Source organism: Lycium ferocissimum, chromosome 9, assembly GCF_029784015.1.
Source record: "Lycium ferocissimum isolate CSIRO_LF1 chromosome 9, AGI_CSIRO_Lferr_CH_V1, whole genome shotgun sequence".
NCBI lineage: Eukaryota > Viridiplantae > Streptophyta > Magnoliopsida > Solanales > Solanaceae > Lycium > Lycium ferocissimum.
This window is the reverse complement of record NC_081350.1, coordinates 55,272,226-55,344,314: the sequence shown is the minus strand read 5'-3', so window position 1 is coordinate 55,344,314 and position 72,089 is coordinate 55,272,226. Positions and strand designations below refer to the sequence as shown.

Here is a 72,089-nt window from a genome sequence, read left to right as displayed (position 1 = left end):
ACCTTCCTTTCAGCAATTCTAAACCATTTCCATAATGTATGAATGCAGAAATATGTGTAAATATGGTAAATCAAAGCACTAGAATAACGATGAAGGTACAAGAAGTCATAATGCCATAAGTCATGTCAAGACTTAGATAAATCGACTCAACTATAAGCATGATCAATCAATGAAATCAAGTACAAATAAAAGTGCAAGTCACAATGCTATAAGCCCTTCCAGAACTTTAGATAAGTCAGCTTAACCATGGAATTAATCATTCAAACCATCTCAGTCAACATAAAGAGTCTATGTCCCTCTTTACTTCCAAATATAATGAGTACATCTCACAACTAAGTCATGTATTGCCAAGGTGCTCCATTTTCTCATATATCATCATCAAGACCAAGTCATAATTCAATATCAATATACATATGGAATGAGAATGCATGCCAAGTATAATATCACCATCAATCGTAATTCATACGTCAAGTTTTCATCTGTGTATTATAATGTTTATATCATAATTCAAGTCTAAACTCATTATCCTTCCTTTCTCTGATGGTATATGTCACAATAAAAGAGAATTGGGTACAACACGTATCACAACACAACCATTCAGGTAGTAAGTCTAATCACAATAACAGGGCAGCAAGCCACCATCAACAACAACCAAGCTAATAGAATTCCATCCCGAATCGCCACAGTATGAATACAACTACACCTTCACAATGCGTAAATAACGGCGACAAGCCCACATAATCAGAAGTCATACCAACCTAGCTAATATCCAACCAAACACCATGTCCGAAGACCTAATCGTGATTTCTCCCATAAATTCTACACAACAAATACGTTTCGCTAATCAAAGTCTAACTAAAGTAAGCCATAACCTACCTCGAATGCAGAAAAAGAGCCGTGAACTTTTCCACACGAGCCTTCTATTTTCGAAGCGCTTTAGAATGGTCAATTCTAGCAATATGATGCTAAGTAAGCGATAAACTTTCTATTTAAACAAGAACAACAATTTAGGGAAGAAGACCCAATTACTTCCACCTTTTTCAGTTGGTTAATTAATCCTTAGGATCATAATCATCCTAATTCTAGTCTCAGTCATCATATTGAACCAGTTAATGGGTTTTCTAATCAATTTAACCCTCCTTACATAGTTTTTAGGCCAAAGATTCCATTTATATGAGAACCGTAGGTTTCAATTTAACAATTTCACCATGTAATAGCAAATTATCATCCCAGGAAGGAATTATATAAACTCCTAGATGAACAATTATCAATAATATCAATAACTCATTCATTATTCTAGGGTTTTATAAACTTAGGTGTTCTAACCTTTCAATTCTCCATTAACAAGCTTTTAATGATGCTAGAAGTTATCATGATTGAATAACTAATAAACTTAATGGTGGAAAGTTACCTTGATGAGGAGTAGTGACCTAGCCTTATAAAATTTGCCTCAAGGGTTCTTGGGAACTGTTCTTGGAGTTATGTGGGGAGTGGGGCCGAAATAAGGTCTATAAATAGGATTTTTGATTTAATAAGGACTGCTGCAGCGGTCCCCTCTTTGCTACAGCGAGAACCACTTCCGCTGCAGCGGACCCTTGGAAGTTCGACCTTTCGCTGCAGCGAGACACCTTCTCGCTGCAGCGGCTTCGTTGCAGCGGGAATCCTTCCGTTGCAGCGACACCTCTTAGGCAGTGAGCACGAAAATTTTACTAACCTTTCACCCGACTTCTCACGATAAATTCGAGGTCCTAATAAGACAAACTAATCATGTAAACTAATGTAAAAATATGCTACGGACTTACCCACTGCCTCGGGATACCCAACGGAGATCAGAATTATTAAGTTAAACCCCAAATGAACACACAACAAGTTCAAACAAAACACATAGTTAACCGAATCAAGTTGTAAACCTTTAATTTATACTTTTTAAGTCGTTGTTAGCTCAGTCCTAGCCTCGGGAAGATACTAATGAGGGTAAAGGGTCAAAGTCTCCATAACGACAGAGCGGGTCGTTACACTAAGACTATTTAGATACCTAAATGATTGAGATATGCTTGGTTTAAACTAAGTGACACTATGATTTTATCCTTCTAGACCATCAATTATTTAACTATTTTAAGACATTCTTACAAATCAAAAAGAGTCTTGACCTTAATCTTTCATTTTTTGGTCTTAATGTCATGCTTAAACCTCTTGGCTATCATATATTCCTTGTCTTATAACAATCAGGATGTTCTAGAACACATTTGGGTACATTCAGACATAAGCAGGCTCAATCAACTTTTAAAAAACTAGATGATGAGATCAACAATCAATCAGGCAGGCATAAACACCTAATTAAACCATTAACAGGATTCTATGATCATTAAAACAATACTAATAGATATCTAATCAAACAGAAAACTAAAGTAAAGCAAAAACAGGATAAGGAGTTACCTTTTTTGAGTGCAGCCTTGGTCAAGAATGGATTTGAAAGCTCTCTTATGCTTCTCCACCCAGAGCTCAGCCACAAACAACAAGAAAGTAGAGATTTAAAAAAACTTAACTAACTCAAATAAATTAAGGGTTTCAGCAAAATATGCTAAATCCCTAGGTAACTTAAGTTTTCTTTTGTGTGAATATCTGATTGTCCTCTATGCAAAGTGCGAATTGGGGGGTTCTTTATATAGAATGCCAAAAACTCAAAACCCTAACCCCAAACTCGATGTGGGACTAAAGCAGTTCTGGGAACAAATCCCTCAAATTCAAGCATCAACGACTAAGATTTAAGCCAAACAAAGTGTGAAGGATCAGATTTGACCCAAGATGAATCGATCCATTCGGTTCCGTGTGAACCAATGAGAATTCGCAGTTCAAAAACCAAACAAGACAAGAACCATTAAGGTTTGGCACTAATTTGCCTGTTGATTTGCAAAAAAGTAGGAAGAAAAATGTAAACAAATACCTGTTTGGTTGAGTTTTGGCGGAAAAGGGGTGGAGCATTAATTACTTTGCCCCAACGAGCCATACCAAGACTGCACCCTTCGTGGGTCCACAAATATTGCCATTTTCGGCATGCGTGACGCGAAGAGAGAGGAAAATAAAGGGGCGATCCTATAATTTTCTACAAACCCTTTGACATTGAATGAAAAATGACCAAAGGGGTCATTTGGCCTGAGCCTGTGTGGCTTATATGTTTCTTTGGTTCTGGGCCAGGTCCGGTCTTTAGTGGACTGGGCTCGGTCCGTTAAAATAGAAGAAAAGGGCCTGCCTTCAACATCTATATGTATACATGATATGGACATATATATACCTATATACATGTATATCCGCGTATACATATGTATATGGAGGGGCAAAAAATGCATATTTAAAATGAATAGTCGAAGTTAAAAACTGTAAACTAATTAAACATTTCACTTATGGACTAATTGCGACTAATTAACTAAATAATCATCTTTTAAAATGTAGCCATATGCAATAAAGACATTAAATCACAATTATGGCATGAACTGATTTAAACTATGAAATTGGCTATTTCAATTATGACCATAATTAACTAACAATTTGTTATTCCAATTGTAGCCTTAATTAATCAACAATTTTCCAATATAACCACAATTAAGCATCTAATTAATGATGATTAATGATTTTTTTTAAATGGCAAAAATGCAAATTGATTATGCAGAGATTAAAAACTTGAGAGGTAAAATAATTATTTATTTAATTAATCAAGTTTCTTGAATTGAACGGAGTAAAATACTTGCCAATTAAATCTTCAATAATTTTCACAATTAATTGAAAAATGGTTTTGAGTTATTTTCTGATTAATCTTGACAAATACTTTAACATTAATAGTGAAATGTTTACATTATTTTTAAATGACTTTCAATATATATTTGGGGTTATTTTTCCAAATGATATGGCGAAATATTATCGAAATAATTTTATAAAATCATTTTAATTTATAAAAATACATGTTTGGCTCCGTTTGAAATCCAAGAACTCTGGGTAATTAAAATAAATTATGGAGGTCAAAAATTAGGTGTCAACACTAGCAAAATCAACCCTAACAAGGCTTCACCCCAAATTAAAAGCACCCTTCAATCTGTCATCTATGCCAGAGCAGAGATTTTTTTTTTTTTTTTTTGAGGATTAATGACAACCCAACAGGAATAGAGGAGTAAGCGGGTTCTTTGTACGGATAACAAATGGTTTACTAGTTGTAGTAGATCTGTAATTTAAAATCACAAGACAAAGCTAAAACAAAACAATGGTGAATCTTCCCTGAGTTACTATTGAACCAACAAAAAAAATTTAATCTTTCTCCTCCCCTAGTGCTCTTTTGTGTCTCTGGTGCCAGAGAGTTGACCACCGGCGATGATTTTCTTCTTTTTTCGTTCATCGGCATAAGTCCGTGGTTCTTAAGAAAGATGACCCAAAAGACTTTAGGAGTTTATACAATCTTGACTACAATCGTTGTTGGGATTTAGAAGCTTTGAGCTTGCTGAAAATTTGGGATGGTGGCTATGGTGTTAGAGGGGCGACGGGTTTTTGGAATGGGTCTGGTTTTTTATTTGGAGGATAGGTTGGGATTTATTATAATTATTTCTAATTTCAACGAAATTATTAAAAAAAACTCATTAAATGACGTGGCCCAATAAAAAAGCGAGTGGCTCAATAACACCCTGCTTTGACTTGGTTTGGGCAAGGATGGGTTGAACAAAATTCACTTGAAAGTTGTTTAGGGGGTATTTAAATGCCCGTAAAGACAAATTGCAAAAGTGAGTTTTGGAGACAAGTTTAGGAGGGATTTTATGTCTTTTCTCTTTAAATATTTCAAATTATTAATCATGGTAACTTATAGTACTTTTTACGTGGTTTCCAAATATGTAAATTTTATTTCAAAAAATATAAAGATTCTATGTTCTAAAACATGGTCAAAATTAGAAATTTTGACTCTCAAAAAGCGAAAAGCGTCAATCTTTTTGGGACAAACGGAGTAATAGAAAAGCATACAGTCACCTTTAATGATATGGTGAGCAGCATTCAATTAGCAGAAGTTGCTTATAACAATGCAATTGAAATTCGATATGTAATATGGCTAAGAAGCTCCTGATTCTTTGGATGACGATAATCTTGGATGAAGATGCGAAGGAATTTTAGGGGTCAAGAAAAGGGTGTTAGTTGGTCTCTAATGGGAAAATTAGTCCAAACATAATTTTACATTAATAATAATTAGTTCAAAAAAATTGTTAAATAAAGGATCGCGTAATATATACCACGAGGAAGGCAAGTATTATGAAACTAAACCTAAGGAGAGGTCTCTAAAATTTTCCTTTTTTTATTGACTAAACTACATTAATCAGGGCAAAACTTTTTATACGATCTATAGTACTACTTAATTAATCTAAATAGAAAAGTAATTGTCTTATAATCTCTCCGTCCATTTTTACTTGTCCTCTATACTAAAAATATATATCCACTTTTACTTGTTCAATGTAGAAAACCAAGATATAATTTAACAATTTATTCTTAATTTACCCTTATTATTTACTATGATCAATTTTCAATGTATTTTCTAAAACATTGCATTTATTATATTCGAAAGGTGATATGACAAAATTGACATTCTATTTTTGGCTCCTTAAAAGGCGTGTCAAAGTCAATACACGACAAGTAAAGATGGACGAGGGAGTATTATAAGCGGTGCTCGTTGAAACTTACTGTAGTTTAGTTTAGTTACACTTAGGTCTATTTAGTTTATTCATTTTATTCTTGTACATGTGTGTGTATATATATATACATATATATATTGAGTTGTATTTTGTAAGACTTGGTTGGTTCATTTTGTATGAAATGAAATAAAGTTGTATTTTGTAAGACTTGGTTGATTCATTTTGTATGAAATGAAATAAAGTTTTTCCCCTTTCTCTCTCTCTTATTTCTCGAACCCTTTTCTTATGAACTTCATCACAATTCACGATTCTCTTCAATAATTCCGCAATGTAACATGGTATCAGAGCCTAATTCATGCGAATTTGGAAAGAGTCTCTATCAATCGGTGCTAAGATTGTTAGGGTTTACACACTTGGATTGGGGATTTCAACTCAGTTGCTTCAAATGATTGGTATTTTCTCTTTCGTACACTCAATTTGGTTTCAATGCCCAAATTTTGATTAATTTTACTTTGATATATGCAATTTTGGTTGTTTTGTGGAATTGTCATATACAAAATGGTTACACCAGTAAGTAGCACACCAACTAATCTTTGCTACTCTAACAAATGCAAATAATTCCACTTCTAATGAGAATATTGGAACATCTAGTGATACCCCTTTTTTGTCGAATGCTCACATCTGTGTTATTTGCATCCATCTGATAGTCCGGGAACTGTTCTAGTTACCTCTAAGTTCAATGGTAGTAGTTATGGAGTTTGGAGGAGAAGTATGTTAATAGGTCTATCATGTGAGAACGAGTTAGGGCTTGTTAATGGAACCCTAAGTAGACCAGAAGCAAACTTTCTTTATTTTGAGCCTTGGTGTAGAGAAAATGATATGGTATTTGCTTGGATATTGAATGGGCTAGAACTTGAAATTAGGGAGAGTGAAATGTACACAAAAATTGCAGAAAAGTTATGGAAGGATATTAAAAGGAGGTATGTTCAAGCCAATAGCACTAAGTTCATCAAATCAGAAAGGAAATTGCATTTATTCTCAAGGATCTTCAAGTTTTGCTTCATACTTCTCCAAAATAAAGAAATTATGGGAGAGATTGCATATTCAATCACCTACCCCGATTGTTATTGTGATTGTAAAGAGGGTTTTCAGAAAATAGAAGAAGAACAAATGTTGCATTAGTTTTTGATAGGGTTGAATGAGGCTTATTCAGGAGTTAAAAGGAACATTTTGATGAGTACGCTACTTCCTGATGTTGACACTGTATAATCCATGTTGATTAAAGATGAAAGTCAACTGGAAGCACACACTTCCAGTCCTTCATTTTATTCAGATACTGCATCTTTCTCTAATGGGGTGCCGAAGCCTTACTCAAGCCATTATCCTCCAAAGCAATATACCAATTATTCACAAAAGGTGAATTTTGACAATAAGAGGACAAATAGCAACAACAATATGTTTTGTAGATATTGTAAGAAACCTAGTCATGTCACTGCCAACTGTAGAAAGCTTCAGTATCTAAACAGCCTGAATAAGAACAACAATCCCACATATAATTCTGCTGCAAATACCTCTTCAAGTCAATATAGGAGAACTGATGCTTGTGTTCAAGGTCTGGACACTCAAGTTGAAATGAGGTTTGAAGGTTCAAACAAGTTTGATCTCTGATGGAAAAGGAGCACAATTTTCACATGAACAATTGACTCAAACAATGACTATGCTGCATCAGCTGAAGCGTTCATGCCCTGATCAGGGTTCTTCTGACTCCATTTATGCAGGTTTAGTAAACACCTCTATTTCTAGTAATTGTTGCTCTTTTGCTTGTCATATGTCTAGGGTAGTGGATTATCATTGGATCATAGACTCAGGTGATAACAACCATATGACCCCTGTTAAATCTTTTTTAATGCATATTACTCCTCATCCTATTCCGTATCTCATCACTTTGCCTAATGTTATAAGGTAAAAGTCACTTGTACTGGTACGCTTACACGATCACCAGAGTTAGTTCTAACAGATGTCATTTTTGTTCCTTCTTTCTGGTATAATTTGATTTCCTTGCACAAATTATTGTGTCAATTCAAAAGTGGAGCTTACTTTACTACTTTTAACTGTGTTCTACAGACTACAATGGCCTTCTTTGAAGAGGCCACTAGAGCTTGGTAAAGTGTCCAAATGGCTCTACATACTTCAGCCTAAGTCTCTTACACTTTCTCAACCTGTAAATGCCATTGCAGCTTCTGATTGCTAAGCTAATATAGCTGTTTTTTACTCTATTACTTCTCAAACTGATTCTTTTTCTATACCTTCTCTTGCTTGTTATTTTGCTGCTAATGATGTTTATTTGCTTTGGCACCTAAGACTAGGTCACATGCCTTACCATAAAATGAGGTCCATTACTGCTTTAAATGACAAATTGTCTAAGAAAAAAGATTTCATATGCAAGATTTTCCCCATGGCTAGACAACTAAGATTGCCTTTTCTGAAGGTTCTATTAAATTTAGATCACATTTCCAACTCATTTACATCGATTTATGGTGTCCTTATCACACCCAAACATATAATGAATATAAATATTTCTTAACCGTAGTGGATGACTACTCTAGGGCAACCTGGACCCATATGTTTTCTACTAAATCTAATGCTTTTACCCTCAGTAGATCTTTCATTCTCATTGTCCAAAATCAATTTCATGCTTCAGTGAAGTTATTAGATCTGACAGTGCTTTTGAATTGGGTTTAGTTCTGTGGCCACTACTTTCTTTTCTTCCCAGGTTGTAGTTAATCAAACTTCTACTCCTCACACTCCACAACAAAATTGTGTTGTGGATAGGAAACACAAACACCTTTGGGAAACAGCTAGATCCCTTTTGTTTCAATCTAATCTTCCTATCAAATATTGGGGTGAGTGTGTACCACTGCAACATACCTTATAAACATGTTTCCTTCCCCTCTCTTGAATCATTCAACTCCGTACACACTTCTCTACAAGACTGACCCATCTTATTCTCATCTTAAGCCTTTTGGTTGTCTTGTTTTTGCTGTAGTTCCTGAGACTTATAGAGATAAATTCAGGTCTAGGTCCTTAACTTGTGTTTTTGTTGGATACAGTATGAACAAGAAGGCATAAAAGTTACTTGACATGGGCAACCATGTTGTTTTCTTTTGCAGAGATGTACACTTTCAGGAGACAGTTTTCCCTTATTCTTCTCCCTCTCCTCCTAACATTTGTCCTCATCCTACTTCTGTTGTTACTGATCCTATTCCTATTTCCCAGTATACCTGTCCTCCTTTTTCCCCTAGTGAAATTGTTCATGCTTCTTTTGTTTTTTTCATTACATACTAATTCTGCTTCTTCTTCTGATCTTTCTTCTTGTCCTTCCTTCTCTATGTTTCTTTGAGAAAATCTTCTAGAGTTCATGCTCAACCTTATTACTTAAACTAATACTTTGAGATAATGACTCTGTGTCCAAGGAATCTTCTAAACCTACTAACTATGTTTTAATTGAGCCTCAATTCTATAATCAAGTTGTTTCTAACCCTACTTGGCTGGATGCTATGCTTAAAGAATTTCAGGCTTTGGAATTTAACAACACATGGGACATTGTCCCTCTTCCTTCTGGCAAGAAAGAAATTTCCTCCAAATGGGTGTAAAAAAATAAAACAAAAGGCTTATGGTACAATTGAGACATACAAATCCAGGTTAGTAATAAGAGGTGACAAGCAACAAGAAGGGGTTGATTTTACTGAGACCTTTTCCCCTGTTGTAAAACTCACCACCATCAAATGTTTGTTGTCTGTGGCTGTTAAGAATGGGTGGGAAATTCATCAATTAGATGTAAATAATTCATTTTTCATGGTGACCCTGATGGAGAGGTACCCCTTGGTTTGCAAGTACAAAATTCCTCTCCTCCTCCTCCTCATTCTTCTTCTTCTCCTCCTCCTCCTCCTTCTCCTTCTCCTCCTCCTCCTCCTTCTCCTCCTCCTTCTTCTCCTCCTCCTCCTCCTCCTCTTTTTTCTTCTTCTTCTTCTCCCTCCACCCTTGTATGTAAGCTGAATAAGTCCCTTTATGGACTTAGACAAGCTTCAAGGCAGTGGTATGCTAAACTATCTTTTGCCTTGTTGTCTAGGGGTTATCATTCTAGAAAAAATGATTACTCTTTGTTTCTTAAGTCCGTAGGATCTTCTTTTTGTCACGACCCAATTTACAATCCATGAAGGCACTAACTCCCCTGAGTCAGTAAGTCGTCCACAACCCCATTTAAAGCAGGTAAATAAGTATTAATTGCAGAAATAAGCATACGAATCGATTTATACGAATTTAAACCTTTATAATATGAAAAAGTGAATAAGTAACATAACTCCCAAAACCCGGTGTCACTAGTACAAAAACTTCTATGTTTCGAAACAAGTCTAAAGTAATACAAAATACATTGTCTGAATAGAAAAGACAGAAATAAAAATGGAAGAGAATCCAGTCTTTATAGATCTACGTACAACTCCTTTCGACTCTCCGAAACAGTCTCCGCCTTGGCCGATTGAGCATCCTCAAAGGTCGTCAGCACGGATACTGAACCTACACACAAAGAGGTACAACAAGTGTAGAGTGAGTACAAAATCAACGGATACTCAGCATGCATCATCGACTGACTCGATCCAGGACGGAGACGACGACTAGTCTACAAATTGCCATCACTACACTTAACCGCCATTAGTCTATATTAATATTAATCGAATAAATCATCTTAACCTCAAGTTATAAGACTATGTGAGAGCTTCTAATCCACAAGTGCCTCAGTTAGCCTATGAGCATATAACTCTTATATCCGTCAAATAACATAAATTTGCACTTAAGCATAAATTAGACAACCACTCAAGTAAATCACAATCAAAGAATCAATGGTATTATATGATATGCATTATTAGCCACTCCGCGCATAGCCAGAGCTGACTTCTTTTGTTCGCTTCCTTATCATACGTTTCCGCAGTCTTTATCATTAATCTTTCCATCAAGATAATTACAAATCTGGCAAAGACCTCGGATTTCCATCCATCTTTCCATCAATCATTCCATTGGAACCATATCACGAAAAATATAAAATGAAATGCATGTATAAGTGATGAACACGACAATAATCATAAAGAGGTGAATAATCAACAATATTCGAAATCAACATTAATATCAATCATCAACATAAATCAAACAATGAAGAATGTATGTAATGCAATGCAATGCAATGTAGCGGGTTGATATTTTTTCCGATTCGCATTTGCACTTGCCTCATTTAAAAAGGAAAGCGTCCCGGGGAAGTAAGGTTGTCAATCGTACCGGAAAAAAGGAAAAATAAACAAGTTTTAGGAACTCTAATTACGTGATAATCAATTGAGGGTTCCAATAAACACATTTCATCAATTTTTGCCAAATAAATAATAAGAGACAGGGAGTTGGGCCTACCAAGCCCAACAGAATAAATGCATATAAAATTTATCCGCTCCAAGTTATGCTCCAATGCATATGCTCGTCCATGGTTGAGGTTGACTCGATCTAAATGGAGTTGGTGGGCCTCGTTGGACCCACCAACGAATGGGGATTTTACAAAATAGAGAGGTATGACATATATTAGTACTAGGACATAAATTTAATTACACAGCCACAAATATGAATTACAAAGCAATTGGGCCAGGCCCATAATATTAACTAAAAGGGGAAGGGTCATTTTATGCAAAAGGACATAAATTAAAAGGATCCCAGCTGAACTCAACGTCCAGGCCCAAAACTGGCCCAATTTCTCAAGTGAACACATGTGCTTGTATTTTCTAAGTGTTGGAACATCAATATACTAATATACTAGGTGATATACACATATGTAGAGAGCAAAACCCCCTAAAAGGTCATACCCTCTACATATATTTGCTATAGACTGAGTATTTCTCAAGTTTTTCCCTCAGATTATTCAAGAAATCTACCGTAAATGACACTAACTTTCCAGAGAATACCCAGAACCCAAACAGTGATATAGGTAATTCAATAGCACACAAGTGACTAAAGGTCTGCAGTTTAGGCTAACAAATAGGCATCTTAAACACAGTGAATTGTATAGATTTTGAGGTTAAACAAATACTTAAGGTCCAAGATTAAAAACAAGTATAGAATAGGGTCGATTTTCAATCAACAAGAGTTTTCAACTTTCCGGTCTTAAGGAGTAGAAATGCGGGTTCGGCAAATACGGTACATGGGCACAATTTCGGTCCAAAACTTAGTCAACTCGAGAAAAATTAGGGACAAAGTAAGCACACAGGTTTCATGTTTTCGAACTACAATTTCCAAACTGTTTCTCAAGGTTTAAAATCACACAACTTCTCATTGTTAACTTAAAGTGAATCATTTTACAAGCTAAGACAGTTTTGAGCAAGTATCAAGCAGGAAGAAACTACAAGAAACTAGCAGTTATGGCTAATAATACAACTAAGAAGGAAAGCAGGAGATGCATCATGGTCTAGCAGGTTTCCCTAATCAAATGGTCACGTCAAAATCAAACAAGGTCCAAGAGATGCTTAATATCAGAAAGGGTTCAAAACCAATTAGCCATATCAAGCAAACTGGAGAGTGATCGGTTTAAGCAATAACGGAAAGGCGACTTCATATTTTCAAGGAATGAGGCTCACAATCTTATCTTTCAAAGTGTCTCAAGCAATCGCTTTTTATCCGAATAGCAAATCCGAACTTTACAATTATAATTTTCAAGTGTTTAGCTTTCCGAGTAAGTTTTCAGCCTCTAAATGTGATAAAACAGTCAAGTATAGGTGAGGAAAATCAATATATAGTCAGCCAAGTAACACATGCACACACAAAGTTCCTTCTTCTCTTTTCCAAGTCCATTCAAATTTTCAAATTCTCTATGCAGTGTGTCTTTTAACTTATCAAAAGTACTACTAACTTTATGCAAAGATTTCAAATGAATGCAAGTTGTATCTTCACACAATACCCTGATTTCTACAAATAATGCCTAGTTTGATCCAAAGAAACAGTCTTATGCCAAATTTGCAATCCAACATATAACCAAACAGTTCTGGTTTTTCACAGTTTCACATAAAGAGGTTTTCAATTCTCATTTTTTAGCCAAACAACTTATTAACTAACTTAGTGAACAGACAAACAAATTATGATCCAATATTTCCAGTCTACAACTTATTCTGAGTTGTAAAGGAACAACACATAGAGGCAGTTATGACAAAGAACAAACTCTTATTCAATTTTAAAAATTCAGGTTCAAGAGACAAACAGGTTGCAAGTTTACAAGATAGCACTCAATCACAATTTGTCATTTCAAGGTCAAAACAAGTTCATCCTTACAACTTCTAATCCTAAAAGGCAATGACAGTCTCATTTTTCCTATTTTAGGATCAAACAAGTCCATATTTGCCTTTTTAATCCTTAAGAGTTAACTTTTACAAATGACAGATCCAATTTCCAGAGATGACTCCAAAAATGTGTCAAACTAATGAGTGGGGCACACAGCAATATTTAAAATCTAATTTTATCCTAAATAGACCAAAGTGGTCCCATGGAATAACTAAAGAACTTAGCTTAATCTGAAGTAAATTACAAGGCAAGTTTTTATTTCATTCTTGTTCTCTAAACCTCATGGCCAATCAAATTTTCACAAGAGTTGCTAGTTTTAGGAATTTTTTTTTAATAAGAACTCATGATTCTATTTTGAGGTATGGGAAACATCTTGAGCTAGGCACACCCTAAGTCACAACAAAAGCCAACCATGCAGGTTCATTTTTTCAGCACTTTTCAGTCTCACAAGCCTTACTCAACAAATGAGGATTTCAGTTTTTCATAAGAGTTCAAAACAATATTAATTTCTAAACACAGACAACCAAACGAGAGAGAATTAAGCATTTCAGACTCAGCAGCCTATCACGAGTTATAAAGCCACAGTGTAACGACCCGTTTGGTCGTTATAATTCTTTCGACATTTTCTCCCATTCCCGAGCATTGATTAGCTTGCTTTTGACCCGAGGGAACCGCTGATATGCTTCCCTGGGTGCCTAGACCGAATTCGGGCAACTTTGGTGAAAATATAGGTTTAAAGTGAAAAATAGTTGACCCAAAGTTGACTTTTGGGCAAACGAACCTTTTTCGGAATTCCGTTAATTCTGAGAGGTCCGGATGGTTGTTTAGAACTTGTGTGTGTGTTTGGTTTGGTTCCCAATGCACTTGGGTGCATTTCGGGACTTGGGATGGAAATTTGGGATTAAGGCACCGGGGGTTGGCTCGATTAACAAGACCTCCGTTGGGAATTCTGAGGCCACGTGCGTGATCATAGCACGTTTTTATATGGGACTATGTGTCTGGTATGTGAGCAGATGGCCTCGGGAATTAGTCAAAAAATCAGATCGAAAGGAAATCTTGGATTAAGTTTCTCGTGTCTGGTGCCGCTAAACCGCAGCAACGGCACCGCTGGGGTGATATATGACTTTTAGTCATTGCCACTAAAGCATCTAGGTGGTCGCTGGGGAGGCGCCGCTGGGGTGGTCCAGGTACCGCTTCAGCGGGTGACGGGCAATTAATAATATTAATGAAGTGTTAAAAAGCCGTACACCCTCATTTTACCTCATTTCGATATTGAGCTTGGAGAAACTGTTCTTGGAGATAATTTGGAGAAATTCTTGGAGGTAAAACTTTCCTAATCCTTTACCCTTCCTTAATCACAATCATCTTAGATTTTCCCCTTCCCTTTAACAATTCCTTAGAGATGAAATTTGAGAGAAGGTTTTTGAAGAACATTTCCCTAGATTATTAATGATAAATTAATGATGGTTATGCTAAAACTTGAAGAATCTATGCTTATTAATCACGTATCTTCCACTTTTAACGTTGAATTTCGGATTTGGAGATTTAGGGTTTATACCCAATTTGGGGGTTTTGCATGAAATCAGAATCTAGGCTAATTATTGACCTAAATCAGCAATTAAAGGTGGGATTATGATTGCCTAGTACTTAATTTGGTATTTTGCCCGTGAATTTCCTGTTTTGCCCTTGTGGGGCCGTTTTCCCAATTTCTAAGGTTAAAATGGACCTAGTTGATATCATATCAATATTAATATCATTCTTCATGATTTCTAATATAGAATTCGATTATGCTTAGCCTACTTTGGTTCTGAGCTTCAGAGGAAGGGCAAGGCAAAAGAGTGACTTGTTGGTATTGCGGTTCGGCAGTCCAGGTAGGTTATGGCTTACCTTTAATGAGACTTCCTATAGTGAATCACATATTTAGATTATAATGTTGGAGACAGCATGTGAACCTTCCAGGATTAAGTTGGGATGGATATTGCCTTAGGTTGGACCTTGATGTGTGTTGGGACTAGCCACCCCGTTATATGTGCTTGATTGTTCCATTTTGATGGTTGATGCCATGTGTAGTTTGTAGATATCGAGTTCTGTCTTGTCGTCTTGATTTGGATAGAATTGACATGCCTGTGGTTGGTATTTGTACTTGGATATATTGTTGGCGTACCCACTGTTGGTACTTGACTTATTGATATATGTTGGCATACCCATTGTTGGTATTGTGATGTGATACTTGTTGGCATACCCCGTTGTGGTACTTGTGATATTGAACTTGATCGATTTACATATGCATTGCACACATTCTCTCATATTCATGCATGGCCAATACCTGGTGATGATCCGATATCGTTGATTGAGCGAAACTGATATTTGATAAACTCTTTTACCTGAGTGATTGTAAAAAGGCCGATGTCCGAAGATTCGTTCCAGAATCGTTGGTTATATGAAACTGATATTTTGATGAACTCTTTTACTTGAGTGATTGTGAGAAGGCCGATGTCTGAGGTTCAATTCCGGAATCATTGATTGTGTGAAACTGATATTTGACAGACTCTTTTACTTGAGTGACTGTGAGATGGCCGATATCCGATGAGATATTCCGGCATCGTTGTTGCATGGCCGATTCCGATGTTATTCCGGAATCGTTGTTAGTGCATGGACTCCATGGGTCCCCAGGGTGGTGCCGGTGAGACCCCCCCTGTGAGCAATTAGCCAGGATCCCGTCTGTCTGTTAGGAAAAGATCCGGGAGGGGTGGCACTTAGACTTCGCGAGTCACGCTAGGTTGTGCTACCAAGACGTCGATATTTTCGTCCGGAGTACATATGTACACCTCATTTGCATGGCATGGCATCACATTCATACTATTATTGCACTGCATTGCATTATGACTTGATTGAGATGTTGTGATGACTCTGTTATGATGATGGATCGTGATGATATATTAGATCGGATACATTCAGACTTGACAGATTTAGGTTAGATGCTTATGTAGGCAATGATGGATATCTGGTTGTGATTATATTGTCTTCTACTTGCTAGATTCCTTGTTTATCTGCTTTATCTTTTGAATTGTGTTAACTATACTTAGTCGGCCGATGATGCCTACCAGTACTATTGTTTGTTCTGACCTGCACTTGCTGCATTCTTTTATGAACGACGCACAGTGTGATCGGATCTACTCTCTCGACCGTGGTCGAGCGACTCTTCAGCTTCCACTCGAGTTTCCAGGGTGAGCATGGCGTTCGCTGACCTTGAAAACTTTCTCATTATATGTCTTAATTTTATACCAGAGACATAGATATTTTGTATTAGTACTTCCAGATTGTATTATTCTCCCTAGATGCTCTTGTGTTATTCAAACTAGACCCTGGGGGTATTTACTGTCTTCCGCACTTTTACTACTATCTATCCATATATATAGTGAGACATACGTATTTATTGATTTCCGCTACTTAACTTCTTCAATTTATGTATTAGTTCATTGTTAGGATAAGGGTTCGCTTACCGAGGTGGGAAGGTAAGGGCCCGCACAGCCTAAGCAAAATGGGTCGTGACACATAGTGATCAAGTAATTTTGACACAGAAAAAGAATTTTTCTCCAACTTTGAAATTTCAGGTTCATGGAAACAAGCAAATAGCAAGTCACAATATAGTATACAACCATAGTTAACACTTTTAAGGTCCAAACAAACTCATTTTTTATGTCTTTTAGTCCTTATAAAATCAAATAACAAGTTTCAATTAGTCCTATTATTGACGACTTTTTTACTTCAAATCCTTTCAAATTGTATGCCAAAGTATTTATTGGACTACTCAATCAAATTAGCAAGTTGTGATACTTATTTAGTCCTATCTTCTAAAACAATAAGGATACTTAACAACTTTCAGAATTCCAATCCACAGATCCATTTTCCGGGTAAAACTTAAAATCATTTCTACCAAAACTGTAAACATACTAACAAAATTTCAAGTTATCCAAACACTTAGTTAATAGTTAAACCACATCTTATTAGTTTAGATAGTAAAAGGGACAGGGTGGGATCAACAGTCCAAAACAAGCTCAAAATATCCAGTTTTCACAAGACACAACATTCTGAGTTAACAAATGACTTCTTACCTTACTTTTTAGAGGGAAAATATCACTCAAAACAGTGCTTCACATATCAAACAAGTGTATTACTTTAAAATGAATCAAATAATACACAATGATCACATTTAACTAGACTAAAACCAAACTGAGCCAAATACCTACAAATACTAACTCCAGATTTTCAAAAAATAGCATCATTTCAACTAATATAACACCATCTCAATGAAACAACTCAAATATCCAAGACATAGTACTTAGACTATACCCCCCACCCTTTACTTATTTTTCTCATTTTTTATGAACCTAACAAGTTATGAAATTTACTTAACACTAACTTATTCAACTTTTAACTTATTTTCCTATAACTTTAGATACCAAAACAGAATCTAGTACAACAAAGTAAGAAAAAATAGTTTACAAGATTTATATACTAGGTAAGCAAGAAAGAGTAAAAATACTCAAAATTTAAAGTAATGTAGAGCTTGAAAAAAAAGGGGTTACCTTTTGTAGAGGCAACCTAAAGACCACAGGGAGGTTGAAATTCACTTCAAGTATTCAAAACCATTCTTTGTCTTCCCAAAACCTCTTTTTCATATTTTCCTTCTTCTTCTTCTTCTTCTTCTTCTTCTTCTTCTTCTTCTTCTGCTTATATATATGTTTATATATTGAGTGAATATTCTTGTATCTCTATAGTATTTTTGTAAAACTGTTTATGTATATATATATATCTCAATAGTGTATATTTTGTATCTCTCTTATACTTTCAGTTTTTCTCTCCCGATTTCCAAAAAAAGGTTTTCGATTCCAACTTCTAAACTTGCTATTTATAGAATTCTCCAATTTAGGGAATCCTAGGATGTAAAAAGGATACCTCACCCTAAAATTCACCCCAAAATCCTAAAAATAGTACTATCCTCAGAAAATTTGAAATCCCCACATAAGACAACATAATACAATCAATTTTGTACCTTAAAATAAAAAACTGAAAAATCACAAATAGTACATCACAGCTATATCCTAATGGTAACAATGTACTAAATAGTACAATTGGATAAAATCCCCAATTTGTGTACTATGATCAAGGAAAATACCTAGGAACTTTCCCTTAGGTTTTTGTTTCAGTGTAATAGGTGCACAAGATGGCTAAAGGCTCAAGGCCCTGCCCATGGCAACCCTATTACAACAAAAACCCGAGTAACGTTCCTAAATGAATCGATTAAGTATATAAAAAATGGAAATCGAAGGAAAATAAACCTGTAAACCATGAAAGTACATGGTCGAGGTCAAAACCCTTCAAGAAATTAGCGAAAATCATCCCAAAATAGCCAAGAATTGAAAGCACTGTATAAACCCTAGAGAAATCACCCAAATCACCTGATGAAGGTGATTAGGGTGACGGTTTAATGAGAAATAAAGTTATGGGGTGACGAGTTGTTTACTTTTATAATTACAAACTTCTCACCCCATTTTTATAAACTTATGACCACTAAAGTTTTTAAAATTAACAAATGTACCCCCCCCCCCCCCCCCCCAAAATCCTATTTTAATAATTATAAACTATATATTATGACACTTATATCATTAGGTAAAATAACTATTTAGGCAAATTAAAATTTAAAACTTGCAAAGTTAAAGAATTATCTTTAAAACAAGCCAATATTGATATAGCTCCGGGTAATATTTAAAAATGTAAAAAAAAAAATGCAACAAGAATGAGCCGTAGTTAATACGTTGTTTAAGTTAACAATATTCCCGAACTAGACGGAGCGGGATGAAAGTAAACAACTCGTATTTCTTATATTCATCAATTTTTTAGGAAATAATAATTAAATGTCATTTTTGCAATTTTCTCGGGATTTTGAAATTTTAATTTTTAAAGGGTATATCCTTACTCCGCCGTTGACTTGGGAAATTTGAAAACTCAAAATACGTATCTTATGAGGTGAAAATTAGGTGTCAACATGCAATACAAGGCCTTTGCTTCCACTTCCCAATATACATACGTTCGAATATTAACGAATCATGACCCATGGGGGGCTCATTAGGCCCATATATCACCGCTCTGGAAAATCATCAGATCACCGACCGCTCCTGCAGCAAACTCAGATCACGGTTTCCACATATTATATCTCAAGTACCTGTCACTTAGCCAACCGGACCCATTTGTCAACGGAACGCGCTAAAGCATCATCACTCATTCGGAACAAGATCCCATCGGACTTACAATCATATCCTCTAATCGTGTGCATGAATACATATAACATATCAATATGGCATACATCAAGTCAAAAATGAACATATAAGCATGGAATCCATACTCATGTTTACAATATCATAAAGGCCTCACCTTTTTACTTTAACGAGGATATATGAGTGATATGCATACAAACAGACAAGACAAGCAATAACAATAATAGACATAAAGTACGGGCATCAGACTTGAATCACAGATCCTTAGGATCGTACTAGTCTATCAGCTAGTGTCCAAAGCATGGCATTCAAACACACTATACAATTGAAATTACGCAAGTACCCACAAACATGAACCCAGGGTCACGACTAACCCGCCATGAATGGCACGCTCGCTAACTCCCAGTGTGCAAATCAGTACGCTAAACCATCTACCCATTCAAAGTGCATTTTTACTTAGCCAATTCATTCAATTCACAATAAATTAAACACAAGATTAAATCAAGAGTAGTCATGCCATAAAACAAAAATGTACATGCGGAAGTCCTAACTATTATAACCCCAAAATCCGAAAGTCATCGTACAAGGACTCTAATCCAAAACATGTCTAAGGAATTCATACTGTCTGAAATAAATAAACATCAATGTCTGGAATGGAAATAGACATAAGAGAAAAGGAAGATCTTCGGGCGGATTGGCACGGATAGAAGCTTATCCTCAATCTGTCAGCAAATGACCTCAAGCTAAATGTGAGGTCGAGTAGCCGATCTCGGATCACAATCGCACTCAGAAGAATGATGCAAGGTATTATCAGTACAAACACTATGTACCTAGAGATATCATTGACCGACTAAGATTAGTATCATGCATGAATCATAAAATCAATAAAATAGACACCAGACTACCAAAAGCAAATAATCAGATAGCCAACACTAGTAAATCAATGATATTAGAAAATCAGGTCAACCAACGATATTACTAATCAAGTCAATGGAAAAACGTAATGGAATAAACCTCCCAACGATATGCTCACTTACTCAGCCACTGATCACTCATGTACATACATGCTAATTGTTGTCTTTGCCCAATAGCCATGACCTGCAGGGACCCATGGTGTCCATGTACCACTCGTTTCAGAACGAACCTCAGACCACGAGCTCACAACTAGGCCACATCCTCACCCCCTGTCAAATGTACCTTTAATCTAAGTCACATCCTTACCCCCTGTCAAATGTGCCTTTTCATATACATATACATATTTATTATCACATCACTTTCAATGATCGATTATCAAGTAGTATCCCATTTTCATCAAGAAGATCATATTAACTTCTCACCACAATTGTCATCAACATATAGATCACAACACATCGAATAACGGCATTAAGCCCACATTAACACTCAATCAATAGCACATAGGAATTCCAACCACACATTATGCCCGAAGACTAGACATTTTCTCCTATCAATCTCATAACGTAGACAATCAACTAATCAAAATCTAACTCAAGTAGACCGTAACCTACGTCAACTGCAGAGCTGGAACAATACGAATCACTCCGCTATAGCCTTTCCCTTCCGTAATGCCTCGGAACGCTCAAAGTCTAGCAATTAAGATGCTAAATAAGTCACAATCACTCTAGTCAACAATATCAATTCAATAAATAGCCTTTCACTTTACCCCTTTCTAATGGGTGAATGCTTACTACGTGTAAATCATCCTAGCATTGGCCTTAGTAACCATAAACTATCAATTCATAGGGTTATTCAAGTTAACCCTTACAAGAAATTTCTATGGTCAAGCTACCATCTTTATGAAGCCTAAGTCTCAATTCACTTAGTTCATGTCTCTAACAGTTCAATTCTTGATTAGAAAGTGATAACCCAAGCCTTTAGATGATAATCACACAATAATATTCATAACCCACCAACTATTTAAGGTTTATTAAGTTCCAGGGTTACTAGTTTCAATTCACCATTGTAGACCAATTAGAATGATAATAATCGTAGAGATGAAAGCGCAATGAAGGAAGGAGTGGCCGAGACTTACATCTCAAGAATATTCTTGCCCTAGCCTTAGAATTTCGCCCTAGGTACTCCTTGGGAATTGTTTGGAGTTTTATGAATAAAGAATTCGGACTAAGTGTTTAAAAACACAATTTACTGTCCCCGTCGACTGCTGCGGCGGTCATTCTGTCGCTGCAGCGGTCTCGCTATAGCGGGCAAGGGCTCGCTGTAGCGGACCTCCACTAATGCTACCTTCCGCTGTGGCGAGCACAGACCAGTGTCCGCCATATTGGACACCCCGCTACCCATAGGTCTGCGGCGGCGAGAGATTCACCGTTACAGTGGCCCCACCGTAGCGGTACTTCATCCACTGCAGCGGTGCCACTGAACCAGTGAGCTCGCTAATTTCCACAGTTTTCCACTCTAACACACAACACTTCATCCAAGGTCTCACAAACACAAACAAAACATGCACATTAATGTAAAAACACCATACGGACTCACTCGTGGACTCGGAATCCCCAACAGAGGTCTAATTTCCTACGTCACCCTCAATAGACTCGATACAATCAAAGAATAATCACAAGCAAGCCAAGTTTTCAGTTCTTAGACTTCTACAACTGAGTTTCTATTAGCTCGTTCTACCGTTGGAAGGGTTCTATTTGGTTGGGTGATCCTAAATTTTCCATAACGACTGGGAGGGTACTTACATCAGATACCAATTAAAATACCGTTCGTCCCCGAACGGACAAGCATGAGGAATCTAGGTAAAAAGTACATGTCTCAGTGAAAAGTTGAGGATACTTGCTACGCATATCCGATTTTGTTTCCCAAGTAGCTTCCTCAACAGGGCGATTTTTCCACTGAACTTTCACGAAGGCTATTTCCTTCGACCTCAACTTGCGAACTTCTCTATCCAAGATAGCAATAAGCTCTTCCTCATAAGTCAAGTTCTCATCTAGTAAAATTGAATCCCAACCGATTATGTACGGACCATCGCCATGATACTTCTTCAACATCAAAACACGAAATACCGGATGAAGGCCTGATAAGCCCTGAGGTAAGGCCAATTCATAGGCTACCTCCCCCACACGCTTGAGAATCTCAAATGGCCCAATAAATCTCGGGTTGAGCTTGCCCCTCTTCCCAAACCGCATCACACCCTTCAGAGGTGAAATTATCAGCAACACTTGCTCTCTTTCCATAAACTCAAGATCTCGGACCTTTCGGTCCGCATACCCCTTTTGTCTACTCTGTGCTGCCAAAATCTTAGCTTGAATCACCTTCACCTTTTCTAATGACTCTCTCAGAAGGTCCGTACTCCAAGGTCTCGCCTCAAACGCATCGAACCAACCAATATGAGACCTACACCTCCTCCCATACAAAGCCTCAAATGGAGCCATGTTGATACTCGAGTGGTAGCTATTGTTATAAGAAAACCCTGCCAATGGTAAGAACTGATCCCAGTGACCACCAAAATCTATCACACAAGCCCGAAGCATATCCTCAAGAACCTGAATAGTCAGCTTTGACTACCCGTCAATCTGTGGGTGGAAAGTTGTACTAAGGTTCAACCTAGTACCCAATTCCTCATGCAAATGCTTCCAAAACTGAGATGTAAACGTCGTGCCTCTATTGGATACAATGGAAATAAGTACCCCATGTAGTCTAACAATCTCCCGAATGTAGATCTTGGCTAATTTCTCAGCGTCATAAGTTATCCGAACCGGAATAAAATGAGCCGACTTAGTCAACCCGTCAACGATAACCCATATGGAATCAAATTTCCCCAACGTCTTTGAAAGACCAACCACGAAATACATTGTTGTTCTTTTTCACTTCCACTTAAGAATCGGCATCCTTTGAAGTGTACCCCCAGGTTTCTGATGTTCATACTTTACCTGTTGGTAGTTCAAACACTGAGAAACAAACTCCACTATGTCATGCTTCATCCTAGCCCACCAGTAATGTTGTCTCAGGTATCGATACATCTTGGTAGCACCAGGATGAATAAAATACCTCGAACTGTGAGCCTCTGCCAAAATAGTCTTGATCAAATCACCCACACGTGGCACGCAAACTCACCCCTTAATTTTGTAACACCCCCTCTTCGTCGATCACGACCTCCTTGGCCTCACCACGCAAGACCTTGTCACGAATTTTACACAACTTAGCATTCTCAAACTGTTTAGCCTTAATTTGCTCCAGAAATGATGACCTAGCCTCAATACAAGCCGACACTCTGCCCGTGCTAGACATATCCAGCCTCATAAAACTGTTAGCCAAAGTCTAAACCTCTCTAGCTAACGGACGCTCTGAAGAGATTAAACGAGCCAGACTTCCCATACTGGCTGACTTCCTACTCAACGCGTCGGCCAACACATTCGCCTTACCCGGATGATATAGAATGGTGATGTCATAATACTTCAGCAACTCCATCCATCTCTGCTGCCTAGAGTTCAGATCCCTCTGAGTGAACACATGCTGTAGGCTGCGATGATCAGTGTACACCTCACAACGGATAAGATACAAGTAGTGCCTCCAGATTTCAGCGTAAACATCACTGCTGCCAACTCTAAGTCATGAGTAGGATAGTTCTTCTTATGCACTTTCAACTGTCTAGAAGCGTAAGCAATCACCTTCTTTTCCTGCATCAAAACAGCACCCAAACCAGAGCGTGAAGCATTACAATAAACAACAAAATTCTTTCCCTCCACCGCAATGCTAGAATAGAAGCTGTCGTCAACAAGGTCATGAGCTTTTGAAAGCTCTCCTCACACTCGTCGGACCACTGAAATGGTACCTTTTTTCTGAGTCAATGGGTCAAATGAGAAGTAATAGAGGAAAACCCCTTCACAAACCGATGATAATAGCTAGCCAGACCCACGAAACTACGGATTTCGATCACTAATGTGGGCTTATCCCATTCCCTGACTGCCTGAATTTTCTGCGGATCCACCATAATACCCACATTTGAAATTACATGCCCCAAGAAGGACACAGAAGATAACCAAAATTCACACTTGGAGAACTTGGCTTACAGCTTCTTTTCCCGCAATACCCTAAGAGCAATCCTCAAATGTTTCTCATGATCCTCCTTACTTTTAGAATACACCAGGATATCATCAATGGACACTATTATAAAAGAATCCAAATAGGGCTTAAAAACACTGTTCATTAGATCCATGAACGCAGTTGGGGAATTTGTAAGCCTAAAAGACATTACCAAAAACTCATAGTGTCCATACCTAGTCCAGAAGGTACGTCTTAGGAACGTCCTCTGCTCGAATCTTTAACTGGTGATACCCTGACCTTAAGTCAATTTTAGAGAACACAGAAACTCCCTGTAGCTGATTAAACAAATCATCAATACGGAGGATGGGGTTTTATTTTAGATAGTAACCTTATCCAGCTGACGATAATCAATACACATACGCATAAACCCGTCCTTCTTTTTAACAAACAACATGGGAGCACCCCGAGGACAGGCACTCGGGCGAATAAATCCCTTACTCAAGAGATCTTGTATCTGCTTTTTCAATTCCCTTAACTCTGTTGGCGCCATCCTATAGGGTGGAATAGAGATAGGACGAGTCCCTAGGTCTAAATCAATCCGGAAGTCAATGTCATAGTCAGACAGCATACCTGGCAAGTCCACGGGAAACACATCTGCAAACTCGCGTACCACTGAAACTGAATTAATAGGTGGAGTATTTGCACTGGTATCACGGATATGTGCCAAATAAGCTAAACAACCCTTCTCTACTAGCTTCTTAGCATGAATGAAGGATATAACTTTATTAGGGAGGGGACTAAAGTTACCTTTCCACTCAAGTCTAGGTACCCCGGACATAGCTAAGGTAATTGTTTTAGAGTGATAATCTAGAATCGCATAATGCAGGGATAACCAACTCATGCCCAAGATGACATCAAAGTCTATCATGTCTAGGATCATTAAATCCGCCCAAGTACTATACCCCATAAATGTAGCAGCGCAAGGACAGTAGACTCTATATGCCACCACCGAGTCCTCGAACGGAGTAGACACATGAATAGGGGCATCAAGTCTATCACAAACCACATCCAAACCCACAACAAAATTTGAAGACACGTATAAAAAAGTAGAACCCGGAACAAATAAAAGAGAAGCCATCCGGTCACAAACTGAGATAGTACCTGTGATGACGGTATAAGAGGCCTCAGCCTCGGGTCTATCTGGGAAGGCGTACAAGTGATTGCGCCCTCCTATAGCCTGTGAACTATTGCGATTTACCTGTCCAGTCTGAGCCTCGCCCCTGCCAGGCTGCTGTCCACCTTTGCCTGGCTGTGATTCGCCTCGGTTAGGCTGAGTGCCATCTCTGCCCATGGTGTGGCCGCCTCGCCCTGCCTGTACACGGTCCTAGCCCCCCTATCTGGTGCGAATGGAGCCCGAGGAGCCTGATACTGAGTCCCCTGACTAACCTTTCTGAGTCTAGGACAAAACCTCTTAATATGTCCTTGCTCACCACACTCGTAACAAGAACGGTCCAGGGATAGGTAGCTGAACAGAAGATGATGAAGCGATATAGCCCCCATGCTGTATTGAAGAATGAAAATTGGCCTGATGGGCCCCCAGCAGACACCTGCATAGCGGACTGAATCGGACGCCCTGAATACACCTGAGAACCCTGACCCCTAGAGAAGAAGTTGCCCTTTCGGGCCTTCTTCTCTGCCTGCTTGGCATAACTCTCTTGTCTAATCCCCTCAACAACACGGACATGCTCCACTACCTCCTGAAATGAATCCCCAATGGCTACAAGCTGATGGCTGAAGTCCAGCGTTCAATCCTTTCACAAAACGTCTAATCCTTTCCTCCTCAGTAGGTAGCAACTGAAGAGCATATCGGGACAAGGAATAAAATCGGGACTCATAAACAGCAACAGATGAGTTCCCTAGATCAATATTATCAAACTCATCCTTCTTCCTGTCCCTCAAAGTACGCGGAACATACTTCTTAAAAAACACTGAATTGAACTGAACCCAAGTCAACGGAGGTGATCCCGCTGGCCTGTACTCCACATATGCCCTCCACTACAACTTAGCATCACCCAAGAACGGAAAAGTCACAAACTCAACACTATACTTGTGCACCGCCCCCATCTTATGGAGCCTCTTATGACAGTCTATAATGAACTCGTATGCATCCTCTGACTCAGTACCATAGAAAATCGGAGGCTTCATCTTAGTGAACCTCCAAAATAAATCATGCTCCTCACCGGCCCTGCAACTGGCCTAGAAAATACCTCAAAACCCAAAACTTCATCCAAGCGAGGAGCCACGGCGGCCGCATGCTGAACTTTCGGAGCTTGAACTCTGTCCGGACCTGGAACCGTTATCCCTGCACCCCTACCTACTGGAACGGTCGGTATTGCTCCAGTTTGTGCCAACCCATGTAACCAGTTCAGCACCTGATCCATCGCATCTGGTAAACCTGGAGCAGCTGCAGCCCCTGGCGGAGCTGGCACTACCGCTGGCTGAGCTGGCACTACCGCTAGCTGAGCTGGCACTACGGAGGCACGGGATCAACTGCTGGAACTCCGCCCCCAACCGGCGCTGCCCCTCTACCTACTCTTCTACCTCCACCTCTACCTCTGGCTGCTGCCACGCGTGTTCTCGCCATCTGTGAGAGAATGAAGGATAGTCAGATACCAATTTGAATCATCCAGATACCAATTGGAATCAAGTAGCACGAAAGAAAGAAAGAAAAGGGAATTTTTCTAGTGTCCGGTAGCCTTCCGAAGATAAGTACAAACGTCTCTGTACAGATTCGCAAGACTCTACTTGACATGTCCCTGTACGACGAGATTGATGAATCTAAGGCTCTGATACCAACTCTGTCACGACCCAACCCTCCATGACTGCACCCACACTGACTCCTAATGGGCTAACCAATACGATAAACTATCTACTCATTCAAAGTCCATTTTTACTTAGCCAATTCATTCAGTTCACAATAAATTAAACGCAAGATTAAATCAAGAGTAGTCATGCCATAAAGCAAAAATGTAAATGCGGAAGTCCTAACTATTACAACCCCAAAATCCAAAAGTCACCATATAAGGACTCTAATCCAAAACATGTCTAAGGAATTCTTACTGTCTGAAATAAATAAACATCAATGTCTGGAATGAAAACAGACATTAGATAAAGGAAGATCTTTGGGCGGCCTAGCACGGATAGAAGCTCACCCTCAATCTAATAGTAAATGGCCTCAAGCTAAACGTGAGGTCGAGTAGCAGTCTCTGGATCATAATCTGCACTCAAAAGAATGCAGCAAGGTAGTATCAGTACAAACACTATGTACCAGTAGATATCATAGGCCGACTAAGATTAGTATTATGCATGAATCATAAAATCAATAAAATAGACAGGTCAGTCAACAACACATAATCAGATAGCCAACACCAGTCAATCAATGATATCAGCAAATCAGGTCAACCAACGATATTAATAATCAAGTCAACGGAAACAAACAATGGAATAAACCTCCCAACGACATGCTCACTTAATCAGCCAAACATGATAATTGGTGTCTTTGCCCAATAGCCATGACCTACAGGAGACCCATGGTGTCCATGTACCACTCGTTCGGGAACGAACCTCAGACCACGAGCTCACAACTAGGCCACATCCTTACCCCCTGTCAAATGTGCCTTTGATCTAGGTCACATCCTCACCCCCTGTCAAATGTGCCTTCTTATATACATATACATATTTATTGTCACATCACCTTCAATGATCGATTATCAAGTAGTATTCCATTTTCATTAAGAAGATCATATTAACTTCTCACCACAATTGTCATCAACATATAGATCACAACACATCGAATAACAGCATTAAGTCCACATTAACACTCAGTCAATAGCACATAGGAATTCCAACGACACATTATGCTCGAAGACTAGACATGCTTTCTCCTATCAATCTCATAATGCATACAATCAACTAATCAAAATCTAACTCAAGTAGACCGTAACCTACCTCAACTGCAGAGCTGGAACAATGCGAATCACTCCGCTATAGCCTTTCCTTCCGTAATGCCTCGAAACGCTCAAAGTCTAGCAATTAAGATGCTAAATAAGTCACAATCACTCTAGTCAACAATATCAATTCAATGATCAACCTTCCACTTACCCCTTTCTAATGGGTGAATGCTTACTAGGTGTAAATCATCCTAACACTGGCCTTAGCAACCATAAACTATCAATTCATATGGTTATTCAAGTTAACCCTTACAAGCAATTTCTATGGTCAAGCTACCATCTTTGTGAAACCTAAGTCTCAATTCACTTAGTTCATGTCTCTAACGGTTCAATTCTTGATTAGAAAGTGATAACCCAAGCCTTTTGATGATAATCACATAATAATATTCATAACCCACCAACTAATTAAGGTTTATTAAGTTCTAGGGTTACTAGTCTCAATTCACCATTGTAGACCAATTAGAATGATGATAATCTTAGAGATGAAAGCGCAATGAAGGAAGGGATGGTTGAGACTTACATCTCAAGAATATTCTTGCCCTAGCCTTAGAATTTCTTCCTAGGTACTCCTTGGGAACTGTTTTGGAGTTTTATGAATAAAGAATTCGGACTAAGTGTTTAAAAACACGATTCCCCCGTCGATCGCTCGCGGCGGTCATTCATCGTCACCGCAAGTTGTCTCGCTATAGCGGGCAAGGGCCCGCTGTAGCGGACCTCCACTAATGCTACCTTCCGCTGTGGCGAGCACGGACCCGCCATAGCGCAACCGCTACAGCGGTCCAGTGTCCGCCATAGCGGACACCCCGCTTCCCATAAGTCCGCGGTGGCTAGAGATTCGCCGCTACAGCAATGACTAAATACAATCAGACAATAATCACAAGCAAGCCAAGTTTTCAGTCCTTAGACTTCTACAGCTGAGTTTCTATTATCTCGTTCTACCCTTGGAAGGATTCTATTTGGTTGGGTGATCCTAGATTTTCCATAACGACTGGGAGGGTCGTTACACCTAGTATCCGATACAGGTGCTCGTCACCTCACATGTATTGGAACCCCCTTAGTAACCCCGTTACCCTCTTATTTAGGTTCATTTTAACTAAACACAACGTTCTAAAAAGAGTGCAAGGTCTCAACATGCCTGAAAGGTAGAAGCCTGAAGTTCAACGATCTCCACGCGACCTTGTTCCTTCTTCAAAACCTCCGAACGATACCAAGCATGTCAAATATGAGTTATACATTAGAACACGAGTCTATTGGTACCCATATTGCTATATAAAATCAAAACTTCAAAATAAAGCCCCAAATTAGGATTCCGGACCCAAAAGGGCAAAATAGTAATTTAACCCAAAATTGTAATCTTCAAGTCTAAATCAGCTCATATACCAAGAATCAGCTCATATCGTGATCTTCGAGTTCAGTTTCCAAAATCCCCAAATTAAGAACTAGGGTTCAAAACCCTCCAATTTCATCTCTTTAAATCAACATTCTAAGCATGGATTTCATAAACTAATCTCATGTATAATCATAATTTGAAGTTAGAGGACTTACCTACTTGATTCTCTTTGAAAATCTCCCAATTCTTCTCCAAAAACGCTTTCAACACTTTAGGTTTTAGAATGGGGTTTCTAAGGAAAGAACACAATAAAACTCACATTCTATACAGCGATTAGCGCTCCTGCTGACTTAAGTTCGCCCCGGCACACACACACCGGTGGAAAATTCCCTGCCTCGGCAAAGTCCTCACAAATATCTTAGCTCCGCACCGGCAGAACCAAGCTCGCTAGGGCGTACGCGCTCCGACGGGAAAATCATCACAGGGGCGGACCGCGCCTAATTTCACTGAATCTCGCTCCTGCGAGCCTCCGCTCACTGGAGTGTGTCCATAGGGGAGGAACCCTCTCGCACCTGTGCACAACACCAGAAACCAGAAAATCTGGTTTTTGACTCTCATTCCTCGAAATCCCGAGACTTTCCCGGAACCTCCCCAACACAAACCAAATATGCAGACATATGTAACAACATGCTACGAACTCACTGGCGCTCCCGAAATTCCCAAAAGAGGTATCGTTGACCAAGTCAACTTGAACGGCCAAAAACTAACTTTCTAACCAAATGACCAAAATGCCCCGAAACCCTCGAGAACAGAACCGAATACACCACCAGCCTATAATAGACATTACGGAACTAATGGAATCGACGGAATTGTCAAAAAGATGCGTTTACCCCCGATGTTGACTTTAGTCAACCAAACACTTAAGAGTTTTCAAAAATCTCATTTCCTCAACCCAAACGCATTCCAACTACCTCGGGAACCGCACTGACCAATTCTGCTAATCAAACATACTCAAATGAATTTAGAAAAATTTCAATAGGGGTAAAATAGTCAAAACGACCTAACGGGTCGTTACACTTTTACTGTTGTAGCTGTCTATGTAGATGGCATTCTTTTAACTGGGAATGACATAGAGGAGGTCACTTCCCTCAAGTCTTATTTGGATTCACAATTTAAAATCAAAGATTTGGGGTGCTCACTATTTTTTGGGTTTGAAGATACTTAAATTTCCTCAAGGGGGTACTTGTGACTCAACAGAAGTTTCTTATTGAACTCCTGCATGAGTTCAATTGTTCTAGTGTGTCCTCAGTGGTCTCTCCTCTTACTAATCATTAAACTCTCAGTTGATTCAGGGGATCCTTTACTTGACCCTTCTTTGTATATAAAGTTGATTGGGAAGTTGAATTTTCTCCAACACACTAGGCCTGATATTTCTTTTAGTGTTCAACAGTTGAGTCAATTTATGTCCCAACCTAGAGTTCCCGTTTATGAAGTAGCTTTTCCTATTCTCAGATACTTATCTGGCACTTCGGATTTAGGATTGTTTTTCAATAATTCTCCTGGTTTTTCTCTAGTTGGCTATTGTGACTCAAATTGGGCCAGTTGTTCCTCTAGTAGATCTGTTAGTGGCTATGTTCTTCTACTTGGTGGTTGTCCTATTTCCTGGAAATCAAAAAACAGGCCACTATTGCTTTTTCTTCTGTAGAGGCTGAGTATAGAGCTCTTAGAGAGTTGGTTGCTAAAATTGTTTGGTTTGTGAGATTGTTGGCTGAATTCACTGTTTCATAAGTTGTTCCTGTATCTATTTTTTGTGACAATACTTCTGCTATTTACATTACTAAGAATCCTATTTTTCATAAACAAACTAAGCATATTGAGGTCGATTGTCACTTTGTTCGAGATGTTCTTCGGTCTGGCCTTATTTCTCTCCATAGTGTACCCACTGCTTCTCAGACTGCTGATGTTTTGACCAAAGCTCTTCCAGGTGTTCATCACGGTGCTTTCCTCTCCAAGCTTGGTCTGGTGTCCCATTCCAGCTTGCGTGGGATGTTGATACTTAATGTCGTTTAGTTTAGTTACACTTAGGTCCATTTAGTTTATTCATTTTATCCTTATACATGTGTGTGTATATATATAGTGAGTTGTATTTTGTAAGACTTGGATGGTTCATTTTGTATGAAATGAAATAAAGTTTTTCTGCTTTCTCTCTCTTATTTTCCAACCCTTTTCTTATGAACTTCATCACAATTCACGATTCTCTTCAATAATTCAGCAATGTAACAGTATTCCGCTACTTTTTTTTTTGTTGACTAAACTACATTAATTAGGTAAAAAATTGTTACACGATCCGTATATATTATTGCTCGCTTAACTCCAACTAGAAAATTAAATGTTGTATGCTATAATTGGTGCTCCGCTATAATCCTTTTGATTGGCTAAAGTACATTACTGATAAGGTGAAAAATCCTTACAAGATCTGTATATTACTTAAATCCAACTAGAAAATTAACAGTTGTATACAATAAGTCTGTAACCGGCACTCCGGTACTATTTTTTCCATTGACTAACTACATTAATCAGGTAAAAAGTATTTATATGATTTGTATATTATATTACTTAACTTAAATCCAAATAAAAAATTAACTGTTTTATACTATAAGGGGTCGTTTGGTATGATGGATAAGGAAACATAGTTCTGTGATAAAAATTTAGTACGTCTTTATCCTTTATTTGATTACTAATCCTGAGATAAGTTATTCCATGATTAAAAACAGTACTGGGATAAGTTATCCCTCTCAGAGGGTGGTATAACAATCCCGGAATTAGTTATCCCAAGATAAAATAATAAAAATGACAATAATAGCCCTGAGGGCCCTCAATTTTTTTCCCTACTAAATAAGGTGGAGGGTATTTTTATAAACAAATATTTTATTTTATTTTAGAAATTATGCAATGCAAGTTACTTTTAATAGAACAAACCAAATAATCAATAAGAAATAATACCAGAATAACTAATCCAACATAACTAATCCCAACATAACTAATCCTAGGATAACTTGTCTTCAAACCAAATGACCCCTAACTGGTGCTTCGCTACTTAAATCCAAATAGAAAATTATATTATTCTTCGCACGAAGTTTAAGAAAGTAAAGTAGACTTTTGAATTATGTGTTATAACAAAATGACATTTATAGCCTGTTTGATCAAGCTTATTTTCTCCAAAAGTGCTTATTTTTTTCGATAAGTGCTTATTTTAAAAAATTGATGTGTTTGGCCAAAGTTTTGGGAGAAAATAGCACTTATGGGGAGTAGGAAAGTTGTTTTTCAAAAGCTAAAAAACATAGCTTATGCCTAAAAGCACTTTATTGGAAAGTACTTTTGAGAAAAATACATTTAAAAACACTTTTTTTGAAGCTTTGCCGAACACTAGTTGCTGCTCGAAAGTATTTTTTAAATTAATTGGCCAAACATAAATAACTTTTCGCCAAAAATACTTTTTTTTAAAAACACTTTTGAAAAAAGTATTTTCCAAAATAAGTTGATTTTAGAAGTTTGGCCAAATAGGCTATTAATTTTGTGGTCTTGAACATGTTATGTGAAAAGTTAAAACTAAAAAGTTGTCATAAAAAAGAAAGAACATTCTTTTATAAACGGATTTAAAAAAAAAAAAAAAAACAAGAAAAACAAATTGAAATAGAGGGAGTAACAACTACTATAACTGCTCTATTTCTTGGCATTCCACACGTGTCAACTTCCTGTAAGTCTTGCCACTCCGAATTTACATGGGTCAGCTTCTCCATATTTATAGCATTCGTTCTAGAGTCTGTTGCTGATCTATTCCCCATAAACATCTTCATCAAATCCCTCAATGTTACCCTCTTCATTATTTCAGGCTTCAAAATTTATTTACTAAGTAATAATTAAAGTAAAGACATTGGCAATAAGATGAGTTCCGAGAGGTTTGTGCCAGTTCTGAGGAGGGGTTACTTCGAAAGCCATTATTGCCTCCGAAAGGGAAAGCCGTAGCAAGGATGAGTTTTAGAGATGATTCAGCTAGCTCTGAGGAAGGGATGATTAAGAAGCCATTGTTGCATACTGGAAGCTGGTATCGAATGAGCTCAAGGCAATCCAGCATGATGGAATCATCGAACCAAATTCTTCGTGAATCCATTTCCATTTATCTCTGTGTCCTCATTGTTGCCTTAGGCTCCCTTCAGTTTGGATTCACCGTATGGCTAACTTTTCGTCGTTTCTGTTCGCTGTTTCACCGGACACGTAATTTAAGAAATAACTAAAAATGTAATACTATAACAGACTCTTAACTTACATCTACTAACAGTGTAAATACTTTTTTGCTATCGGTGCATTTTAACCCTTTGTAGCATGCAAGTATGGAGGTCGCGGATTAGGGTAAAAGGTTAGGTAGCCGAGTGTTGTCGTACTTTTAGTAGTATGATTTAGGTATCATGTAATTTCTTTTTTGCCATTGTGTATTGATATTTGTTGCTGCACTTGTTTTGTACGTGTGTTGTCTCTTTGAGATGTGAGTCTATCGTAAAACAACCTCTCTACCCTGCAAAGGTAGAGGTAAGGTCTGTGTACATCCTACCTTCCTATAAGCGCCCCCCCCCCCCCCCCCTCTTTGGGATTACACTGGGCATGTTGTTTTTCACTATTGTTGTTGTTGTAGCATGTAGTTAATTTGCCTTATTTTCAAGTTACTAATCTCGCTTTTTATGAATTGTTACCTGTAGTTATCTTTTAAATGACTTGACAGTGTAATGTGAAGCTTTTTGTTACACTATTAGTGTAGAGAAATTAAAATGTATAACATATTCAAAATACCTTCGGTAAATTGTGATTTATAGAATGCCATGTTATTTCGTCAAGGACAAATGAAATTGTCAAAATTTAAAAGTTGTTTAATACGAAGGTGTTAATCTTTCTGGAGTGGACCATAAAAGAGTCATGTAAAATACAACAGATCCTCTGCAATGCATTTTACTCCTGGGGATACAGTGGCAGAGCTACCTATTGGGAAAGGGTTCAATTGAATTCCCTTCGTTCAATAATTAAACTGCACAAATAGGAAAAAAAAAAATACTGTTTTGTGTGTGTGTGTGTGTGTATATATATATATATATATTGTTGAATCCTCTTGACATTAGGGAGGCTTTTAGTGCAGGGGTAAAGGTGGTTCAAAAATCTCTTTAGAAGTCGTATATTATGAATTCCCTTGTTAGAATTCGTGACTCTGCCACCAAGGAGTCAATGCTCACACAGTACTTTTTTTTTGGCTTGGACCCTATATGTACAAGCGAATGAAATGAAAGATTGTGTTAACATAATCAAATTTACACCCACTAAACTTGTTGCTGATTAACTTTATCTTTGTTCTGATTACTTATTATTGGCTGACTAATTTGCAGTTGGGATATACTAATCCTACGCAGTCCGACATCATGAACGACCTCGTACTTTCAATGTCAGAGGTTTTTATCTTCTTTCTAGTAGTACTTTGTTGTTATAGTTATCATTTTCAAGTTTTTTTAAAAGGAAATGTGCTTAGTATATGTAGGAAACACAGTGTTGAAATCAAGCCTGATATTTTGATACAATAGTTAAAGTGCTAGTACAAGTTTTTAGGGACTTTGAATATCACATTTTTGATGTTATGTTAGAATAACTTCTCTTTTTTCATTAACAGTTTTCGATCTTTGGATCTTTAGCGAATGTGGGTGCAATGGTTGGTGCAATTGCAAGTGGTCAGATATCCGAACACATTGGACGAAAAGGGGTATAAGACTACATTTTCAATTGTACAACTCGATTTAGTACTAGCAAGCAAGAAGCTTACTACTTTTTTATAGAGATTTAACTTACATACACTGACCTTTACTCTATCAAAATATTGTTAACCCTTTGTAGCAAGTTTACCTGCATAATTTTCTAGGTTACTGATCCACTTACTATGGATAGTTACCTATATAAATATTCTTTCTCTTGTTCCTTTATTTTAGGATTTACTCCTTCCTCTAATATTGAAATGCAGACACTAATGATTGCAGCAATTCCTAATATTAGTGGATGGCTCGCCATTTCTTTTGCCAGAGTGAGTGATTAGTTGCTAGGTGTTGCACATTTCAGTTGCATCTTTTATACGAAATTTACTTGAATATATGGATTTTCCATCATTAACAGGACACATCGTTTTTATACATGGGAAGGTTGATGGGAGGTTTTGGTGTGGGCATCATTTCCTATGTGGTAAATGTTGTAAATGCTTTGCTTTTGTGATACCTCTAGTTGGAGTTATAATGGAAACCTCCTGCTTATCCAAATTCTTTGTGTTTCTTATGTATAGGTTCCTGTATATATAGCAGAGATTTCACCTCAAAACATGAGAGGAGTCCTTGGATCCATTAATAATGTTAGTTTTGTTATGTGCTTTGTTTCACTTCCGACGCTAATCCATGGTCTTACAATTATTTTAATTAACAGTTCAATTGTTTAATGTTTCTTTCCTGGCGTATAGCTTTTTTTAACAATTGGGATAATGTTGAAGCTGGAGAGTGCTTGCAATTATAGGTGAGTAATGTACGAGTTCTTGTTGAAATTCGATCACTTCCAAAGAAACTTTCTCAAGCCATCTTGTGCCTGTTGACACTTGATTGTTTTTCTCCTGTTTTAGTATTAGAAATTCATTGGAGATTCTTTATCAAGTAACGGCTTTTGGTGACATTCACCAAGTTCATAATGTACCATTAACAGAATTAGTACCTTATCCAGATTAGTACTTATACATATGCTTTAACATCCTATACATTGGAAGTCCAATAAGGTTACATATTCATGTGATGTTATGTATTCTCAAGTTAATTGAAGCAGCACTTTTGAATGAGATATAATGTAATGCTTTTGTCTTGATCAAAACTAGAACTATTTTTTCCAATTTGAGCAGTTGAATTGTCACATCATGCCACTCATTTTCTGTAATCAAACCTCTTGGTTTCGGTCTTTCTAATAGTGAAGCTTTTTCAACTTATAATTCCCCTCTCCAGGAATGTTGCCTTGCACGGTTCTGATGCCTGGTCTTTTTTTTTTTATACCAGAATCTCCTCGGTGGTTGGTATGAGTAACAAACTTTGGTTTTTATCCTGCTTGGTTTCTGGTTTATGTTAAGCTGACATTCCATAGTGTAATGTTTAGGCTAAAATGGGGAATTTTGAGGATTTTGAAACTTCTTTGCAAGTTCTTACGGGATTTGACACTGACATATCCTTAGAAGTAAATGAGATCAAGGTAAATTAATTTAACTATTCTGAACCCTCGATTTGCCTTGCGCAGATTCTTTGCTTCTCAAACTCTTAAAATGTGTCTCTGCTTGTTTGTTGTTGATATCCATTGTCCAGAAATCTGTAGGATCATCAAGTAAAAAAGCTACAATTCGGTTTTCTGAGCTTAAGAGAAGGCGATACTACTATCCTTTGCTGGTATTCTTGTGCATTGTATATTATGCCCCTTACTCCCACTACTAAAAAAACAGGGAAAATCGACCAAAAATTTCGACCACACGCGGTCGAAAAAGGCCAAATTTCGACCAAAATATCGACCGCAAGGCATGGTCACTAACGGCCTAGGGTGAAATTTTTTTTTCGACCTCACGTGGTCGAAATTTTTCGACCTCACGCGGTCGAAATAAATTTTCTACCTAAATTACGAAAATAAATTTTTCGACCACCTGAGGTCGAAAAAATTATTTTTATTTAAATATTAATAAAACATTTCGACCGCACGCGGTCGAAATATTATTTATACACAAATATTATTAAAAGTTTTCGACCTCTTCGGTCGAAATACAATAGAAAATAAAAAATAAAAATAAAAAATTTTCGGCATTTCGACCGCACGAGGTCGAAATTTAGCAATATTGTTGCCAGATTTCGACCTCATGAGGTCGAAATTCAAATTGTTGCCCAGAATTTCGACCTCATGAGGTCGAAATTCAAATTGTTGCCCAGATTTTCGACCTCGTCCGGTCGAAATTATAATTTCTGAGTGCAATTTCGACCTTATGAGGTCGAAAATTATGAATATCCGGGTAAATTTTCGACCTCATGAGGTCGAAAATCTGGAAAAAAATTTCCAGTAATTCAATGCTTTTGACCTGCCAATCACACTCATCAACCAAATCAAACAATGCAATTCATCAACACGTCCAATTCATCAAAGTACTTCTACAATCATAAACTTCACATTCTAAAATCAAATTCAACCTCAAGTTTCAATTTAAAGTACTTCTAAATATCCTTAAAACTACATTCAAATACTTAAACATTGTAAAGTTAAACAACCATAAACTACTTTCTACATTCAAACACTTAAACATCGTAAAGTTAAACATCCATAAACTACCTCGTACAATCAAATTCACCTTCAAAAGTACATCTAATTCGAATTAAAACTATCATAAAAAAAAAATATACATATCCAAGAAAACATAGCAATATTACAATCCAAAAGTATACGAATTAAAAAAGTCAACGTTGGGTGTTAGAGACATGATCCGATTCCTCCCCACTATCCTCATCAACAAGAGCATGAACTACGTTGTCTTGTGACCTACGTCGTCTCATTGACCGTGACCTACGAGCATCCCCCGGGACACGGGGAATATGAGAGGGCCCCGAGTTGAGTAAAAGTCGTCAATTTGGGCTCGCATATGCAACATCCTTGCCTCTCGTGGAACTAAGTGTACTTGTTAGTTGACTAACTTTTAGCTTCATTTCTTGGTACTCCTTAGGATCCTTTGCCCCTTAAGTAGTACCTACGCCTTGAAGGAACGACGGAAATTGACGACATGCTCGATTAGGCATCCCATAGATCCCCATACCTTGTTGGGGGAGCTACCTTCTCCATCCACCGCCGAGCAATTATCTCGTTCGTCATCGACGTCCGAAAATTTCGTCGATCGGCACAATATTCCAACTTGTGTTGTTGAAACTCGGTCCGAAATTGAATTAAGGATGCAATGTTAGTAGGTAAATTTAGTTCAAACAAAAGTAGTTATTATTGTTAGTTAGTGACTTACATAGGTTTGTTGAGCCCTAAGGCTCAATCCATTGTTCCGTACCATCGGCATTCTTCGCCTTCCTCGTGTGAGTAATCTTGAAGACTTCATCTTGAGGTACTTCCTCACCCCCTCTCGAGCGTCTACAAATAAATCATGATTAACAACTAATTTCATAATTAAAGAAAGCTAGTGATTAGTATACAAATTAAAAAGAAGCATGCCAACAAGTTTAGTGAAGTTAGTGAAGGAAGGAAAACCATGCAGTGCAACTTTGTTTTTACTTAGATGAAGTTATTTTGGTTAAAAACCTTCAGTTCTTGTTGAGGAAAGAACTGAGAATCTCTTTTTTAAATTGTAGGAATCAAGACCAGCAAAAAAGCTGGTCAACCAGCAGAAAAAACAGCACCAAACTATTTGTAAGCAAAAAAATAACGACACCGGTGGTCAACCAAGAAAAACGACCAAACCGTTTTTGGCTAGTCAAGTTACAGGAAACGTTACTGAGGAAATTCGACCAAAAAAACAGACCAATCTTTTTTAGTGAGACTAAAAAAAAATAGGGAAATTCGACCAAAATTTTCGACCACATCTCTGCGGTCGAAAAAGGCCAATTTTCGACCAAAATATCGACCGCAAGGCATGGTCACTAACAGCTAGGGTGAATTTTTTTTCGACCTCACGTGGTCGAAATTTTTTGACCTCACGCGGTCGAAAAAACAGCACCAACGAAAATTTTGGTCGAATTTCCCTGTAACCAGCTAGCCAAAAAAAAAAAAATAACAGCAAACCAGCAGAGAAAAACAGCCAAAATAATTGGTAAATCAACAGGGAAAAAATACTAAACCAGCAGAAAAACAACACCAAACAAGAACAAACGATCAAAAAGCGGCGAAAAACAAACAGAAGAATGCAATATACTAAAATTCAAACAAACAAACACTACTCGCTTTTAAAAAATTTTAATAAAGAAAATGGAACTAAAAGAACCAAACCATGAGCTACTGTCTCCTTTATTTACTTAGTACATATCTCAGTTAATAAGTACTAAGACCCATAGATGACCGGAAAGGAGACTACTGCTATCGTTCTTGAGTTATATTTTACTCATCTAAGGCTAATACTTGGGTTTATATGAAATAGCAGATATTTGCTTGTTAAATCGTATATATGCTTGTTAAATCTAAGTCATCGTGCAAGACTGACCATTGTTTGTACAAGATCTCTTCTTGAATAAGTACTTTTTCTCTAAAACATTTGATTCAAAGTCTGAAGAACATACTGTACTGAATGTATAACATAAAATAAAGAAGCTTCCAAATTGTATGATTGAAAAGAATTAGTTTAGTGTTTTGTTTTGTAGGAGTATTATTTTACCGTAGAGAACCAAAATATTGTATTGTGACTTTGTTTATGTCTTAAATACGGCATGTCGTTTTACTTTGTGTTGTCTATGTCTTAACGTTTGTCACTTCTAGTATGATAGATTATCTCTTCGACAAAAGGTCGAGTTCTGAATCTGGGTAAAAACTATCAAGCTTCACCGGATTTTGGCAAAAATGATACTTTCGGAAATTAAGTGAAAGTTGAGTGATTTTATGGTTAGAAAATAAATTTGATGGTTTTGCTGTGGAGTGACCTTTTGTGTAGTTAATTAACCCCAAAACAAAGTCCAACTAATAATATCCAATAAAACCATAAAGTGCGCATGAATTCATCAAGTTTAAATGAAGAGAGTTGTGCTTACCTCCAAGACTTGGGCAGAGCTTGAAGTAAGTTATTAGCTTCATCCTCATTAATTCATGTTGTGCAGGACATAGCCCTAAATTAAGAACCTTGACAATCTAGCCAAATGTGAAACCAGCATACAAAATAGAAGTTTAATTGTTCAAAACCGTATTGCACAAACCTAAGAAATTGATTAGAAGATACAATGATCACCAATCTGATTTTAAGTTTCATACACTTTACTAGTAAGAAAAGCACTATTAGTTTCATAAAATTAAAACAAGAGTAAAAATAACTTGTAGTACTTACTTAATCAATTAAGTACCAAGCTAGAAAGTTCTTGTGTATTTTTTGACATATTTTAAGGACCACAAAATATTCACGGGAGAAAAACTATGGAATTCCTTTGTGGTTCATTTCCCTTCTTTTCTTCAATGTTGTTGCAGCTGACGACCTTATTTTGATTAGCTTTTTCTCCTTCTAATTCTCTAAACCTATGCAAATACCTCTTCAAAGGCTCAACATAATCCTCAAATCCTAAACTTCCCATAGCCCAACATACCATTTTACATTCAGCAAGTAGCATTGTCCATAATTTTAGTTGTGTCTTTCAGTGGTATTGTTTCATTTAAAGTTAGTAATTTCTCTCTTTCGGTTGTTGGTAACACTTTAAATTTTGTACTTTGTTGCGATCTATGTTTTGGATAGCAGTTTCTATATATTACCCGATTTTTTCATGCTATTTGTACCATATTCAGCTATGATTCATTTTTTGCGCGGACTGCCCTTCTTTTGGGGTGGTCTTTAAATTTTCCCCTCAAATTTGTGGTCTTTAAATTTTGCCCCTCATATTTGTGGTCTTTAAGTTGTGCCCTTCGCTTGAAAAGGTGGGCAAATACATGAAGATTACGGGGTTCGAACCACCGCTCAGGCATAAAATAAAAAAATATTTTCGCAATGCAAGGGTTGGGCGCATGTATGCCGGATCCGGCATACAATCTTTAAGAAAAGCTAAAGTTATGCCGGATCAGGGGCATAACTAAAAATACGCCCCATAAGGAGAATTTTTCCTAAGACATAGTTTAGTTATGCCTTATGGGGCGAATTTTAGTTAAGGCATAACAAAATTATGCCCTATAAGGCAAGAACTTTTCCTTAATGCATAGACTTTGCCTTATAAGGCAAAGTTTAAGTTATGCCTTAAGGAAAACTTTCGCATTATGGGCATACTTTTAGTTATGTCTTTGGGGCATACTTTTTAGTTAAGGCATAACTAAAAGTTTACCTTGAAAAGTAAAAAAAAAAAATATATATATATATATATATATATATATATATATATATATATATATATATATATATAATAAAAGTCCGCTTTCGGCGGACTTTTACGAAGCATATATATATTTTTTTTTTAACTTTTAAACACAACTAAAAGTGGTAAGACGATAAAATAAACCCTCCGGCGACTTTTACTTAAACACAACTAAAAAGTACGCCCTCCGGCGGACTTTTTAGTTGAACATAACTAAAAGTAGCACTTAACCTGAACCTTATGGATTTTAGTCGAAGGCAAATTTAAAGGCGTACTTTCCCTTCAAACTAAGGCCGGATATGGAAATTTTTACGTGTCCCGTAGGAACTTAAAGGAAAAACTCCAAGTTATGAAGCCCCTTGGAGGCAATGACGGAGAAAGAAGAGCAGAGAAATGGGACACTTTTACTTAAACACAAGACAAAAGTATGCCCCCCCTCGAGGTACTTTTACTTAAACACAACTATTTTTTTGAACTAAAAGTCGCCCCTCCAAGCAGACTTTTAGTTGAACATAACTAAAAGTCTGCCGGAGGGGGCAGACTTTCCCTTCAAACTATACTGTGTTAATTTTATTTTGTTGATTCAGAATGATATGAGAATTTTAGCACTTCAAATGGCCTCTGCAGAACAAAGAAAAGCTGATGAGAATGTCTTGAGACTGGTTGAAAAACAAAAGGTGTGTCATTCATAGTCTTCTCTCTCTCTCTCTCGCTCTTTCATGTGTTTGCGTGTATTTATTAATTTATTGAGGATATTTCTGCATAAGGTTCTTCAAAACCGGCAACTTGGGTTTTACGCTATTGTTGGTAGCACAAAGTAAACGAGAATACTCATGTTGATGTTATATATCCGGAGAGGAGAAGGAGGAAGCCTTGAAAAAGATTCTTGAGGGGCAGAAAGGGACATCGATGCCAAGCAAAAATGGATATGGATATGGAAATAGCAGAACTTAAAGGAAAACTAAAGTTATGAAGCCCTGGAGGCAATGACTAAAGACAGAAGAGCACTGTACAACTATTTCATATCTAAAATGAACATGAAACAACTCAAACAATAGCAATTAGGTTCATAAGGAAAATAGCAATGAGGGCTCAATTTTTTCAAACTCGATGAAACTAGATAACTTAATTTTGACCAAAAGTAAAGCGATCAACGTTATCAGTAATCCTACAAGACTACTACACAACAACAACAACGGCAACAAGGTATGCTTGCAAAGCCTCAAAGTAATTTACAAGTCGCAATACCAGCTAGCCCAAAAAAAAAAAAAAAAAAAAAGGCAAACGAGCAGAGAAAAACAGCCAAAAAAATTGATAAACCAACAGGGAAAAAATGGTCAACCAGCAGAAAAACAACACCAAACAAGCAGAAAACAGTACTGCAGCAGAAACAAACAGAAGAAAAACAGCAAAACAAAAAAAAAAAATTAAAAACAACAGCATTGCCTAACAGCATTTGTTTTTCTTCTTTTTCCCACCTTGAGCATTTAAACACTTCAAATCAGAAACAAACCAGTAAAGCAACAGAACAACCAGCAAAAAGTAAACCTATTTAAAAACAAAGACTAACTCGTTTTTAACCAAAGAACCCAAAAAAAAAATATATATATCAAAGCAGCAGAGAACTAACGTAACCAAAGCAATGGAAAGATAAAATTGAATAATAGACAACGAAAGCTAAATAGGTTTACATACCAGCTTCATCCTAACATCCTCATGGCTGGTGGCCCCACTAGTGTGTCGAAATCCACCCTTATCGGAGGCCCTGGCCTTCTTCCCATTTTCGCTTTGCTTTAAAAACGTCGGATCAGTCGCCCAGAAGTGCAGCAGTATCTTCCAGTTATCATCACGGATCCACTTAGGCTGCAAGACTTTTTGACGGGCTCTACGTAACGCATGCTTAAGTATATTCCCCGCCTTTTTCTCGAAATTTTGCGCTACTAGAGTCTCATGTTCCGGGTTCCAAAAACACTTTTTCTGCAACGAAATTAAAATGTTTTCAGTAATATATATGGAACATTCCATAAACAGTCAACATATAGTTATATTATTTTACTATAAATAATAAATACCCCGAATTCTACAAACATCTCTTCGTATCCACATCCACCTTGCCTCAAGACGGAATGGCGCCTCTATATAGTGATTTGACCGATCGTGAAACCTTTTTTGTTGCTTTGCACGGATAGAAGCTGCATCAAAACCAAAGAATTTATTTAAATATTACCTTACACGTTTCAGAATAAAGTAAATAACTTAAGAAAATTCAATATAATAACTTAAGAAAATTCAATATACTTACCCGTATCCAACTGGCTTGATTATGAGACGACCATACCTATCAACTGTCTCAACATCTCCTGGTCGGGGAAGTTCTTCGTCAGAATCAGAGCTGCTTTCGTGAGGCTCCGACGTCACAACATTTGGGTTATATGAGGTCGATGGCCGTGACGTAGTCGGCCGGGTGTAGCGGCCGGGGTACCGCTCATATTCGCGCGGCCGTGATGCATGATAATAATGGTAGGCCATGTGAGATAGTGCGAGGTGTGGCGGGACCGAGATCGACTCGCGTAGTTTTTTGCCCCGAGGCCAAAAAAATGGGCGTCTTGTCACCGACGGTCGGTCGACTCCATGCCAACCCATTGAATTCCTCGTAATGTGGCAATGGAGGGCCACGTGGTGAGATGTACGGGAGTGGAGATCGATCTCTGCCAGGAATCCTAAGGGTTCCGGGCACTAGGCCCTCTGGTGGTATAAACGGAGGCTTCTTTTTTGACTTTTTTGGGGCTTTAGCAATAGCCTTGCCCCTATTATCACCCGCCATCTACAAAATAAAAAAAAAGGTTAGAAAAAATGGTGAACTAGATAGACATACTAGTACAGAGAAGAGCAAAACAGTGTAATTTGTATACCAACTGTATCAGTTACAAATCAGTAGCAAGGGTATGAAAATATGGGCAGCAGGGGTATGAAAATATGGAAAACAACAGGAATTGAGTGATGCATCAGCTGCTACTGATCAACACAAGATGCAGCAGAGAAATAAGTGCAGAAAGCCAAGAGGTTTTCAGCTGTAGAGTGGCAACATCATAAGCTACATAAGCAGTTTTTTTCTATGCAGGAGGGACTAACAAGAACTCTATCAAATTTTGATAATGCTACTGTTGTAATTTGCGGAAGCTGTTTATATTGCAATATGTATCATCGAAATTGCAATATAAAAGCCGCACTCAAGATAAAAAATAAAAAATAAAAAAATAAGTCAAAACTCATATTTCCATGCTTACTTGTGAATGTCTTTGATTCCGGATAAGTGAAGTTGCTTTCAAGAAAAAGGTTGCTTTCAAACCGAAATGAAAAGTTGTTTATGAAGCCAATCGATGAAAAGATAACATAAGGTATGGTATATTAACATTGAGTGAAGAAACCGATATTGGCATTGAAGATTAATTTGACATTTGTTTCATAATTGCGAGTCCACCTATAATTAACGAACTATATTTGAGGAAATCCTTTCCCAACCTTGAACAATCATGACTCATAATTGCATAAAATTATCAAACAAAAGACACAACACGCATAACTCGTAATTGCATAAAATTATCAAACAAGACACAACAAGCATAACTTGTAGTACAAATGGAAGCTTAAGTATTCGAATAGTAATAAGTCTTACATTAATCAAATAAATAAAACGACACATATTTAATAGTTCTAAAATGAAAAACATGCTAATTTTCATCACTTTCTTCGTCGTCTGAAGATTCTCCTCGTCGGTTGTTTCACTTTCACCAATTTCAGCATTTTCTTCTAAAACTTCATTAACTTCTTCTATATCGATTTCTTGTAACATATGTTCGCATGCTCCGATTCGGTTTCTAACTCGGGGTCGACTATTTGGTTAATGTGTGTTGTGTCGTCATTACGAAAGGCGGCGGGCGGAGTCATTCTCAACTTCCACACGACCAACGAGGCTTGGTTTTAATAACCACCCCCCAGTCGACTTATGGTCGCAATGGATAAGGGACATAGTACACACACAACGGTGTGTGCAATGATGAAAGGATCATAAACTCGCATACCTCGTGTGTGATTTACTTCAATGATATTAGAATCTTGAAGTACCCTCGTACCTCTTTTGGGGTTGGATCAAACCGGTTGCACCGAAACAAAACAATTTTTTTTCTTGGCCAACGAGAATACTCTAATTCTAAAATCTCTTCGATTACACCAAAAAAATCAACACCATCGGCACCTTTAACCCACACACCACCGTTATTAGTTTTCATATGGTTAGCACATTCTTGGGTATTAAATTTGAAACCATTAACCACATATTTGTCCATACAATCGGTACCAATGGGTCCCAAGATAAGTCCTTCAAAAATTGTTCATAAAAATCACAAGGTGTATTGTGAACCTATCAATGATTAAGAAATAGAAAGTTAGAAATAGTAGATTTCAAAACTTTAAATTCGTAATTATGGTAGCTTTGTGTTAGAAAATTATAAAACTTACGTAATTTTTAAACCACGTTGCAAATTGGTCGTACACTTTTTCCTGGCCATGTATCTCCACAAAGAGACTGTGCAACAAAGTGGTATTTAGGTTAGTCGCTTTTACATTTTAAATGAATAGTTTCTGCAATTTCTTTTCAACTTACTCATAATAAGGTTGAACTTCTGGGCAATTTAACAAGATATGTGTGGATGCCAATTTATCCTCCATTTGATTCAATGGTCTCACACGCCATTTTGACCCATCACCTGGTCGATTAAAGATCGATATCGGCTCCGGCAAAGAATTATTCACACCCCCGTCATAGTGTCGATTAGGCTCGTTTCTCAAACAAGCCACATCGTTCCCAAAGTAGTAAGAACGAAATGAGATGTTTCCTTGGCAAGGTAAACTTCGCACATTGATCCTTCCACTTTCGATTTGTTTGATAGCCCTTTTTAACTTACCAATACACACCGCATTTCTATTGTGTTATGTATGAATTTAAAAAAAAAAATTGAATAGATAGGAATAAAAAGTTAGTCAATACCTCTCGAAAGGATACATCCACCTATATTGTACTGGGCCTCCGAGTCGGGCTTCGTATACAAGGTGAACGACAACATGTTCCATCACATCAAAGAACCCCGGAGGAAGAATCTTCTCCAACTTGTTTGTGATAACAGTAATATTATAATCCATCCGAGAAAGGTTATCTTCCCTCAACGTACTAGAACACAAGTCTTTGAAGAACAAACTAATTTTTCGTCATAGGTTTCAGTTACGTTCTGTGCAAGCCACTAAATGCAATTGGGAGTAAGGTTTCCATGAAAACATGACGATCATGACTTTTCATCCCTCGTATCCTCCCTTGGTCTAGATCAACACGTGTTCTAAAACTTGATGCATGCCCCGTCGGCATCTTCAAGTCCGGACCCACTCACAAATCTTATGCTTACGCTCGGTTGTGAAAGAATAGCTAGCCTTAGGCTTGAAGAACCTGTTTTGTTTTAAATTTAACAACTCTAACTCTTTTCGTCGACAATACTCAGGCAAGTCCATTCTAGCCTTAACATTATCTTTGGTCTTATCCTTCACATCCATCACTGTGTTAAACAAATTATCAAAGTAATTTTTTTCAATGTGCATGACATCAAGATTATGTCGAAGAAGATTATCCTTCCAATATGGTAACTCCCAAAATATGCTCTGTTTTGTCCAGTTATGGTAAACCCCATACCCTCAAACTCGTAAGGTTCTTCTTCAGTAACCTTTGGGAGGTTACGAACTCTCTCCCGATATCCTCACCGTACGTATTGGAGGTGGCAAGTCTTGTTCAATTGTATTCTTCTTGAATGCATTTTTCATTCTCTAAAGGGATGATCCATCGGCAAGAACCGACGGTGACAATCAAACCATGAATTTTTTTTGCCGTATTTTAAAGTGAAGGACTTAGTATTCTCCATGCGGTGAGGACATGCTAACTTTCCGTTGTCATCCACCGGACAACATCCCGTATACGGGAAAATCATTAATAGTCCACATTAAAGCGGCCCTCAAATTAAAATTACCGCTTGCGCGAAATGTCATATGTCTCAACCCTATGACCCACCTGTTTCGGTTCATCAACCGGTGGTTGCAAGTACACATCAATCAAAACTTTTGGATTACGAGGGCCGGAATAATGCGGTTAAGGAATATATATGGACTAGTCATACACATCTCGGGGGAAGATTATACGGGGTTATGAATACGGGCCAAAGAAGAATACGGAGCGACGAACTAGAATGCGGGTGAATCGTCGAACATAAACCCAACTGACGTTACGTGGTTCAAGCTGCAAAGTACGGAAAGGTTCTATCAAAATGTTGCCAAGCCTTACCATCGGATGGATGACACATAACACCGGTGGCCTCTATTTTCAACGTGTGCCATCTCATATGCGGGGCGGAACTATTAGATGCATACAACCTCTTTAACCTTGGTATAAGTGGTAAATAATGCATCGCCTTAACAACAACTCTCTTCCCACTCCGAGTGCCGCTTTTAAACCGATCACTACCACAAAACTTACAAGACTAGACTGATATCGTCCTTGTAGTATAGCATGCAGGCATTTTCACAACAATCAATTCTGACATATGAGAGTCCCAACTTAGACACCAATGTCTTTGCCTTATAGTAATTATCGGGTGTCTCTAGAGTGGGGTCAACTAATTCATGCATGAGGTCAATGAAAGAATCCATTGCCCCTTCCTTCGGGAAACATTGTTATCTGCTTTAATACTCAACAATCTAACGGCGACGGACAATTGAGAGTGCGGACTCCCATCATTTAAGGGTCGGCTAGCTTGATTTAACTGCATAAAAACGTTTGGCCTCTTCATTGGGAGGTTCTTCAACATGGCCACGTATTCAAAATCGAATGCATGCCATATGCATCCGAACCATGTCGTGCATTCTAGAATTTTGGACATTACATTCTACCCCCCTACTACTTTCACCGACTTCAAAGTTCGAGATCTACCAAAATTGTTGTGTGTTTCCCATGACTAGTCCACACTGTATAATTACTTTTAAAGCCTTTTTCGTACAGATGAAGCGTAACAATCTCTGGGGTCTCGTAATTCATACATTCACATTTAACACAAGGACACCTAACCACACCATGAATTGTAAAATCCTCAAGTGACTTTGCGTATTCAACAAAAGCATAGACACGGCTATAAATTCATCCCTCATCCCTAATGGATCATCATAAGATCTATTGTACATCCAACTACGAGAATCCATCTACACAAATAGCACAAAGTTTGAACTTGTTAAACCAATACTTAATTTATATGTTATTAGTAAAAGAGTCACCAACCATAATTACCCTAATTACCATAATTCTCAAAAAGGCATCATAACTACCAAAAAAAAAAAGATCGAGAGAACAATGAAGAATTAACATTCCGCTTATCAAAGACCATTTAACTAATTGCTTAAACAAACAAATCACATAATGCCTAATTAGGCCAATAGAGGACTAAATATAAACTAAACAGATCCTTGACTCTAACAATTAAACTACTCAAGCCACATGATTAGGAATCAAGCCTAGTCAAACACATAACTAAGAGGTAACACACACAATAGTGCAGAAATAAAAAAAGAGGATAAGAAGATTAACTGTTACAAACAGCTACAACTAACATACCAACCTAATTAGGATTGGATAGATTGAATATTTTCCAGTTCATCAGGGGATGACATGATTAAACCCACATTCTTCAACACCACTAACAAACTTTTACACTGGATTTGTCTGCTAGACGCTCATTAGTATTATAGATTTATTTAAAAAAACAAAAAACAATGAATAACGAGAATGAGAAAAAAGAAGAGAATTGTGTCCTACATGACAAAATTTGTAGAGAGGGGATGCATGCAAGTCCCTCGCTTTTATTGTCACACTTTGTCGTCAAAGTCGAGCTTTACATCACAACATTCTACGTTTCACAAAGTTGTTTCTACTAAGGGACGTTTGGTTTATGGTTTAGGGTATCGGAAAAGATATTACCGTATAATTTTTTCTTTTTTATTTTGCAATCGGAAACTTGTAGTTCTTGTATAACATTCGATTGTATCTTGTTTATACAACGTTTGCAATCTCTTGTATAAGTTATGAGAATCTAAGCATGGTATTATAGCTTTTTTTTTAGATCGATAACATGTTGTACGCATGATATTATACTAGATAGATAGTGGAATAAAAATACTTCTATTAGTTATACTTCGATAAATACCAAAAGGACAAAATATTAGCCTAAATGTTAATTGAGAGGTTCTCATACGTCATCGTCCGTAATACTCCACCGAAAGAAAATCAAGAACGAAGTGCTTCACTCATCAGCGCACCTAAGAACCCAACTACCCAAGGCATCATCGGTGTGGGTCCGCGGGAGAAATAGACAAGGTGATACCTTTTCTAGCAATTGATTTTCCCCAAATTTAGTAACTTTATAAAGCCCTAACTATTCAATCACATTTAGAAACTCAAAAGGAAAAAAAAAGTCTAGCATTCTATTTTTCACTTTGTATTGCCACAAATAATGCGAAATATCCAGATCGCTCCTCTCAATAGAAAAAAGTACAAATCAATTTCAATACATTTAAAAAACCCCAAATTTACTGTTCTCAGTGTCTCTCCGTAATTTTGATATGTTAATGATGTAGTAAGATCTCGTTAAAAAAATGAAGCAATGTTGGTTTTGTTCTCTAGTAAAGCTTCAAGATCTCTTAAATTTGATTATCTGAGTGCAAAACTCTAAGTAAGTTGAGCTACATTAAGTTTAATAATTTCAAGAAGTGGGATGGGAAAGGTTAACATGATTTGGAAAAAAAAAATGCCACAAAAATTACTTACCTTTAGTGGCGGTGGACGCAAGGGCGGCGTTGGAGGACAAACAAGTGGTGGGGATGGGCGTCGCCGGCGAGGGATGGGCGTCGGCGGCGGGTAGGGGTGGGAGTGATGGGAATTTAGGTTTTGGTATAAAATATTTGGGAGGGGGAAGGAACGACGATTGAAGGTTGGGGGAGTATAATTAATTTTTCGATTTATTATTTCGACCGCGTGCGGTCGAAATATGTTTTTTTTTTAATTTTTTTTTAATTAATTGTTTTATTTATATAATTTAATTATTAGAAAATGTTTTTTTTTCATTTGTTATTTGTACCAAAAAAAGTTTCGACCTCACGTGGTCGAAATTTTATTTCATGTTTAAATAACGACCACGTGTGGTCGAAATCTAAAAAAAAAAAAAAAATTAAATTTTGGAAATTTCGACCTCGTGTGGTCGATTTTATTTCGACCAAAAAGTGTGGTCGAAAATTTTTGGTGGATTTTCCCTGTTTTTTTAGTAGTGTCCTCCCAAGGGTCACTTTTGCGAGTTGGTCCTAATATGCAGCTAGGTACTGGATTACTCAGTCTCCAGCAACTCAGCGGCATTAACGGTGTTTTAATGTATTCCAGTAACATCTTCAAATCTGCTGGTCAGTCAGTTTTATCTGTGAAGTTGTCATACTAGAATCATCAAATGATTAGATGGCTGAATAGGAACATTAGGCTGCATCTTTCGTCTCTTTAGTCTATTGGTAGAAGTAGAAAAAGAGGACATATAGGATAGGAAGTGATGGAAATAGAAGGATTCCCTTGAAGAACTCTTTTACAACTGCCTTTGTGATGAATCTCACTGAATTGCAACTTATTTTTGTGGTGCATATGAAATTTCAGCATTTCTTCTTTTCCAATCACTTTGGAACTATTATGCTTCTCGCTTTAGCTTGAAGAACTCCGGATAAATCTGGTCAATGTAAACTAATTGAAACATTAATCCTCTCACCTTTGTCTATGTGTAAGGCATCATACAGTCCACGTCATGTGAATGAATCTTCTCATTCAGATGGTTAAAAAGTAAAGCTACCGATATTATGCACCATAGAACTTGGTTGACACTTAGCATAAAAATGCATCATCTATGATTATCTCTTACGTTATGTAAATATGCCCATTCTCCAGAACTACATACATCAATCCTAGTCTCCTTTGGGTGTGAAAATATGGCAGAAAGCTGAACCATACACACCAGCTAGAAACTCTTGACTCTCTGGTGTTCTATTGTTTTTCTTCAATATATACGCATAACAAAAAAAAAAAAAAAAATTGTGAAAATTGAATGAAATTAGGGCAGTTTTCATGATAAATTTTAGAGAAGCCACTACTTCGAACTATGATCTTACTTGTACATCTTGTATGCAGATTGCCTCTCTATGTAAATATCAGATTAACGTCTATTTGCCAAATTATTTCAAGATGTTCCGTCATTAGATTGTATCAGTAGCTGTTAGTCATAAAGAGGCTATGTACAAAGTGAATGGTTCAACATATAGGTTTTAATTTCAATGCTTTTCAAATTAATAGGAGTTTCATCAAGTAAAGCTGCAACATTTGGAATCGGGGCTATTCAGGTAAGTCACTCGTGGAATATAGTGTTCATTTTTGTGCAGATATTGTTCTTGACTATTAATACAAGCACTTCTATAGGTTATTGTTACAGCTATAGCTGCATCACTTGTGGACAAAGCGGGTCGCAGGGCACTTCTTATTGTATGTCTAGCCAGAAATTTGACATTGATATTAACTATACATAGTATTAAAGAAAAAGACAACTTTTATATTAATTGACACACTTTCTTCAGATGTCCTCGGCGTTAATGACAGTTAGCAGCTTCCTTGTTGCAACAGCTTTCTACCTAAAGGTCAGTAACTTAAAATTTACGTTCATGAGAATTAATCAAGCAGTTATTGGATTTAGCTTAAATTTCTTGCTTAACATTACACATTCTTTTCTACTTGAAACCAGGATTTTGCACCCAAAAGTTGGCATCCTGCATTAGGAATATTATCTCTGGTTGGACTTGTGGTATAGTTCATGCTTCAGCTTCTACTCGTCCCCCCTTACTGCCATACGCTTTTCTTCTCCACCTATTATGTGTGCTTTCTGGCATTTCAGAGCCTTTACTAATGAACTTTCCAGGTTCTAGTGATGGCATTTGGTCTGGGATTGGGTTCCATTCTGTGGATCATAATGTCTGAGGTATGTCAAAGCTAATTCATAGTTCATGAGATGAGAAGAAAATAATTAATGTCTTTGTACATTTAACAAAAGATAGAACACGGATCATTAACACCAACCAAATTAAAACACAAATCTACATTTCGCAAGAGGGAGAAACAAGAACTTCTAAGCAAAACTAGCAAAGAAATAAGAGCACTTCAAGCGTTGGTGTTTATATCATATGAGCATATAGTTTACAAAATCATTTGTGCAGATATTGCCAGTGAACATTAAAAGTCTTGGTGGCAGCGTTGCTAATTGGCTAACATCATGGGTTGTTACAATGACAGCGAACTTGCTTTTGACTTGGAGCGAAGGAGGTGCAATCATTAATTACCATTTCCCTCGTTCTATATATATTGTTGTAATTAAGAATGCTATGAATGTACTCTAAAAATTGTACTATTGGCAGGAACATTCATCATCTATACAATGGTATCAGCTTCTACAGTTGTTTTTGTTAGGCTTTGGGTCCCTGAAACCAAAGGAAAAACACTAGAAGAAATTCAGCGTTCCTTCAGATGATGCAAACAGGTTTTATGCAATTAAAGAGGATCAAACAGAATGAGCGCTCCAATGGGTTAATTTCACATATCGTTACTGAATTTATCCGAATATAACTGTAAGTTCAGAAAATTATTTTTTGTCACATCAAAGTAACTAAACTCTACCCATATAACAGTCTTGTGACATTTTTGTTATAGTGGTTAAGTCGGTGATGATAAAATAGTTTTGCGACTTTATTGCTGCAACTGATTGTAAAGCTATTCTACTTCCAGTATTGCTTCCCTCTACATACCGTACTGTCATCTTGTTCAAAAGTAGATCATTAATCAGCTGCATCAAATTCAGTTTGCTATATATTCCGTTATCCGTCACTAACACATAAATTTAGAGTATTGAACCACAAATAATTTGGCTAATTAATATCATGAACATGAAGATTAAGTTCTTCACCTTTTTACAAGAAAACAAAATAATTAGTACAAGACATTAATTAATATGCAACATCTGTGGTATCATGCTTAGTTTTATGATTTTTAAAAAAGTTCTTCACATGTTGCACACTCAGGATTGCTATTGGTAAAAATTGCTTTAGATCACGGGTTCAAATCTCAAGTTGCTCATGGTGTATTTTTTGAATTCCTTATTGTAGAATTTTTGGCTCGCGGCTTCTGATCATATGGCATGGCATGTCTATATCATATGGCATGGCATGTCTATCTTTGTGCCTTGACATGTAAGTCGTATCAGCTAGGTGACTGTGAGCATGTAAACAAAATCACTACTGGATCTCTCGTTTTCTGTCGCAATTTGCTGCAACTTGTTAGTCATAATTCCTTCGACATACATTGCATCAAAATGGCTGCATTTGCCATACAATTGCAATGATGAGAAATGTTTTATGCTATTCTTAGGAGCAATTTTTGCATCTATAGAAATTAATCTCGTGAAAATAATAGGCATTTCGGACCCCAAGAAATCCATACTACTCCTCTCCAAATAGCACATTAAATTTACTAGGCCACTTGTTTTTACTATGTCACAACTGAACATTTTCATATCCACCATACCATACGGTGCAGAGTGTTCTGTTCAGCTGAGACAAGTAACTGAAAGAGAAAAACTGTAGAGAGTAATCATTTTTCCAATGAAAAGCATCAACGAAATTATCATGAACTGTCACTTATGACCCAGAATGAAATGAAACGAGCTGAATAGCAGCAAACTTTCAGATGATAAAGTGAAGTAGTGGATCATCATATTCAAGAAAGTATACCTATACTTGTGATTTGTGAAGCAGACTAATTAAAATGCTTCTAATATTGAGTCAATCTATTTGACTGCTCATCAAAAAAGAAAAGTTAAAGTAACTGAGTACTATTATGCTACTAAAAGAAGAAAAAGCTACTAAACAAAAACATGGATTTAACTCATTTTGAATCCATCTCTTTTAAAGATACATGGACCAAAAAGAAAATCAGCTGATAAAGGAAGAATTTCTTGAACAGTAACTATCATGTCAGTACCATAACATCATCTTGATAGTTGATACATTGTGGTGTATCCCTTTTGTTTCTTTCGGATAATTACATTTTTTCCTTCAGTTATTAGTGAATTTTTAATATTGGTGTTTGGCTATTTGTTAATAGGTAATATTTGATTAAGCATATTAAACTTTTAGTTAATCAAACTGCATAATTTTGATCATATAGAAAAATATTTCATACTTAGACTGTTTTTAAAATCATATTAATCTCAAATTTGAAGTGACAATATGACATAAAACATTAGTAATTTGTTAAATATATAAAGATTCATAAGTAGAAGGATCAAAGGCGACTAAAACAAGAATTTGTCAATATTTGAAAACTTAAAAAGCAAAATTCCCTTTGCTTGAATTTTAAACTTGAAATGAATGCTGCATCCATCCTCCCGTTTCCTTTCTTGTTGAGAGGTTTCTAATAAGCTAATCAGCAATGCTGAGAGGCTAGGAAGGGCCAGAAGGAAATGGCAGTATTATCAGAATCATGACGATCATCATCATCTTCAATGAACCTGAATTCATTTCCATAGGCTGAAGAGTAACACGGCATTTTCTGGGATTGTGAATGATGAACCCATGACCCCCCGTTTATCATGTGTTGTGTGTCCATTCCCCCACCGTTAGCGGTGGCTGCCGCAGCACTGGCTCTCCTCTCTTCTTTCTTGAAACGAATTCCGCAGGCATTGCAAAGTGACTGCACATAGTCCAATCTTATTCCATTAGTATACCAACTTTAACTTTTTGGATAATACTCATACAAAAAAATGAAAAGATCCATTTGTTTACTGATGCTAATCACTAATAATTCCAAATTTTATAGTGTAAAGTCATGTTATTTTTACATTTTTGTCCATTATTTCACTCTCAATTTAAAATACAAACTGTTTCGAGGAGTATCTAAGTGAAATTATATTTTTTGCTCATAGAACTTCAATATTTTTTCCAGGTGAAAGGCATTTTCAATTTCCAGTTCAACTTTCAAGTATTTATCTTCATATACAACTTTAAATTCTCGTTTTTTCAAGTTTCACCAAATATTGTCCAAACAAGACTTTATATTTTACCATCAGTTCAATTTTACCTGAGTAGATTATCATCTCTCGCAGGTTTTCAATCCAGATTTGTTTTACAAAATATCTGTTTGTATTGATTTTCAAATAATATGATCGTGTAAAAATTCTTTACACTAATATTAAACATATAAAATGTATATTACCTTGGGACCTCTAGGACCATTTCTCCACAAAGGTGTAGAAGTGGTGTCACAATTAGCACATCGGCGAGCAACGAATGTGTCAGTGCCGCCTGAGTTAGCGCTGCCATTATTGCTACTACTGCGACCGGACTTGTGAACGGATGAAGAGGTTGTATGATTTTTGTTCTGTAAAATATTCCAGCATTTGGACATATAAGAAGAAGGGCGACGTTCAACTCGCTTTTCATTCTCATTTGTACTAAGACGAGTGGAAGGTGTTCCTAACGAAAGAGTACAATCAACTGAAGATGAAGAAGGAGGAGAGACAGAATACATGTTTTCAGGATAATTTTCATTGTTTTGATATTGGTTGTAGAACATTGAGTATGCAGAAGTGCCATTACTTTGACCGTAATACAAACCGCAAGTGCACGGACCCCCATGACAATAAGCGCTAGTGCAACTATTCATTATGTTAGTTTTTTTTTTTTCTCAGCTCTATATGAAATTGATATTTCAAGGAATTAAAGAGGATTTTGTAGTTTTAGAAGTATGAAAGATCAGAGAGCGACTGATGGGATGAAATGGTAAGTTGAGAGAGGAAAGACAATGACTACTTAAGGGAGAGAGCTTATGCCTTTTGTAGTGTACAAGAGAGGACAGATATGGAGTAAGTTGTGGAAGTTTATTAGCTTTATATAAGCGTAGTAAACTTGAGTATAATAAATTGGAGAAATACACGTCAGCAGGTGCGGGAAAGAGGTTATGTATTCAAAGATTTTTGTTTAAGATAAAATCACCATTACTGTATCCACTTTCATCGCTAACTGCGCACCATGACTATCGCCTACCATCATCAACTACCACCCACCATACTGAACCACAATCAGCACCACTGTCAATTGCCAACAATCAATCATTACCACCAATAGTCATCATTTACAATTATCACTGTGAATCATGCATATTACGATAACCACCACCAATCACTACGTTCCGCCAATCACCATCGTCAACTACTACTATATATCATCAATCTCTGCTATAAGTCATTAATACCACCACCATTAATTATCACTATTATTCGCCTTTAATTATTAGCCGCCACCACCAACTACCACCATCAACCATCAATTATCATTATTGTCAGTCACCAACAATACTAGCTGCTACGAGCCCGTTTGGATTGGCTTATAAGTTGGTCCAATCAGCTTATAAGCCATTTTAACTTATTTGAGTATTTGGCAAAAATAAAAAATAACTTAAATTAAGTTAAAAAGTGCTTAAAGTAAGCCAAAACCAAGAAGTTGCTCAACCCCAACTTATTATTTTTTTGGCTTAAAAGCCATTTTGGTTTGACCAACAACTTTACCCTTTTATCCCTTACATTTTCTTTTAATTCCAATACGACCCTTACTTCGAAAAATCCTTTAAATACTTTTATCCAAACACGTAACTGCTTATTTATAAAGTAACTTTCAGCACTTAAAAGTACTTTAATCACTTATGCTTAAAAGCCATTTTTTTCAACTAATCCAAACGGGCTCTATGTATCCACAACCACCACCATCAGTTAACACCACCACTCAAGTCGCACTCCCAACCACCACCAACCACAATAGAATTTTCTTTAAAAAAAATTGTTGATATATTATTATATTAAATAATTTTTATGTTTATTAATTTTTAAATAAAGACAAGTTTTACAGAGTATTTGAATGTCGAGAAAATAAATATCTTAATTATTTAATATTCATCTCTTAATATAACATCTTAATATTCATAAGTCTTAATCTTAATTATCAAACAAATTAGCCGTAGATCATATCATTATGGCCTAAACAACATCCCCTCATTACATTTTTATTGGGCTACTGTCTTTCTTTGGCCCATTAGTTAGGCTCCCACCATGCCTTAAGAGCATACTGGGCAAATGGATCCATTTGCAGCAAGTTTAGGAGTAGTGGCCTTTATATGTGAGATTTATTTTGGTCAGATTAAATTTCATTCTTCAAAGAGTGCCACTCTAAGCAAATATAAAATATTATTAATCTACATTGGAAACTAAATCATGTGTCGTATAAACATACATGACTGAAGAAATCGTAAAGTGTTAGATGAGCCAAATTAGTTTAATTAAATATTCTATTAAGCAGGACAGACGATCGTTAATTCTTTAATTACTTCAAGGTAAATTCATGAAGCAGAGGTTCACAGATCAAAAGGAAACAAATCTTACACATATAACAAGAACAGACCACAAGAATACTCAGGCTGTTGCCTGGTCATTATGCCTTCCAGAGGATTTTTATAGTGATTATCACCATTTTTATAAAAATATTACCACCTTAATCCCGATTGTCGGCCACATTTTACCAGAAATTTAGAAAAAATAAGACAAAATGATTCACATAAAATAACTAAAACTAGTCACTGGAATTGATGGTTACGTCCATTAATGTTAACCGTAGTTTCGTTTATTTTATTTTTTTAATGTTTCTCCCGTTTCCAACTCCTTCGCACAAAGAAAACAAACTTATGTTTTCTTTTGTGAGATAACACATGTTTTTCTTTTCTCTTCTGTGGATAACAGGTTAAGTACGGGTGTCTTGACAGAAAGTAATACTCGTGCAGTACGTATAAGTGTTTGGAAAATATTTAATTGAAAAAAAGCATTTAAAACTGAAGTTTTAAAAGATATTTGAAAATTAAAATTGTGTTCAGACTAAAATTTTACTTGAGAAAAAAAAAACGTTGTTCTTTTATGAATGAAAATTATTGTTTCACTTTAAATTTTCTTCAAACAAAAATTTTCAACGTTTCACGAATATTTCAAATGTTAGAAATTCAGTATTTGTAAATAGATGAATAAACTTTAACTTCCAAATAAGTGACTTCAGGCAAATACAATCCCTAAGAGTTTTACCATGACTTTGATTATTCTTTTTGGTATAACAATTTGGTAGCAATCTCACTAGTTAAATTAATCCAACTTTTGCCGCATAGGATTCATATCATAGCAGAAGAAACGCTTCATATTAGGATTTTTTTTTTTTTTTTAAAGAGTTCGAGTCGAAGAGCTTTAATAAAGGGAGGGATTCCATCTTGATCACTTGCAAATACTGATGACTAAATTTAACTTGTTAAAAAAAAAAAATGGGCCGGCAAAAAGGTAGAATCAGGGCGAGTGACGAGGCAGACAAAACGTATACTATGAGTGGAAGGAAAAGAAAAGGTAAATCCAAGTTTCCTTTGGCTACAAGACTAGAACCCTTCATAGGAGACAATAAGAGGCTACAGTATTTATTCTTTAGAGGAAGGAATAATAAATATATAACAACTCACAGATTATATTGTTGACCAGACCAGAAACTTAACTTTCTATAGGTTGGCTTATCAAGGGTTCCTTCTCTTTAATTTGCATCTTTTTGGGGTTCTTATATACCGATCACTTTCTTTTTCTTTACTCCATCGATTGACCAATCCATAACTTAGTCCCATTAGACAGAGAAAGCTAAATAAAGAGATTGATAACTGGAGAACTGAGATTCATTCCAGTTGTATCTCGTTGCTTTTGAGGAATGTTTCCTTTTCCTTTTTTGTTTTTGTTTTTATATTTTGTTTTTCTATATATACTTCTCTTCTTTTTTAGAAGTTCGGCACTGTTCTTTTCATCGTTTGTAGCACATAAAGTAGTATGTAGTAATCAATAGATTTGAATCTTGGTATTCAAAATCTTTATAATATACAGATTTTGTTTGTGCGCTTTTGCTTAGTTTATTTGCATGGATAGTTGGATAAGTTCATGCATGCAAATCAAAGGGCGTTGGGGGAATTTCAAAATGCATTCAATTGAAATAATTTACGCATGGCACGGGTTTAACGTGTAATGATGAGAGTTTAAATAAATAAAAGTTACAGTATTATTACAAAAAAGTTAAGTAGATGTATAGCCTATTATAACATACTCCCTTCGTTCCAAATTAATTGTTATGTTTTGCTTATCGAGAACCAATTTAACTAATCTTTGAAACCAAACTAGATTAAATCAACTCAACATTTTACAATTAAAAATTAGATATTCAAAGCTATACGAAAAGTATTATAGGTTGCAGCTTTTTCTCATGTCAATTTGATGAAAGAATACATTTTAAAATGTTTACAACATTCTTTAGTGACACTCGAGAAACAAAATACGACAACTAATTTGGGACGAAGAAAATATTAATTTGGTGATATTTTTATTTATAATATTTGTGTATAAGGCTGAATCTATTGATTAATCATTTTCTTGTGATATGTTTACGCAGCAAAGTTGGATAAGATAGGACTACAATTAGGGAAATATTTGAAAAATAGGATTGAAGCTGGGTGAGACCCACAGAATCAAAGGAGCAACGCAACATGATTATCATTGTATTATGAGGAAGCGTGAGTTTATTTGTCACCCTCAGGCCTCAAATACCGTGAGAACTATGGGGGCGTTCGTGGGGGATTTTGGCTTCCATGATTAAGCAAATCCCAGAGTTCCATTAAAAAGGGTATTAATAGATTGCATTAACATTGACTGCACTTCTATACTCATTTGAATTGACCGCACCTTCTCTTATATGCCCCTTAGATAGCATTGCGCAAAAAGAAGTGCCGGCCCATCTCAATTTATGTGACAGTATTTATTTGAGCACAAATCTAAAATAACATAAATATTTTCTCTGGTCCGAAATAATTGAGTTTTAGACTTGGACACATGGATTAAGATATTTACTTATGCCTAAAAATTAAGAGGTTTATTGACTAAAATACTCTTAATTAAGAGGGGCTTTGAAACTATAACAAGCATTAAATTTATTCATTTAATTAAGCATGTGTCGACAGAAAATTTAGAAAAAGAATAAAATACCTTCTTGATAGACTAATACCTCAATTATTTTGGACCAACTTTTAGAGGCTAAATTCTCAATTTTTTTAGGCCGGAGGGTAGTGGCGGATCCAAGATTTTCACTCAGGGGGTCCAAAAAAATAACAAAAGCTAAATATTAAAAATAAGGCTGTCGGCGGGGATCAAACTTAGGACATTAGAGACAATTTTGAACACCCTGGACCACTAGAGCTAACCTTTGCACTTGTTTAGGGTGTTCAAAAGTTAATATATGTACATAAACATAGAAAATCTACCCTATAATTTTTTGCCGAGGGTGTTCGGGTGAACACCCTGCCACCCACGTAGATCCGCCCCTGCCGGAGGGAGTATTGATTTATACATGAGTTCATTAAGAATAACATGAAAATTTAAAGTTAAATTATTTCTACATTAAATAAAAAGAATTGTCATTTCTTTTTAGTATAGCGACATAAGTTATTCATCGCTAATTGACCTTATTTTTTCCCTCATAATGTGTGCATGCGCAGGCAAAAATTGTAAGAATACTCTATTTTGAGTAGGGCCGGGCATATTTCGGTTCAAACCGAAAAAATCGACCGAACCAAACTTTTTTTAATTTCGGTTTCGGTTTGTTCGGTCCGGTTCGATTTTAATTTATGGGATTTCTACAATTCAGTTCGGTTTTCGGTGTATGCAAATTCTAATTCGATTAAATCGAAAAATCGAATTTTAGCAAGTCATATTTTTCATGAAACATTACATATATACACAATATACTGGGTTCACTTCACATATTACATATATACATAATATATGAAGAATGAGGCCAACAAAGAGTAGAAAAGGGAATTCTTGGAGGGTGGTTGCTTTTTTTGGGTTGTTGTTATTGTTGTTGGTTGCTTTCTCTATTTGGCCTATGATTTCTTTGACCCTATCAGATGTACTAGTAGTTTAGTATTGTTTCCTGTTTCCTATGAGCTTAGCATCCATCGCGTTAGTTTTAGCTTATGTTTGTTAAAATTTGCTAGAAATTGTCCAAACTCCTACTTGTGGCTGTGGGAAAGTTTTCATATCCAAATCGAAGAAACCAAACTGAACCAAAGTTATTTCAGTTCGGTTTCGATTTCGGTTCCCATTTTTTACAAATCGAAAACCAAAAAACCGAACCGAACGAACACCCAGCCCTAATTTTGTGTCAAGACCCAATTTGGCTAAGTCATGCGGGCACTTACCTTTCCCACCTTGGTAAGCTAACCGTCAACCAATGATAGTAGAAGCATAAATAAATAATTAAATAAGCGGAAGAGAATAAATCACATAAGTCTGACGATAATAATATAGAACAAGTGCGGAAATAAGAAAATACACCCAGAGTCTGGTCTAATCCATACAAGAGCATCTAGCTAGAAATATACAAGTCTGGAATATCAAAAATACATCAAGTATGAATATGTCTCAGAATGGAAAGTAAGACATAAATAAGAAGAATCTTCAAGGCAGCGGACGTCTCGTGCTCACCCTGTAGACTCTAAGCAACCCTGATAGCGATTAGTCACGGGAGACCGAAGTAGATCCAACCTGGAATTCTGCATTCATAAAAGAATGCGCAAAGTGCGAGTCGACAAAACCACGATCGGTAGGTATCATAGGTCGATTAAGTATAGCTAACATAATCCAGATAATAAGGTAAGATAAGCAGATAAATCATCAAGTACAAGTCAAGCACAAGTCAGAACCAAATGCACGTCATCACCTAGGTGGTAGCATCTAAACCCAAATTTGTCAAGTCTCAATATATCCAAATCCAAATAACACAAGTAAATCACTAGATCATCACAATATAAACCATAATGCAATGTAATGCAATGATGTATGAATGCAAAAATAATGCAATGCAATGATGTGTACACATGCACTCCAGACGGATGTATTGACGTCTTAGTAGCATAACCCACGGGGACTCGTGAAGTCTATGTACCTGTTACACCCCGGCCATTTCGTGACGTGGCGTCGTGAATGGACTGATGCCGGTCAAGGTGGGAACGATACCTTCACGACTATAAGAGGGCGATTGGCAACCTTAATGTATATACGATAAGATCCTTAGGTTATCGAACTTGGCGGAACTAGGCTCGTCGTGAAAGTGAAGTATAAGTTACGTTTGGGAAGGATTTCATGGGCGTCGAGCTAATGAATGTTTAGCAAGAATTTAAGGACGAGTTATAATTTCCATTAGATCGTTAAGGAGGTGTTGCACAAGTACCAAGAAGGTTCCATAAGGATTCGAAATCAAACGAAGCGACGAGAACGAAATCGAAAAAGCGGGATTATACGAGTCCCAATGTACGGACCGTATATTTTATACGGCCGTATGTTTGGCCGTAGAACTCTTCCGGTCAAGGGTGAAATTCGGAGATTTCGGAAGGAACATACGGTCCAATATACGGACCGTATAAATTATACGACCGTATATTGCACCGTATATTCCAGGTCAGGTCTGAATTCTAATTTTATAAAGGCACGGTTTTCCCTTCTTTTTCTCATTTCCCACGTCCCAAACACTCTCCAAACCTCTAGAATTTTCTCCATATCACACCAATACACATCCAAGTAGGGAAATCAAAGGATCAAACACCAAAAGTTAGTAGAATCAAGGGTGTAAATGCTTCCGAAAGATTGATAGAGGTTGAAAATCTCCTTGGTAGTCAAGTGGAGTTCTTCTCAAGTGGAGTATTTTTATCCGAAGATCATCTTCACGTAATCAAGGTGAGTATTACCATTATTTTATGATAGTAAGGGTGTTGAGTAGTTGAAGAACTCGAATTACAAATAAGTATGAAGTTGTATTCTAGTAATGGTTATGGAGGATTCCGGGAATGAGTTTAGAGATGGAATAATGCTTAATTTGAGGGGAAATTGCGTATTATGATATTATGGATGTTGTTGTGTGGTTCGGGAGCTGTTTGGTTATATGAGGAAAAGTTGTCGAAACAAACGAAATGCTGCCCAATTTTCGTTAGCCTTATCCGCTTTAGTTAAACTTAAGTATGCCTTCAATAATCTAACCTTCGTACGAACCCTCTTATATGTAGAATCGTAAGTCGGAAGGAGAGCTTTTAGTCGACGACGTTAAGGAGATACAAAGGTATGTGAGGCTATCCCCTTCTTCTTTCAAAGGCATGACCCCTATATGTTGATTTTGTATATGTTATTCTCTATATTTCTACTCCCAGAAATTCCAACAGCCTATAGCTTCTAAAGAATCTTAAAATGACTCTAATTCGAAAGATTTTCAAGCTTAGCATTCTAAATGGTTTCCTGACGTGACTGAGTGGGCTATAAAGCATATGGCCATTGCTCGTGTCTAAGTGAGCTATATTACATATGGCCCCAGGCTATAAAGCATATGGCTTAAGCCTAGGTCTGAGCTATATTACATATGGCCGTAGGTTACGTCATGGAGCACCAGACACGATCTAACGATGATGATGTCATAATGCACTCGGAGGTTTACGACCTTATGTCACTCCCGAGAGGGCGCGACTTTTATTTGGGCTCTCATGCATACTCGTATATTATATATAGGCTATAGATGCATAGCCACGATCGGTGGCATATGATGATATTATCCGGACGCGGGATGCACGGACGCGGGCTATATGGATAATGGATCGGGCCGTACGTTCCACGGCAATATATGGATCGGGCTGCACGTTCCGCAGCGATACATGATATGATATGTTACGCGTATGCATGGCTCCGCCTTAAGAGGCAAGCAGTTACCAGCTATCTTTTCATCTTCTTGTGCTTCTGTTACTTTATGATATATGCCTTACATACGCAGTATATTGTTTATATTGTTCGTACTGACATCCTTTTCTTTGGATGCTGTGCTCATGCCCACAATTAGCGGGGAGACGACCCCGCTCCTAAGAGTCCGATCCCTTGCACGCAGCACTTCCATAGACCGGAGGTGCCGTCTTGATATATTCTTTTGTGTACATATTTGGATATGATGGGGTCCTGTCCCATTGTCATGACCTCAGAGTTTCAGTTAGAGGCTCGTAGGTACTTGTATGTGGGTAGCAGTTGTCATGTGCCCTCGATGTATATTCTGTACATTATTCTTTTGCTGTCATGAATGCTTGTATATGTGGGTATGTGTACATGTTTATGAAGCTTATATGATTACAGGTTAAGACGAGAGTGGTATGACGTATGGTGCTCGGTATCTAGCTCCGGGTACCCGTCGCGGCCCTCTAGGCGGGTCGTGACAGTACCACTCCTTCCAGATCTTAGCCCAACAGGCGAACGAGACTCCAGATCTTTGCCCACGGAGGATTTTCATCAGCACAACCCATGGGGTACCCGCGACGTCCATGCACCTCACTGTCCGGCAACAGCCTAGATACTGCTACCACTCAACCACGATCCTGGAACAACCATCGAATATCGGACCTCATGTCACTCTCATCCAAACTGATCCTAACTCATCACAGTGTTTCCTCAAGTATCATCAATGATTCAACAGTATATCATGAAGGATGAGAATGCGTGCAATGTATGAGTCAATATCAATAATCAAATCAATATCACAAGTACCAAGCATGGCTACGCCAGCAATATCATTAAAGACTACACACGTCATATAGAATACTATCCTCGTATCAAACATCAACAAGTGAGTTACCACACTATCATGAATAAGATATATCAATAGTCTCCAATATCTACTATTACCACGCGGAATCAGGCCAACAATAATAGAACAATCAAGTCACAACACAACGGGGTGGATATCCCCAATCACACAACAGGGCCCAACCTAAGACAATGTCCAACCCAACTTCATACCCGAAGGTTTACATGCTTTCTCCGATAATATTATCTAAATATATGCTTCACTAAACGAAGTCTCATCATAGGGTAAGCCGTAACCTACCTGGAAGGCCAAACAACAATAATACCAACAATCACTCCTTAGCCTTCCCTTTCCGCTGAGCCTCACTATCAAGAAAGTCTAAGCATATTTGAATAATAGAATTAGAATCAAGAAGAACATCGAAACCAACCCTACTTCTATCAAGACCCAAATTCCCAACCTATGGAATAGGGTTTATGAACTAGAAGGGTGAAATTAGGGATCTGAAGGTTCCAGCAAGAAATTAAACCTCTAGATGATCAATTCCCTTCATTAGCAAACTAGAATAATCAATAATTTACTCTAATTCAGATTCTAGGCAAAAACCCCAAATTTGGGTGTAAACCCTAACTTCTAAATCCACAAATTAGCCTCTAATTAGGAAGAAGTTATGAAATAAGGGTTCTAATCATCAATTCAATGCTTAATGAAGCTAACCCAACAATGAATCATGATTTAGAAGCCTAGATAGAATATTCATTAAACCCACTTTTAATCTTCCATTACTTAATGAACTATCAAGATGAAATGGATTATAAGATGATTGGGAATAATGAAATATCAAGGAGATTATAAGGACTTGCCACCAAGAATCTTCTCCAAGAATCCTCTAGAATTTCTCCCAAAAGCTCAATTTTTGGAATAGTAATAAATGATAGACTAAGGGCTTTTAATACACACTTAATGAATATAACAGGCCCGATATCGATACAGCGGCATCGGGACTGCTACGACGGTACCGCCGCGACTTCCACTTACACCGTCGAGACGGTCAGGCTGCAAAAGAACTTGGCCGCCCCAGCGGCCCATCCCACCGCTATGGCGGTGTCGCTGGGACGGTAATGGTGCCGCCATGGCGGACACCAGCACCAGAATTCCCCACAAATAATCTCAATCTCAACCGAAATGCCGACTAATACCCGAGGCCATCTGCTCACGAACCACATACACAGACACACATAAAAATAAGCTACGAACGCACTTGTGGCCTCAGAATTCCCAACTGGAGTTCTCGTTGACTGAGTCAACCCCGATACCTCAATTCCAACTTCCCAACCCAAGTCCCAAAATGCATCCGATTGCATTGGGAACCGAACCAGCTATACATTCAAGTTCTAAAAGACCATCCGGACCTCTCGGAATCGACGTATTTTCGAAAAAGGTCCGTTTACCCAAAAGTCAACTTTGAGTCAACTCTTTTTCGCTTTAAGCCGAATTTCACAAAAAGTAGCCCGAATCAAATCTAACACCTCAGGAAGCGTGCCAACGGTCCCCTCGGGTCAAAGTGAGCTAACCAAGCTCGGGGAAGGGGTGAAGGTGCCGGAAAGACTATAACGACCAAGCGGGTTGTTACATTTTAAGTATGATAACACTTGAAAATATGCAAAGTAAATATCAATCTATCATGAAGTGAAAAGCTTTAGGATTTCTATAACAAATAGATCCAAACAAAACAAAAATATTGAGTTGTAATAGTAAGCCAATATTATTTGTTCAAAAGTCTGTTACTATATTAGTAATTAAAAGTTGTAAGTATGGTGAAATATTGGGGAGTGAAATTAGTAGTGGAGTCAGAATTTTCATTAAGGGAGTTAAAAAACATGAAGAAGTAGATATACGAAGAAGTCAAAGGGGTTCAACATTTAATATATATACATAAAAAATTTATTATAACCTTGTACATACATTATAATTTTTTGTCAAAATGGTTCGGATGAATCCCCTCAATCTTACCTAGCTCCACCCCCGTGGGATGTGAGTACGAGGGGGGTGGGGTTGGTTTCTGCCATGCAATATTTATACAACGTTTATAGTGTAAGGTAGTGATATTAATTATTGGGTAAATCAAAATAATAATAGTAATGGGGGTTCATAGAGCATATTTTGGAAAGCGAATAACAAGTCTGGTCTGGTCTTCGTGTTTGTCGAGCAAAGGGGACGCCAATCTCAAGATACATTTTATTCTCACCCTTTTTTGAATCTTGTAATCGAATCCATCGATATTCCAGACGTAGTTTTGTTTGTTCGTTGGACCCCATCTCATTCATATTTCATCATTGTGTACATAAGACTTGGGTCCCTTTGTTCTTTCCTGTTCCCTATACTCACCAAATCTAATATAGTTTGAGTATTTTTTTAAAGGAAAAAATAAAGAGGGTATGAATGAACACCTTTTCTTTTTCATTTCCTCCCTTTTTTACCATTCTAAGTTTGCATCTTGCGAGTCAAAGATTTGCTCTCTTAAGTTCTGATGAAAGAAACGTTGTTGCTTTGATGATTGCCAGAGTATCCCATTTTTATGATTCCTATTCCTATTTCCTCTTTTACATTTGCTCTTAATCGCTTTTTGCCCACCATCCACAATTGCCAATGCAATATTTTAAGTTGTATCATCAGTTGAAATTAAGTTTTAATCATATTAATATTTTCACTTTAAGTTCAATGTATTTCTTAAGACCTCTTTAGTCCCATCATCTATAGCTTTTAGGAGAAAAAAATGTTTTCATAGCTAACTTCAATTTGCCTCGTGGGATTACGCTGGTATGTTGTTGTTGTTAGCTAACTTCAGGAATTTAAAGCGAAATTGTTGTCAAATGTGACGTACCACTATGTCACTAGCTACTCTGTGACAGTTATATAAAAATGACATTGTTCAAGTTAAAGACAGTATATGAAGGTGGTCTCACTAATATCTCGGAATTTTTAGTCTACTTTGCACTTCCCAAATTTACATTTCCAAATATTGATTAGTACTACTATATTATATTATGGTGTCAAGAATTAATTTTTGGATATTCCTGTTGAAGCAGACCTAACCGATGATGATGATGATGATTTTGACAAAAATACTGGCTTGTGTATAATTAAATCAATGTGGTAACTTGGATTGGGAAAAATGAGATTAGCTAGACATAGATGGATTCAATATCAGTTCACGTGAATCCAGGGTACGGCTACTGACTAATGGGTTATGCAATGGACATGCAATGCCAGAAACTGGACTGATTGTTCTTGTGATGTGTACCTTTGGATGATAGGAGGAATGGTGTAATTCAGTGTTACCCTGATCTTCTAAATCTACTTCAATTTGATGGGTCATCAATTAGTGGATTTCTTAAGTACCAACCTCGGAATGGAACAAATCTAAAGTACAAGTTCGCACCACATAAACTAGATTGATTGTGAAAGACGTTGCCATTTGATCTGATTAAATTTTAGACCAGAGAAAGTTAAAATGACTAAGTTTACTAACGGAAATGGATATGAAATTTTGTATTCGCACTCGATATTGTAAGTTAATAAAAAGAAAAAAAAGTGTCATGTAACCTTTGATTAAACGTTAAAGCATAAATAACAATTGAGTGGTGCCAAAAGATGAAATGCAGTCATAGTGTTGTAATTCCATTTTCCTTGGGGGACTAGAAGTGAGGGTGCAAAAAAAAGTTGGGTCGGGGGTAGAGACATGTATACCAATATTAGGTACTTTTTCTGTCCATTTTTATTTGTCATGTATCGACTTGACACGTTTATTAAGGACTCAAAAATAGAATGGTAATTTTATATTAGTCATAATTATTGTTAAGTAACCTAATGATTGAAATTAATAAGACATATTTTAAAAGTTATTCAGCCATTAAGAATATTTCAACTTTTCAAACTAATAATTAATAGTAAGGGTATAATAGATATGAAATGTTAAATTATCTCTTAATTTTTTAAATTAGATAAATAAAAATTGACAACTATTTTTAGGATACGAGACAAGTAAAATTTACGGACCAAGTATTTTAAAATTTAATGGCGGCCTCGTGATCGGAGAAGGCAGATCCATGGAAGACTGTTCCTCCTACTCACGTGTCTTTCTTTTGACTCCCCTTATGACCAATTTATCTCTCCAGATCTCCTCATTTTTTAGGCGGATAAAACTTTATGTATTCGAATTTGTGATTCTATCATATTTGTTGAATTTAAATTCTTTTATTTGTATATATCTAATGAATATTTTAAAACATATATAGAATTTGAGCTAAGATTATTGAATTTGTATGAACTAATATAAGTTATAGGAGTACATAACATATACTAACATACTAGTTGTGTTTTGTATAATACATAGTACTCCCTCCGTCCCATAATAAGTGTCACATTAGTCAAATTTTTTTATCCCACAATAAGCCGTAGGAAACCAAGACACAAGTTGACTAATATTTTCCAATTCTACCTTTAGACAATAAGTAACATTTAAATGATGATTGGAAAAGCCACATAGTAACTTAGTATTGTTGGATTCCCAATGCAAAAGGTTTACTTCTTGTGCATGCTCTAATCAAAGGGTAAAAGTAATTTATTTTTATTATATAGGGGTAATTTGGTAAACTTTACATTACATTATTGGTTTCTTAATATGCGTATTTTTAACTAAGGTGACACTTATTATGAGACGGAGGAAATACTAAAATAAACATCTAATATAGATTTATTGATGTTATAAAAATACTAGTTTATACAAACTATCAGTACAATTTAACTTGCTATGTCATATATCTACTGCATTTCTAGCTAAGTCATCAAATTCAAATACTATTGCCAGTTACATTTGTATTATTGTATAGGTTATAATGTACATATTAATCTGATAATATAACCATACACAATCACTACAGAAGTTAAAACTCTACAAATAATTCAAATTTGCAAAGTTCTGCTATGATAGAACTGCCAATATTACTCAGGTATTACTACATATAGAGACCAGTACCGGCACTTAACTATTAAAATCATACTAGGAGTCTAGGACTCAAGTCTCTTCTTTACTCTTCTTCAGTCGACTGTCACTTTTAACTTCATCTCTCTTTTCTCTTTCTGACTTGTTCACTTAAATAACACATTAATCTGGGTCCCCACCCTCTTCATTCATCTGCAAACAAAGAATCCAAAAAACCAAAATTTAAAAAGAAAAAGACCACATTTGACGACAACGTGGACTCCTGCACCTGCTGACGTGTATTTCTCCAATTTATTATACACAAGTTCACTACGCTTATATAAAGCTAACAAACTACCCCACTTACTTCATATCTTTCCTCTCTCTTGTACACTACAAAAGGCCTAAGCTCTCTTCCTTAAATTGTCATTGTCTTCCCTCTCAACTTACCATTTCATCCAATCAGTCGCTCTCTCTTTCGCACTCCTAAAACGACAACTCCTCTTTAATTCCTTGAAGTTTCAATTTCATAGAGCTGTGAAAAAAAAAAAACTAACACGATGAATAGTTGCGGTGGCCCTTATTGTCATGGGGGTTCGTGCACTTGCGGTTTGTATTACGGTCAAGATAATGCTACTTCTGCATACTCAATGTTCTATAACCAGTATCAGGACAATGAAAATTATTCGGAAAACATGTATTCTGTCTCTCCTTCTTCTTCGTCTTCAGTTGATTGTACTCTTTCCTTAGGAACACCTTCCACTCGTCTTAGTACCAATGAGAATGAAAAGCGAGTTGAACGTCGCTCTTCTTCTTACATGTCCAAATGCTGGAATATTCTACAGAACAAAAATCATACGACCCCTTCATCTGCTCCAAAGTCAAGTCGTGGTAGTAGCAATAATGGCAACACTGACTCACTTGTTGCTCGCCGATGTGCTAATTGTGACACAACTTCGACACCTTTGTGGAGAAATGGTCCTAGAGGCCCCAAGGTAATATATATTTTATATGCTTAATTATTGTACACGGATTGTGTTAACGAGTTTTTACACGATCATATTATTTGAAAACCACTTACCTATAGATACGTTATAACAAATTTAGATTGAAAGCCTGCTGTGAGAGATGATAATGTACAGCCCCAGATAAAAATGATCAGATGATAGAAGTCTCGTGTAGGACAATATTTGGTGATTTTTGAAGAAAACAAAAGGAGTATATAAAGTTAAAGTAGAGAATAAATATTTAAAAGTTGAAACTGTAATCGAAAATGAATTTCGCTTGAAAAAATATTGAAGTTTTATGAGCAAAAATTATAATTTGAGCTGAAATACTCTACAAAACAGTTTGTACAATTCAAATTTCTTGTATTTTGAATTGAGAGTGCAATAATGGATAAAAGTGT

The 72,089-nt window shown here is 36.9% G+C and overlaps 2 protein-coding genes and 1 pseudogene across 2 annotated transcripts in view; 2 read left to right on the top strand and 1 right to left on the bottom strand.

The window, feature by feature from the left end:
• The first annotated feature begins 33,371 nt into the window (after positions 1 to 33,371).
• Positions 33,372 to 53,643, top strand: LOC132029385 (sugar transporter ERD6-like 4; annotated as a pseudogene).
• A 1,569-nt stretch (positions 53,644 to 55,212) lies between these two features.
• LOC132029384 (GATA transcription factor 18-like) lies at positions 55,213 to 57,045 on the bottom strand. The gene is made up of 2 exons (XM_059418664.1): positions 56,195 to 57,045; positions 55,213 to 55,672 (listed from the first exon to the last, which is right to left on the bottom strand). The coding sequence occupies exons 1-2, from the start codon at positions 56,642 to 56,644 to the stop codon at positions 55,406 to 55,408; spliced, it is 717 nt and encodes a 238-aa protein (XP_059274647.1). The 5' UTR covers positions 56,645 to 57,045; the 3' UTR covers positions 55,213 to 55,405.
• A 14,008-nt stretch (positions 57,046 to 71,053) lies between these two features.
• LOC132029382 (GATA transcription factor 18-like) overlaps positions 71,054 to 72,089 on the top strand; it is a 1,733-nt gene continuing 697 nt past the window's right edge. The window contains exon 1 of the mRNA XM_059418663.1: positions 71,054 to 71,676. Coding sequence (XP_059274646.1) covers positions 71,242 to 71,676 — 435 coding nt within the window. The 5' untranslated portion in view covers positions 71,054 to 71,241. The remainder of the gene's footprint in view (positions 71,677 to 72,089) is intronic.

Bases quoted from the DNA above. Each gene is read 5' to 3' on its own strand.
- LOC132029384 (XM_059418664.1), bottom strand. From the start codon at position 56,644: ATGAATAGTTGCACTAGCGCTTATTGTCATGGGGGTCCGTGCACTTGC. The intron at 55,673-56,194 runs GTAATATACATT...GACTATGTGCAG, and splicing joins ATGGTCCTAGAGGTCCCAAG to TCACTTTGCAATGCCTGCGG.